We start from the raw sequence: 72089 nt of genomic DNA, 5'->3' as shown, positions 1-72089 counted from the left end.
ACTCAATCATGCATATAAGTGTTTTAAGTCTGTCGAAAAAAATCTTAGTGATTCAATCATGCATTTAAGTGTTCCAACTATCAATTTTTTTTTATAGTGACTCAATCATGCATATATGTTCTAAGGCTATAAAAAAAAATTTATAGTAACTCAATCAGGCATATCTATATTCTAAGGCGGCCAAAAAAGCTTCAGAGTGATTCAATCATGCATATATGTGTTCTAAGGCTGTAAAAAAAATTTCATAGTGATTCAATCCTGCATATATGTGTTCTTAGGCTGTCTACAAAAATTTCATTGTGATTCAATAACGCATATATGTGTTATAAGGGTGTCAAAAAATTCAATCATGCATATATTTGTTCTAAGTCTGTCAAAAAAATTTCATAGTGATTCAATCATGCTTATATGTGTTCTATGGCTGTCCAAAAATTTTCATAGTGATTCAAAAATGCATATATATGTTCTAAGGCAGTCAAAAAACTTTCATAGTGACTCAATCATGCATGTATGTGTTCTAAGGCTATAAAAAAAATTTCATAGTGATTCAATCATGCATATATGAGTTCCGAGGCTGTGAAAAAAAAATTGTAGTGATTCAATCGTGCATTTATGTGTTCTAACTCTGTCAAAAAAAATTCATAGTGATTTGATCTTGCATATATGTGTTCTAAGGCTGTCAAAAAAAATTCATATTGTTTCAATCATGCATATATGTATTCTAAAATTGTCAAAAAAATTTATAGTGATTCAATCATGCATATATGTGTTCTAACTCTGTCAAAAAAAATCCATAGTGTATCAATCATGCATATATGTGTTCCTTGCTGACAAACAAATTTCATAGTCATTCAATCATACATATATGTGTTTTAAGGTTGTCAAAAAAATTTCATAGCGATTCAATCTTTCATATATGTGTTCTAAAGCTGACAAAAAATTCATAGTGATTCAATCATGCATATATGTGTTCTAAGGCTGTCAAAACAATTTCATAGTGATTGAATCATCCATATATGTGTTCTAAGGTAGTCAATTTTTTTTTATAGTGATTCAATCATGCATATATTTGTTCCATTGATGACAAACATTTTGTAGTGACTCAATCATGCATATATGTGTTCTAAGGTTGTCAAAAAACTTTCATAGTCATTCAATCATAAATATATGTGTTTCAAGGCTGTCAAAAAAATTTCATAGTGATTCAATAATGCATCTATGTGTTCTAAGGCTATCAAAAATGATGCATATCTGTGTTCTAAGGCTGTAAAAAAAATTCATAGTGATTTAATCATGCATATATGTGCTATAAGGCAGTGAAAAAAATTCAATCATGCATATATGTGTTCTAAGGCTGTCAAAAAAAATTCAAGGTGGTTCGATCATGCGTATATGTGGTCTAAGGCTGTCAAAATTTTTTTATGGTGATTCCATCATGCATATATGTGTTCTAAGGCTGTCAAAAAAATTTCATAGTGATTCAATCATGCATATATGTGTTATAAAGCTGTTAAAAAAAATTCAATCATGCATATATACGTTCTAAGGCTATCAAAGAAATTTCATAGTGATTAAATCATGCGTATATGTGTTCCATCGCTAACAAAAAAATTTCATAGTGATTCAATCATGCATATATGTGTTCTAAGGCTGCTGTCAAAAAAATTTCAATCAGGCGTATGTGTTATATGGCTGCCCAAAAAATATCATCTTGACACAATCATGCATATATGTGTTCTAATGTAGTAAAAAAAAATTCCTTGTGATTCCATCATGCATATATGTGTTCTAAGGCTGTAAAAAAAAATTCATAGTGACTCAATCATGCATATATGTGTTCTATGACTATCAAAAATTTTTGATAGCTATTCAATCTTGCATATATGTGTTCTAAGGCTGTCAAAAAATTCATAGTGATTCAATCATGCATATATCTGTTCTAAGGTTATAAAAAAAATTCATAGTGATTCAATCTTTCATATATGTGTTCTAAGGCTGTCAAAAAATTTTCATAGTTATTCAATCTTGCATATATGTGTTCTAAGGAAGTCAAAAAAGTTTCATAGTGATTCAATCTTGCATATATGTGTTTTAAAGCTGTCAAAAAAATTTCGTAGTGATTCAATCATGCGTATATGTGTTCTAAGGCTATCAAAAAAAATTCATAGTGATTCAATCTTGCATTTATGTGTTCTAAGGCTGTCAAAAAAAATTCCATAGTGGTTCAACTTTGCATATATGTGTTCTAAGGCTGTCAAAAAATTTTCTTAGTGATTCCATCATAAATATATGTGTTCTAAGGCTGTCAAAAAATATAATAGTGAATCAATCATGCACATGTGTTCTATGGCTGTCAAAAAATTTTCATTATGATTCAATCATGCATAATTGTGGTCTATGGTTGTCAAAAAAAATTTATAGTGAGTGAATCAACCACATATTTGTTCTATTGCTGTAAAAAAAATTTCACAGTGATTTAATCATGCATGTATATATTCTAAGGCTGTCGAAAAATTTCATAGTGATTCAATCATGCATATATGTGTAGTAAGGCTATCAAGAAAATTTCACAGTGATTCAATCATGCATATATGTACTCTAAGGCTGTCAAATTTTTTTTTTCTGATTCAATCATGCATATTTGTCTTCTAAGGCTGTCAAAAAATTTTCATAGTGATTCAATCATGCATATATGTGTTCAAAGTCCATCAAAAAAATCTTCAATCAGGCATATCTGTGTTATAAGGCAGAAAAAAAAATTTCATAGCGATTCAATCATGCATGTTTTCTAAGGCCATCAAAAAAATTTCAATCATACATATATGTGTTCTAAGGCTATCCCAAAAATGTTATTGTGACTCAATCAGGCATATATGAGTTCTAATTTTGTCAAAAAAAAATCATACTGATTCATTCATGCATATATATGTTGTAAGGTTGTCAAAAAATTTCATAGTGATTCAATCTTTCATATATAAGACCTAAGGTTGTCAAAAAAAATTCCAAGTGATTCAATCATGCATATATCTATTCTAAGGCTATTAAATTTTTTTTTATAGTGTTTCAATCATGCAAATATGTGTTCTAAGGCTGTCAAAAAAATTTCTTAGTTATTCAATCATGAATATATGTGTTCTAAGGCTATCAAAAAAAATTCATAGTGATTCAATCACGCATATTTGTGTTATAAGGCTGTTAAAAAAAATTATAGTGATTTAATCATGAATATATCTGTTCTAAGGCTCTCAAAAATTTTTTATAGTGATTCAACTATGCATATATTTGTTCTAAGGCAGTGAAAGAAATTTCATAGTGATTGAATCACGCATATATGTGTTCAAAGGTTGTAAAAAAAAAATCATACTGATAGAATCATTCAGATATGTGTTCTAATACAATGAAAATAATTTTGTAGTTATTCAATCATGCATATATGTGTTCCAAGGCTATTAAAAAAAATTCATTGTGACTCAATCATGCATATAAGTGTTCTAAGGCTGTCAACAAAATTTCATAGTCATTTAATCATGCATATATGTGTTCTAAGGCTATAAAACAAATTTCATAGTGATCCAATCATGCATATATGGGTTAAAGTTTGTCAAAAAAAAATTGTAGTGACTCAATCAAGCATATATGTGTTCTAAGGCTGTCAAATTTTTTTTATGGTGATTCAATACTGCATATATATGTTCTAAGGCTGTCAAAAATTTTTGATAGTGATTCAATCATGCGTATATATGTTCTACGGCTGTCCAAGAAAATTTCATAGTGATTCAATCAAGCATATATATGTTCTAAGGTTGTCGAAACAATTTCATAGTTATTCAATCATGCATATATGTGTTTTGTTGCTGTCAAAAAAAATTTATAGTGATTCAATCATGCATATATTTGTTCTATTGCTGTCAAAAATATTTTGTAGTGATTCAATCATGCATATATTTGTTCTATTGCTGGAAAAAAAAAGTCATAGTGATTGTATCAAACATATATTTGTTTTATCTGTGTTCTAATGCTATAAAAAAATTTCATTGTGATTCATTCATGTATATATGTTCTAAGGTTGTAAAAAATATTTCATAGTGATTTAATCATGCATATATGTATTCTAAGGCTGTCAAAAAAATTTCATAGTGATTTAATCTTGCATATATGTGTTTTAAGGCTGTCAAAAAAATGCCATAGTGATTAAATCTCGCATATATGTTCTAAGGTTGTCAAAAATAATTTAATCACTCATATATGCGTTCTAAGGCTGTCAAAAAAATTTTGTAGTGATTCAGTCATGCGTATATGTGTTCTACAATAGTGAAAAAGAATTCATAGTGATTCAATCATGCATATATATGTTCTAAGGCTGTCAGAAAAATTTCATAGTGACTCAATCATGGATATAAGTGTTGTAAAGTTGTCAAAAAAATTTCATAGTGATTCAATCATTCGTGTATGTATTCTAAGGTTGTTAAAAAAATTTCATAGTGATTCAATCAAGTATATATGTGTTCTAAGACTGTAAAAAAAAAATCATAATGATTCGAACATAAGTATATGTGTTCTAAGGCTGTCAATAAATTTTTATAGTGACTCAATCATGCATATATGTTCCAAGGCTGTCAAAAAAATTTAAATCATGCATATTTGTTTAATAAGGCTGTCAAGAAAAAATTTATAGTGATTCAATCATGCGTATATGTTTTTTTAGGCTGTCAAAAAAAATCATAGTGATTCAATCATGCATATATATGTTCTAAGGGTGTAAAAAAAAATTCATAGTGATTCAATCATGCATATGTGTGTTCTAAGGCTGTCAAAATTTTTTTGTAGGGATTCAATCATGCATATATGTTTTCTAAAGCTATCAAAAAAAATTATAGTGATTCAATAATGCATATATGAGTTCTAAGGCAATAAAAAAAATTCATAATGATTCAATCAAGCGTATATGTGTTCTAAGGCTGTCAAAAAATATCTATAATGATTCAATCATGCATATATGTTCTAAGGCTGTCCAAAAAATTTCAATAATGTACATTTGTTTAATAAGGCTGTCAATTTTTTTTTTATAAAGATTCAATCTTGCGTATATGTTTTATATGGCTGTCAAAAAAATTTCAGAGTGATTCAATCATGCATATATATGCTCTAAGCGCGTCAAAAGAATTTCATAGGGATTCAATCATTTATATGTGTGCTCTAAGGCTGTCAAAAAAAATTCGTAATGATTCAATCTTGCATATATGTTTTCTGAAGCTGTCAAAAAACATTTATAGTGATTCAATCATGCATATATGTGTTCTAAGACTGTCAAAAAAATTTCATAGTGATTCAATCTTGCATACATGTTCTAAGGCTATAAAAAAAAATTATAGTGATTCAATCTTGGATATATGTGTTCTAAGGCTGTCAAAATTTTTTTATTTTGATTCAATCATGCATATATGTGTTATAAGGCTATTAGAAACATTTAATATAGATTCAATCATGCAAATATGTGTTCTAAGGTTGTCAATTTTTTTTTATACTGATTCAATCATGCATATTTCTGTTCTAAGGTTGTTAAAAAAAGTTCATAGTGATTAAATCAAGAATATATGGGTTCTAAGGCTGTCAAAAAACTTTCATAATGTTTCAATCATGTATATATGTGTTCTAAGGCCGTTAATTTTTTTTTATAATGATTCAATCATGCATATATGTTCTAAGCCTGTCAAAAAAACATTAATCATGCATATAAGTGTTCTAAGGTTGTCAAAAAAAAAATCATGGTGATTCAATCATCCATATATGTGTGCTAAGGCTATCAAAAAATTTTTATGGCAATTCAATCATGCATATATGTGTTCTAAGGGTGTAAAAAAAAATTCATAGTGATTCAACCATGCATATGTGTGTTCTAAGGCTGTCAACAAATTTTTGTTGTGATTCAATCATGCATATATGTTATCTAAAGCTGTCAAAAAAAATTTATTCTGATTTAATCATGCACATATGTGTTCTAAGGCTGTCAAAAAAATTTCATAGTGATTCAATTTTGCAAATATGTTATAAGGCTAACAAAAAAATTTCATAGTGATTCAATCTTGCATATACGTGTTCTAAGGCTCTCAAAAAATTTTTATTTTGATTCAATGATGCAGATATGTGTTCTTTGGTTGTCAAGAAAACGTTATAGTGATTCAATCATGCATATATTCATTATATTGCCATTAAAAAACCATTGTAGTGATTCAATCGTGCATGTACGTGTTCTAACGCTGACAAAAAAATTTCATAGTGATTCAATAATGCATATATGTGTTCTAAGTTCGTCAAAAAAATTCATTGTGATTCAGTCATGCATATATGTGATCTAAGGCACTTTGAAAAAATTCAAAATGATTCAACCATCTATACATGTGTTGTAAGGCTGTCAAAAAAAACATCATAGTGATTCAATCATGCATATATGTGTTCTAAAGCTGTAAAAAAAAAATCATAGTGATTCAATCATGCATATATGTGTTCTAAAGCTGTCAAAAAAAAATCATAGTGATTCAATCATGGATATATGTGTAATAAGGTTGTCAAATTTTTTTTGTAATGAATCAATCCTTCATATATTTGTTCAAACACTGTAAAAAAATTTTTATAGTGATTCAGTCATGCATATATGTGTTCTAAGGCTGTCAAAAAAAATTTCAGTGATTCAATTATGCATATATGTGTTCTAAGGCTGTCAAAAAAATTTCATAGCGATTCAATCTTGCATATATGTGTTCTAAGGTTGTCAAAAAATTTCGTAGTGATTCAATCATGTATATATGTGTTCTAAGGCTTTCAAAAAAATTCCATAGTGATTCAGTCATGCATATATTTGTTCTAAGGATGTGAAAAAAATTTCATAGTGATTCAGTCATGCATAGATGTGTTATAAAGCTGTCAAAAAAACTTTATAGTGATTCAATCATGCATATAATTGTTGTATTGCTGTCAAAAATTTTTTTTAGTGATTCCATCATGCATATATGTGTACAAAGGCTGTCAAAAAAAATTTAGTGTTTTAATCATGCATATATGATTTCTAGTGCAATCAAAAGAATTTTGTATTTATTCTATCATGCGTATAGGTGTTCTAAGGCTGTCAAAAAAAATTCATACTGTTTCAATCATGCATGTATTTGTTCTAAGGCTGTCAAAAAAATTTCAAGTGATTCAATCATGCATATATGTGTTATCAGTCTTTCAAAAAAAATTCATAGTGATCAATCATGCAAATATGTGTTCTAAGGCAGTAAAAAAAAAATTGTATTTATTCAATCATGAATATATTTGTTCTATTGTTGGTAAAAAAAATTCATAGTTATTCAATCATGTATATATGTGTTCCAAGGGTGTCAAAAAAATTTCATAGTGATTCAATCATGCATATAAGTATTCTAAGGCTGTCAAAAAAAATTCATAGTGATTCAATCATGCATATGTGTTCTACGGCTATCTAAAAAAATTATTATTGATTCAATCAGGCATATATGTGTTCTAAGACTATCTAAAAAATTTCTTAGTGATTCAATTATCTATATATGTTTTCTAAGGCTGTCAAAAAAAATTTGTAGTGATTCAACCATGCATATATTTGTTCTATTGCTTGTAAATAAAATTTATAGTGATTCAATCCTGCGTATATGTGTTCCAAGGCTGTAAAAAAAAATTCTAAGTGATTCAATCATGCATATATGTGTTCTAAGGCTTTCAAAAAAAAATCATAGTGATTCAGTCATGCATATATGTGTTCTAAGGTTGTCTAAAAAATATCATCGTGATTCAATTATCAATAAATGTGTTCCATGGCTGTCAATTTTTTTTTTTAAAGATTCAATCATGAATATATGTGTTCTATTGTTGTAAAAAAAAATTTGTAGTGATTCAATCTTGCACAGATGTGTTCCAAGGCTGTTAAAAAAATCTCATAGTCATTCAATCACGCAAATATGTGTTCTAAGGTTGGCAAAAAAATTTGATACTGATTCAATCATGCATTTATATGTTCTAATGCTATGAAAAAAAAATTGATAGCGATTCAATCATTCATATATATGTTATAAGGCTGTCAAAATTTTTTTATAGTGATTCAATCATGCACATATCAGTTCTAAGGCTATCAAAAAAAATTCATAGTGATTCCATCTTTCATATATGTGATCTAAGGCTGTAAAAAAATTTCATAGTGATTCAATATTGCATGTATGTGTTCTGAGGCTGTAAAAAAAAGTTTTGTAGTGATTCAATCATGCATATATGTGTTTCAAGGTTGACAAAAAAATTTTATAGTGATTCATTCATGCATATATGTGTTCTACGACTTTCAAAAAAATTTCATAGTGATTCAGTCATGCGTATATGTGTTCTAAGGATGTCAAAAATATTTTATAGTGATTCTGTCATGCATACATGTGTTCTAAGCCTGTCAAAAAAAAAATCATAGTGATTAAATCATGAATATATATGTTTTAAGGCTATCTACAAAATTTCATAGTGATTAAATTATCAATATTTGTGTTGTAAGGCTGTCAATATTTTTTTATAGTGATTCAATCATGCATATATGTGTTCTAAGGTTCTGAAAAAAAATTCATAGTGATTCAATCATGTATATCTGTGTTCTAAGGCTTTCAAAAAAATTTCTTAGTGATTCTGTCATGCATATATGTGTTCTAAGGATGTCAAAAAAATTTCATAGTGATTGAGTCATATATATATATGTGTTGTAAGGCTGTCAAAAAAATTTCAAAGTGATTCAATCATGCATATATGTGTTCTAAGGCTTTAAAAAAAAATTCATAGTGATTCAGTCATGCATATATTTTTTCTAAGGATGTCAAAAAAAAATCATAGTTATTCAGTCGTGCATATATGTGTTCTAAGGCTGTCAAATTTTTTTTTATAGTGATTCAATCATGAATATATGTGTTCTAAGGTTGTCTAAAAAATATCATCGTGATTCAATTATCAATATATGTGTTCTATGGCTGTCAATTTTTTTTTTTAAAGATTCAATCATGAATATATGTGTTCTATTGTTGTCAAAAAAATTTTGTAGTGATTCAATCTTGCACATATGTGTTCCAAGGCTGTTAAAAAAATTTCATAGTCATTCAATCACGCAAATATGTGTTCTAAGGTTGGCAAAAAAATTTGATACTGATTCAATCATGCATTTATATGTTCTAATGCTATGAAAAAAAAATTGATAGTGATTCAATCATTCATATATATGTTATAAGGCTGTCAAAATTTTTTTATAATGATTCAATCAGGCACATATCAGTTCTAAGGCTATCAAAAAAATTTCATAGTGATTCCATCTTTCATATATGTGATCTAAGGCTGTAAAAAAAATTCATAGTGACTCAATATTGCATGTATGTGTTCTGAGGCTGTAAAAAAAAGTTTTGTAGTGATTCAATCATGCATATATGTGTTTCAAGGTTGTCAAAAAAAATTCATAGTGATTCATTCATGATTATATGTGTTCTACGACTTTCAAAAAAATTCATAGTGATTCAGTCATGCGTATCTGTGTTCTAAGGATGTCAAAAATATTTTATAGTGATTCTGTCATGCATACATGTGTTCTAAGCCTGTCAAAAAAAAATTCATAGTGATTAAATCATGAATATATATGTTCTAAGGCTATCTACAAAATTTCATAGTGATTAAATTATCAATATTTGTGTTGTAAGGCTGTCAATATTTTTTTATAGTGATTCAATCATGCATATATGTGTTCTAAGGTTCTGAAAAAAATTTCATAGTGATTCAATCATGTATATCTGTGTTCTAAGGCTTTCAAAAAAATTTCTTAGTGATTTTGTCATGCATATATGTGTTCTAAGGATGTCAAAAAAATTTCATAGTGATTGAGTCATGTATATATGTGTTGTAAGGCTGTCAAAAAAATTTCAAAGTGATTCAATCATGCATATATTTGTTCTATTGTTGTCAAAAAAACTTTCTAGTGATTCAATCATGCATATATGTGTTTCACGGTAGTCAAAAAAATTTCATAGTCATTCTATCATGCATATATAAGTACGAAGGGTGTCAAAAAAATATTATAGTATGTCAATCATGTATATATGATTTCTAATGCTGTCAAAAGAATTTTGTAGTGATTCTATCATGCGTGTAGGTGTTCTAAGGCTGTCAAAAAAATTTCATAATGATTCAATCATGCATATATGTGTTCTAAGGCTGTCAAAAAAAATTCAAGTGAAGCAATCATGCATATATGTGTTATAAGGCTGTCAAAAAAATTTCATAGTAGTCAATCATGAAAATATGTGTTCTAACACAGTAAAAAAAAAATTGTATTTATTCAATCATGAATATATTTGTTCTATTGCTGGTAAAAAAAAATTGTAGTGATTCAATCATGCATATATGTGTTCCAAGGGTGTCAAAAAAAATCATAGTGATTCAATCATGCATATATGTGTTCTAAGGCTGTAAAAAAAAATCATAGTGATTAAATCATGCATATATGTGTTCTACGGCTGTCTAAAAAATTTCCTATTGATTCAATCATGCATATATGTGCTCTAAGGCTGTCTAAAAATTTTTATAGTGATTCAATTATCTATATATGTGTTCAAAGGCTGTCAAAAAAGATTTGGAGTGATTCAACAATGCATGTATTTGTTCTATTGCTGGTAAAAAAAATTTGTAGCGATTCAATAATGCATATATGTGTTCTAAGGATTTCAAAAAAAATTCATAGTGATTCAGTCATGCATATATCTATTCTAAGGATGTCAAAAAAAGTTCATAGTGATTCAGTCATGCATATATGTGTTCTAAGGTTGTCTAAAAATTTCATATTGATTCAATCATGAATATATGTGTTCTAAGGCTATCTAAAAAATTTCATATTGATTCTATTATCAATTTATGAGTTCTAAGGCTGTCAAATTTTTTTTAGTGATTTGAGCATGCATATATTTGTTCTATTGCTGTCAAAAAAAAAAAAATTAGTGATTCAATCATGCATATATGTGTATTCCAAGGCTGTCAAAAAACTTTTGTATTGATTCAGTAATGCAAATATGTGTTCTAAGGCTGCCAAAAAAAATTGATAGTGATTCAATCATTCATATATATGTAAGGCTATCAAAATTTTTTTATAGTGATTTAATCATGCATATATGTGTTCTAAGGCTATGAAAAAAAAAATTCATAGTGATACAATCATGCATATATGTGTTCTAAGTTTTTCAAAAAAAATTAATAGTGATTCAATCATGCGTATATGTATTTTAAGGCTGTCAAAAAAGTTTGATAGTGATTCAATCATTCATATATATGTTATAAGGCTATCAAGAAATTTTTATAGTGATTCAATCATGCATATATCTGTTCTAAGGCTATTAAAAAAAATTCATAGTGATTCCATCAATCATATATGTGATCTAAGGTTGTAAAAAAAAATTCAGTGATTCAATATTGCATATATGTGTTCTAAGGCTGTTAAAAAAAATTTATAGTGATTCAATTAAGCATATATGTTCCAAGGCTGTCAAAAAAATTTCCATCATACATATTTGTGTTCTAAGGCTATAAAAAAAAGTTCGAAGTAATTCAATCATGCGTATATGTGTTCTACGACAATCAAAAAAATTTGATAGTGATTCAATCATGCATATATGTGTTCTAAGGCTGTCAAAAAAATTTGATAGTGACTCAAACATTCATATATGTTTTCTAAGGCAGTCAAAAATTTTTTATAGTGATTCAATCATGCATATATGTGTTCGAATGCTATCAAAAAAAATTTGTATTGATTCAATCATGCATATATGTGTTCTATTGTTGTCAAAAAACATTTTCTAGTGATTCAATGAGGCATATATGTGTTCTAAGAAGATTAAAAAAAAAATCATAGTGATTCAATCATGCATATATGTGTTCGGTGGTTGTCAAAAAAATTTCAAAGTGATTCAATTATCTATATATGTGTTCTAAGGCTGAAAAAAAAATTTGTAGTGATTCAACTATGCATATATTTGTTCTATTTCTGGTAAAAAAAATTTGTAGTGATTCAATCATGCATATATGTGTTCCAAGGCTTTTAAAAAAAATTCATAGTGATTCAATCATGCATATATGTGTTCTATGGCTGTCGAAAAACATTTTGTAGTGATTCAATCAGGCATATATGTTTTCTAAGGCTTTCAAAAAAAAATTCATAGTGATTCAATCATGCATAAATGTGTTCAAAGGTTGTCAAAAAAATTTCATAGTGATTTAATCACACGTATATGTGTTCTAAGGCTGTCAAAAAAAAATTGTGGTGATTCAACCATGCATATATTTGTTATATTGCTGGTAAAAAAAATTTATAGTGACTCAATCATGTATATATGTGTTCCAAGGATGTCAAAAAAAATCGTAGTGATTCAATCATGCATATATGTGTTCTAAGGCTGTCAAAAAAATGATAGTGATTCAATCATTCATATATGTTTTCAAAGCAGTCAAATTTTTTTTATATTGATTCTATCATGCATATATGTGTTCTAATGCTATCAAAAAAAAATTTATTGATTCAATCATGCATATATGTATTCTATGGCTGTAAAAAAAAATTTTGTAGTGATTCAATCAGGCATATATGTGTTCTAAGGCGATAAAAAAAAATCATAGTGATTCAATCATGCATAAATGTGTTCTAAGTTTGTCATAAAAAATTCTTAGTGATTCAATTATCTATATATGTGTTCTAAGGCTGTCAAAAAAATTGTAGTGATTCAATCATGCATATATGTGTTCCAAGGCTGTCAAAAAAATTTCACAGTGACTCAATCATGGATATATATATTCTAAGTCTGTCAAAAAATTTTCATTCTGATTCAATCAAGCATATATGTGTTCTAAGGAGGTCTAAAAAAATTCATTGTGATTCAATCATGCATGTATGTATTCTAAGGCTGTCAAAAGAATTTCATAGTGATTCAATTATCTATATATGTGTTCTAAGGCTGTCAAATTTTTATTTTTATTCAATCATCCATATATTTATTCTATTGCTGTCAAAAAAAATTTGTAGTGATTCAATCATTTATATATGTGTCCAGGGCTGTCAAAAAAATTTTATAGTCATTCAATCCTGCAAATATGTGTTCTCAGGCAGCCAAATAAAATTCATAGTGATTCAATCATGCATATTTGTGTTCTAAGGCTGTCTAAAAATTTTCATTGTGATTCAATCATGCTTATATGCATTCCAAGGTTGTAAAAAAAAATTCCTTGTGATTGAATCTTGCAAATATGTTTTCAAAGGCTGTCAAAAAAATTTTAGAGTGATTCAATAATACAAATATGTGTTCGAAGGCTGTCTAAAAAAATTCTTAGTGTTTCAATCATGCATTTATGTGTTTTAAGGCTGTCTAAAAATTTTCATAGTGATTCAATCATGCATATAAGTGTTCTTGGACTGTCAAAAAAATTTCATAGTGATTCAATTATGCATATAGTTGTTGTAAGGTTGTCAAAAAAAATTTATTTTGATTCAATCATGCATATATTTGTTTTGTTGCTATAAAAAAAAAATTTGTTGTGATTTACTTTTGCATATATTTGTTCTATTGCTGTAAAAAAAAATTTGTAGTGATTCAATCATGCGTATACGTATTTTAAGGCTGTCAAAAAAATGTGATAGTGATTCAATCATTCATATATATGTTATAAGGTTGTCAAAATTTTTTTATAGTGATTCAATCATGCATATATCTGTTCCAAGGCGATCAAAAGAATTTCATAGTGATTCAAACATCCAGATATGTGTTCTATTGTTGTCAATTTTTTTTTATAGTTATTCAATCTTGCATATATGTTTTCTATTGCTTTCAAAAAAAAATTGTTGTGATTCAATCATGCATATATATGTTCTAAGGTTGTCAAAAAAATTTCATAGTGATTCAATCATTTCTATATGTGTTCTAAGGCTGTCAAAAAAATTTCATAGTGATTCAATCATGCCTATATGTGTTCTAAAGCTGTCAAAAAAATTTCATAGTGATTCAATCAAGCATATATGTGTACTACGGCTGTCAAAATTTTTTTGTAGTGTTTCAATCATGCATATATGAATTCTAATGTTGTAAAAAAAACTTTATAGTGATTCAATCATGCGTATATGTGTTCTAAGTTAATTAAAAAAATTCAAATTGATTCAATCATGCGTATATGTGTTCTAAGGCTGTCAAAAAAAAGTCAAGAGATTTAATCATGCATATATATATTCTAAGGCTGTCAACAAAATTTCGTAGTGTTTCAATCATGCATATTTGTGTTCTAAGGGTGTCTAAAAAATTTCATAGTGATTCAATCATGCATATTTGTGCTATAAAGGCTGTCAAAAAAAAATTGTAGTGATTCAATCATGCATATATGTGTTTTAAGCCAGTCAAAAAGATTTCATAGTGATTCAATCCTGCATATATGCGTTCTAAGGGTATCAAGAAAATTTCATAGTGATTCTATCATGTATATATGTGTTCTACGATAGTAAAAAATGAGGCAGTCAAAAACATTTCATAGTGATTCAATCACGTGTATATGTGTTCTGAGGCTGTCAAAAAAATTTGTTTGCGATTTAGTGATTCATATATATGTTATAAGGCTGTCAAAAAAAAATTATAGTGATTCAATCATGCATATATATGTTCTAAGGCTGTCAAAAAAAATTTATACAGATTCAATCCAGCATATGTGTGTTCTAAGGCTGTCAAATTTTTTTTATAGTGATTCAATCATGCATATATGTGTTCTAAGGTTGTCAAAAAAATTTCATAGTGATTCAATCATGCATATATGTGTTATAAGGCTGTAAAAAAGTTTGATACTGATTCAATCATGCATATGTGTTCTAAGGCTATCAAATTTTTTTTACAGAGATTCAATCACACCTATGTGTTCTAAGGCTATCAACAAAATTTCAATCATGCATATGTGTTCTAAGGCTATCAAAAAATTTAAAAGTGATTCAATCACACATTTATGTTCTAAGGCTATGAAAAAAATTTCAATCTTGCATATATGTGTTATAAGGCTATAAAAAAAAATCATAGTGTTTCAATCATGCGTATGTGTTCTACGACAGTTCAAAAAAAAATTGAGATTCAATCATGCGTATATGTGTTCTAAGGCAGTCAAAAAAATTTGATAGTGATTCAATCTTTCATATATCTGTAAGGCTGTCAAAAAAAATTTATAGTGTTCTAACCCTGTTAAAAAAATCCATAGTGATTCAATCATGCGTATATGAGTTGTACGGCTGTCAAAAAAATTTGATAGTGATTCAATCATTCATATATATGTAAGGATGTAAAAAAAAAAGTACAGTTATTCAATCATGCATATATGTGTTCTAAGGCTGTGAAAAAAATTTCTTAGTGATACAATCATGCATATATGTGTTCTAAGACTGTCAAAAAAATTTATAGTGATTCAATCATGTGTATATGTATTCTGAGGATGTCAAAAAAAATTCATAGTGATTCAGTCATTCATATATAAGGCTGTCAAAAAGTTTTTATAGTTATTCAATCTTGCATATATGTATTTTAACGCTATAAAAAAAATTTCATAGTGATTCCATCATGCATATATGTGATCTAAGGCTGTACCTAAATTTTCACAGTGATTCAATATTGCATATATGTGTTCTAAGGCTGTTAAAATTTTTTTATAGTGATTCAATAATGCATATATGTTCTAAGGCTGTCAAAAAAATTTCCATCATGCATATTTGTGTTTTACGGCTTTCAAAAAAAGTTCATAGTGATTCAATCATGCGTATATGTGTTCTACGACAGTAAAAAATTTTAATAGTGACTCAGTCATGCATATATGTGTTCTAAGGTTGTCAAAAAAAATTGATGGTGATTTAATCATTCATATATGTTTTCTAAGGCTTACCAAAAAATTTTATAGTGATTCAATCATGCATATATGTGTTCTAAGGCTGTCTAAAAAATTTCACAGTGATTCAATTATTTATATACGTGTTCTAAGGTTGTCAAAATTTTTTTGTTGTGATTTAATCATGCATATATTTGTTCTGTTACTGTCAAAAAAAATTTATAGTGATTCAATCATGTATATATGTGTTCCAAGGCTGTCCAAAAACTTTCATAGTGATTCAATCATGCAAATATGTGTTCTAAGGGTGCCAAAAAAATTTCATAGTGATTCAATCATGCATATTTGTGTCCTAAGGCTGTCTAAAAAATTTTATAATGATTTAGTCATGCATATATGTGTTCCAAGGGTGTCAAAAAAATTCCTTCTGATTGAATCTTGCAAATATGTGTTCTAAGGCTGTCAAAAAAATTTCAGAGTGATTAGATAATGCAAATATGTGTTTGAAGGCTATCTCAAATTTTTTTAGTATTTCAATCATGCATTTATCTGTTCTAATGCTGTCTACAAAATTTCATAGTGATTCAATCATGCATATATGTGTTCTCAGGCTGTCAAAAAAATTTCATAGTGATTCAATTATGTATATAGTTGTTGTAAGGTTGTCAAAATTTTTTTATTGTGATTCAATCATCCATATATGTGTTCTAAGGCTGTCAAAATTTTTTTGTAGTGATTCAATCTTGCATATATGTGTTCTAAGGCTGTCAAAAAAAAATTTCAGTGATTCAATCATGTATATATATGTTCTAAGACTGTAAAAAAAAATTCATAGTGATTCAATTATCCAAATATGTATTCTATGGTTGTCAATTTTTTTTATAGTGATTCAATCTTGCATATATGATTTCTAATGCTTTCAAAAAAATTTCGTAGTGATTCAATTATGCATATATATGTTCTAAGGCTGTAAAAAAAAATTCATTGTGATTCAATCATTCCTATATGTGTTCTAAGGCTGTAAAAAAAAATTCATAGTGATTCAATCATGCCTATATGTGTTCTAAAGCTGTCAAAAAAATTTCATAGTGATTAAATCAAGCATATATGTGTACTACGACTGTTAAAAATTTTTTATAGTGTTTCAATCATGCATATATGATTTCTAAGGCCATCAAAAAGATTTCATAGTGATTCAATCATGCATATATGTGTTCTAAGGCTGTCAAAAAAAATGTATAGTTATTCAATCATACACATATGTGTTTTATTGCAGTCAAAAAGTTTTTGTAGCAATTCAAACACGCAGTATGTGTTCTAAGGCTGTAAAAAAAATTTCATAAAATAATTTTGTAGTGATCCGATCATGCATATGTGTACTAAGGTTGTCAAAAAAATTTTATAGTGATTTAATCACGCATATATGTTCTAAGGCTATGAAAAAAATTCAATCTTGTATATATGTGTTCTAAGGCTATAACAAAAATTCATGATGATTCAATCATGCGTATATGTGTTCTACGACAGTTCAAAAAAATTGGGGATTCAATCATGCATATATGTGTTCTAAGGTTGTCAAAAAAATGTGATAGTGATTCAATCATTCAGATATATATAAGGCTGTCAAAAAAATTTGATAGTGATTCAATCATTCATATATATGTAAGGCTGTCAAAAAAAAATTATAGTGATTCAATCATACAAATATGTGTTCTAAGGCTGTCAAAAAAATTTCATCATGATTCAATCATGCAAATATGTGTTCTAAGGCTGTCAAAAAAATTTCATCATGATTCAATCATGCGTATATGTGTTCTAAGGCTGTAAAAAAAATTTGATAGTGATTCAATCATTCATATATATGTAAGGCTGTCAAAAAACATTTATAGTGATTCAATCATGCATATATGTGTTCTAAGGTTCTCATAAAAAATTCAATCATGCGTATATGTGTTCTAAGGCTATAAAAAAAATTGATAGTGATTCAATCATTCATATATATGTAAGGTTGTCAAAAAAATTATAGTGATTCAATCATGCATATATGTGTTCTAAGGTAGTGAAAAAGATTCATAGTGATACAATCATGCATATATGTGTTCTAAGACTGTCCAAAAAATTTCATAGTGATTCAATCATGCATATATATATTCTAAGGCTGTCAAAAAAATTTGATAGTGATTTAATCATTCATATATATTTTATACGGCTGTCAATTTTTTTTATAGTGATTCAATAATGCATATATCTGTTCTAAGGCTATCAAAAAAATTTCATAGTAATTCCATCATGCATATATGAGATCTAAGGCTGTAAAAAAATTTTCAAAGTGATTCAATATGGCATATATGTGTTCTAAGGCTGTTAAAAAAAATTTATAGTGATTCAATCACACATATATGTTCTAAGGTTGTAAAACAAAATTCCATCATGCATATTTGTGTTCTTAGGCAATAAAAAAAAGTTCATAATGATTCAATCATGCGTATATGTGTTCTACGACAGTCAAAAAAATTTGATAGTGATTAGATCATGTATATATGTGTTTGAAGGCTGTCAAAAAAATTTGATCGTGATTTAATCATTCATATATGTTTCCTAAGGCTGTCAAATTTTTTTTATAGTGATTCAGTCATGCATATATGTGTTCTAATGCTATAAAAAAAAATTGTATTGATTCAATCATGAATATATGTGTTCTATGGCTGTCAAAAAATATTTTGAAGTGATTCAATCAGGCATATATGTGTTCTAAGGGGATAAAAAAAATCATAGTGATTCAATCATGAATATATGTGTTCTAAGGTTGTCAAAAAAAATTCATAGTGATTCAATCATGCATATATGTGTTTTAAGACTGTCAAATTTTTTTTATAATGATTTAATTACGCGTATATGTGTAGTAAGGCTGTCAAAATTTTTTTTAGTGATTCAATCATGCATATATGTTCTAAGGCTATAAAAAAAAATCATAATGATTTAATCATGCGTATATGTGTTCTAAGATTCTAAAAAAAAATTTTTATTGTTTCAATCATGCATAAATGTGTTCTAAGGCTCTCAAAAAAATTTTATTCTGATTCAAACATTAGTATATGTGTTCTAAGGCTGTCAAAAAAAATTTATAGTGATTAAATCATGCATATGTGTGTTCTAAGGTTGTCAAAAAAAATTTGTAGTGATTCAATCATGCATATATGTTCTCTAAGGTTGTCAACAAAATTTTATAGTGATTCAATCATGCATATATCTGTTCTAAGGTTGTAAAAAAAAATTCAGAGTGAAAAAAAAATTCATAGTGATTCAATCATGCGTATATGTTATAAGGCTATGAAAAAGTTTCATAGTGATTCAATCTTACGTATATGAGTTCTAAGGCTGTGAAAAAAATTTCATAGTGATTTAATAATGTGTATATGTGATTTAAGGTTGTCAAAAATATTTTATTGTGATTCTGTCATGTATATATGTTTTCTAAGGATGTCAAAAAAATTTCATAGTAATTCAGTCAAGCATATATGTGTTCTAAGGCTGTGAAAATAATTTCAAGGTGATTCAATCATGCATATATGTGTTCTAAGGCTGTCAAAAAAACTTCATAGTGATTCAATCATGCATATATGTGTTCTATGGTTGTCAATTTTTTTTATAGTAAATCAAACATGCATATATTTGTTCTATTGTTGTAAAAAAAAATTTATAGTGATTAAATCTTACATATATGTGTTCTAACATTCTAAAAAAATTCTTAGTGTTTCAATCATGCATTTATGTGTTTTAAGGCTGTCTAAAAATTTTCATAGTGATTCAATCATGCATATAAGTGTTCTTGGACTGTCAAAAAAATTTCATAGTGATTCAATTATGCATATAGTTGTTGTAAGGTTGTCAAAAAAAATTTATTTTGATTCAATCATGCATATATTTGTTTTGTTGCTATAAAAAAAAAATTTGTTGTGATTTACTTTTGCATATATTTGTTCTATTGCTGTAAAAAAAAATTTGTAGTGATTCAATCATGCGTATACGTATTTTAAGGCTGTCAAAAAAATGTGATAGTGATTCAATCATTCATATATATGTTATAAGGTTGTCAAAATTTTTTTATAGTGATTCAATCATGCATATATCTGTTCCAAGGCGATCAAAAGAATTTCATAGTGATTCAAACATCCAGATATGTGTTCTATTGTTGTCAATTTTTTTTTATAGTTATTCAATCTTGCATATATGTTTTCTATTGCTTTCAAAAAAAAATTGTTGTGATTCAATCATGCATATATATGTTCTAAGGTTGTCAAAAAAATTTCATAGTGATTCAATCATTTCTATATGTGTTCTAAGGCTGTCAAAAAAATTTCATAGTGATTCAATCATGTCTATATGTGTTCTAAAGCTGTCAAAAAAATTTCATAGTGATTCAATCAAGCATATATGTGTACTACGGCTGTCAAAATTTTTTTGTAGTGTTTCAATCATGCATATATGAATTCTAATGTTGTAAAAAAAAACTTTATAGTGATTAAATCTTACATATATGTGTTCTAACATTCTAAAAAAATTCTTAGTGTTTCAATCATGCATTTATGTGTTTTAAGGCTGTCTAAAAATTTTCATAGTGATTCAATCATGCATATAAGTGTTCTTGGACTGTCAAAAAAATTTCATAGTGATTCAATTATGCATATAGTTGTTGTAAGGTTGTCAAAAAAAATTTATTTTGATTCAATCATGCATATATTTGTTTTGTTGCTATAAAAAAAAAATTGTTGTGATTTACTTTTGCATATATTTGTTCTATTGCTGTAAAAAAAAATTTGTAGTGATTCAATCATGCGTATACGTATTTTAAGGCTGTCAAAAAAATGTGATAGTGATTCAATCATTCATATATATGTTATAAGGTTGTCAAAAAAAAATTGTTGTGATTTACTTTTGCATATATTTGTTCTATTGCTGTAAAAAAAAATTTGTAGTGATTCAATCATGCGTATACGTATTTTAAGGCTGTCAAAAAAATGTGATAGTGATTCAATCATTCATATATATGTTATAAGGTTGTCAAAATTTTTTTATAGTGATTCAATCATGCATATATCTGTTCCAAGGCGATCAAAAGAATTTCATAGTGATTCAAACATCCAGATATGTGTTCTATTGTTGTCAATTTTTTTTTATAGTTATTCAATCTTGCATATATGTTTTCTATTGCTTTCAAAAAAAAATGGTTGTGATTCAATCATGCATATATATGTTCTAAGGTTGTCAAAAAAATTTCATAGTGATTCAATCATTTCTATATGTGTTCTAAGGCTGTCAAAAAAATTTCATAGTGATTCAATCATGCCTATATGTGTTCTAAAGCTGTCAAAAAAATTTCATAGTGATTCAATCAAGCATATATGTGTACTACGGCTGTCAAAATTTTTTTGTAGTGTTTCAATCATGCATATATGAATTCTAATGTTGTAAAAAAAACTTTATAGTGATTAAATCTTACATATATGTGTTCTAACATTCTAAAAAAATTCTTAGTATTTCAATCATGCATTCTTAGTGTTTCAATCATGCATTTATGTGTTCTATTGTTGTAAATCAAACATGCATATATTTGTTCTATTGTTGTAAAAAAAATTTTATAGTGATTAAATCTTACATATATGTGTTCTAACATTCTAAAAAAATTCTTAGTGTTTCAATCATGCATTTATGTGTTTTAAGGCTGTCTAAAAATTTTCATAGTGATTCAATCATGCATATAAGTGTTCTTGGACTGTCAAAAAAATTTCATAGTGATTCAATTATGCATATAGTTGTTGTAAGGTTGTCAAAAAAAAATTATTTTGATTCAATCATGCATATATTTGTTTTGTTGCTATAAAAAAAAAAATTGTTGTGATTTACTTTTGCATATATTTGTTCTATTGCTGTAAAAAAAAATTTGTAGTGATTCAATCATGCGTATACGTATTTTAAGGCTGTCAAAAAAATGTGATAGTGATTCAATCATTCAAATTTTTTTTTTTATAGTAAATCAAACATGCATATATTTGTTCTATTGTTGTAAAAAAAAATTTATAGTGATTAAATCTTACATATATGTGTTCTAACATTCTAAAAAAGAATTCATAGTGATTCAATCATGCATATATATGTTTTAAGGCTATCAAAAAAATTTTATAATGATTCAATCATGCATATATGTGTCCTAAGGTTGTCAAAAAAAAATCATAGTGATACAATCATGCATATATGTTCTCTAAGGCTGTCAAAAAAAAATTTAGGGATTCAATCATGCATATAAGTTTTCTAAGGATGTCAAAAACATTTCAAAGTGATTCAATCATGCATATATTTGTTCTAAGGCAATCAAAATTTTTTTATAGTGATTCAATCAAGCATATATGTGTTCTAAGGCTGTCAAATTTTTTTATAGTGATTCAATCTTGCATATATGTTCTACGGCTGTAAAAAAAAATTCTATCATGCATATATGTGTTCTAAGGCAGTCGAAAAAGTTTAATAATCAGTCAATCATGCGTACGTATATGTTTTTTACGACAGTCAAATTTTTTTTATAGTGATTCAATCAATCATATATGTTTTCTAAGGGTCTCAAATTTTTTTTATAGTGATTCAATCATGCAAATATGTTCTAAGGCTGTCAAAATTTGTTTATAGTGATTCAATCATGCATATATGTGTTTTAAAGCTGTCAAAAAAATCATGCAAATATATGTCCTAGGCTGTCAAAAAAACATTCATAGTGATTCAATCGTGCAAATATGTGTTCTAAGGTTGTCAAAAAAAGTTTATAGTTATTCAATCATGCTTATATGTGTTTTATTGGAGTCAAAAAAAATTTGTAGCTATTCAATCATGCATATATCTGTTCTAAGGCAGTAAAAAAAAAATCATAAAATAATTTTATAGTGATTCGATCATGCAGATATATGTTTGAAGGCTGTCAAAAAAATTTCATAGTGATTCAGTCATGCATATATATGTTCTAAGGCTGTCAAAAAGATTTTGTAGTGATTCAGTCATGCATATATGTCTTCTAGGGCTGTGGAAAAAATTTCAAAGTGATTCAATCATGCATATATTTGGTCTAAGGCTGTCAAAAAAATTTCATAGTGATTCAATCATGCATATATGTGTTCTAAGGTTGTCAATTTTTTTTTATAGTGAATCAATCATGTGTATATTTGCTCTATTGCTTGCAAAAAAATTATGTAGTGATTCAATCATGCATATATTTGTTATATTGCTGTCAAAAAATTTTTATCGTGATCCAATCATGCATATATGTGTTCTAAGGCTGTCAAAAAAATTTCATAGTGATTCAATCTTGCATATATGTGTTCTAAGGTTGTAAAAAAAATTCATAGTGATTCAATCATGCATATATATGTTGTAAGGCTATAAAAAAAATTCATAGTGATTCAATCTTGCATATATGTGTTCTAAGGCTGTCAAAAAAAAATCATAGTGATTCAATCATGCATATATGTTTTGTAAGGCTTTAAAAAAAAATTTTGTAGGGATTCAATCTTGCATATAAGTTTGTCAAAAAAAATTCATAGAGATTCAATCAAGCGTATATATGTTCTAGGGCTGTCAAAAAAAAATTATAGTGATTCAATCTTGCATATATGTTCTAAGGCTGTCAAAAAAATTTCAATCATGCATATATGTGTTCTATGGCTATCAAAAAAATTTCATAGTGATTCAATCATGCGTATATGTGTTCTACGACTGTCAATTTTTTGTTATAGTGATTCAATCAGGCGTACGTGTGTTCTATGGCTGTCAAAATTTTTTTATAGTGATTCAATCATGCACATATGTGTTCTAAGGCTGTCAAAATTTGTTTATAGTGATTCAATCATGCCTATATGTGTTTTAAGGAAATAAAAAAAATCATGCAAATATATGTTCTAAGTCTGTCAAAAAATTCTCATAGTGATTCAATCGTGCAGATAAGTGTTCTAAGGTTGTAAAAAAAAATTGTAGTTATTCAATCATGCATATACGTGTTTTATTGCAGTAAAAAAAAATTTGTAGCGATTCAATCATGCATATATGTGTTCCAAGGCAGTAAAAAAAAATTATAAAACAATTTGGTAGTGATTTGATCATAAATATATATGTTCTAAGGCTGTCAAAATTTTTTTATAGTGATTCAATTATGCATATATACGTTCTAAGGCCATCAAAAAGATTTTGTTGTGATTCAAACATGCATATATAAGTTCTAAGGCTGTCAAAAACATTTGATAATTGTTCAATCATGTTTATATGTGTTCTAAGGGTGTCAAAATTTTTTTATAGTGATTGAATCATGGATATATGTGTTCTAAGGCTCCCAAAAAATTTTCATGGTGATTCAATCATGCATTTATGTGTTCTAAGGCTGTCAAAAAAATTTGATAGTAATTTGATCATGGATATAAGTGTTCTAAGGCAGTCAAAAAATTTCATTGTGATTTAATCATGCATATATGTGTTCTAACACTGTCAAAAAAGTTTCATAGTGATTCAATCAAGCAGATATGTGGTCTAAGGTTGTCAAAAAAAATTTAAAATAATTCAATCTTGCATATATTTACTCTATTGCTGTCAAAAAACATTTGTAGTGATTCAATCATGCAAATATGTCTTCTAAGGCTGTAAAAAAAAAATCACAGTGATTCAATCATGCATTGATGTGTTGTAAGGCTGTAAAAAAAAATTAATAGTGATAGAATATTGCACAAATGTGTTCTAAGGCTATCAAAAACATTTCACAGTGATTCAATCATGGATATTTGTGTTCTAAGGCTATCAAAAAAATTTCATAGTGATTCAATCATGCATATATGTGTTCTAAGGCGGTAAAAAAATTTTGTAGTGATTCAATCATGCATGTATGTTCTAAGGCTGTCCAAAAAATTTAAATCATGCATATATAAGTTTTAAGTCTACCAAAGAAATTTTATAGTGATTTAATCTTTTATATATGTTTTCTAAGGTTGTCAAAATCTTTTTATAGTGATTCAATCATGCATGTATGTGTTTTATTGCTGTCAAAAAAAGTTGTAATGATTCAATCATGCATATATGTGTTCTAAGGCTGTCAAAAAATTTTCATAGTGATTCATTCATTCGTATACATGTTATAAGGTATCAAAATTTTTTAATAGTGATTCAGTTTCGCATATATGTGTTCTAAGGCTCACAAAAAAATTTTAGTTTTGCATATATGTGTTCTAAAGCATTAAAAAAAATTTCATAATGATTCAATCATGCGTATTTGTGTTGTACGGCAGTAAAAAAAAATTCATACTGATTCAATCATGCGTATATGTGTCCTAAGGCTGTCGAAAAAATTTGATAGTGATTCAATCATTCATATATATGTAATAAGGCTGTCAAAAAAAATTTATAGTGATTCAATCATGCATATATGTGTTCTAAGGCTACCAAAAAATTTTTTTAATGATATTTAATTATGCGTATATGAGTTGTAAGGCTGTCAAAAAAAATTGATAGTGATTCAATCATTCATATATATGTTATAAGGCTGGCAAAATTTTTTATAGTGATTCAATCATGCATAAATATGTTTTATAGCTGTGAAAAAAAATTCATAGTGATTCAATCATGCATATATGTGTTCTAAGGTTCTAAAAAAATTTCATAGTGATTTAATCATGCATATGTGTTCTAAGGCTATCAATTTTTTTTTATAGTGATTCAATCATGCATATATGTTCTAAGGCTGTCAAAAATATTAAATATTGCATATATGTGTTCTAAGGCTATGAAAAAAATTTCATAGTAATTCAAAAAATTTCATAGTAATTCAAAAAATTTCATAGTGATTCAATTCATATATTTGTTATAAGGCTGTTGAAATTTTTTTATAATGATTTAATCATACATATATTTGTTTTAAGGGTGTCAAACAAATTTCATAGTGACTCAATCATGCATATATATGTTCTAAGGCTGTCAAAAAAATCTCATAGTGACTCAATCATGTGTATATGTGTTCTAAGGGTGTCAAAATTTTTTTATAGTGATTCAATCTTGCAAATATGTTCTATGGTTGTTAAAAAAAAATTATAATGATGCAATCATCGTATATGTGTTCTAAAGCTTTCAAAAAGTTTTTATAGTGATTCAATCATGCATTTATGTTATAAGACTGTGAAAAAAATTTCAATATTACCTATATATGTGTTCTAAGGCTATCAAAAAAATTTCATAGTGATTCAATCATGCATATATGTGTTCTACGACAGTCAATTTTTTTTAAAGTGATTTAATCATGCGTAAATGTGTTCCAAGGCTGTCAAAAAAATTTGTTAGTGATTCAATCATTCATATATAAGTTATAAGGCTGTCCAAAAAAAATTATAGTGATTCAATCATGCATATATGTTTTCTAAGGCCGTCAAAAAAAATTTATAGTGATTCAATCATGTGTATATGTGTTCTAAGGCTGTTACAAAAAATTGATAGTGACTCAATCATTCATATATTTGTTATAAGGTTGTCCAAAAAAAATTATAGTGATTAAATCAAGCATATATCTTTTCTAAGGCTATCCAAAAAAATTCATAGTGATTCCATCATGCATATATGCGTTCTAAGTCTGTAAAAAGATTTTTATAGTGATTCAATATTGCATATATGTGTTCTAAGTTTGTCAAAAAAAAATTATAGGGATTCAATCACACATATATGTTCTAAGGCTGTCAAAAAAAATTCATGATGATTCAATCATGCGTATATGTGTTCTACGGCAGTTCAAAAAAAAATTGGGGATTCAATCATGCGTATATGTGTTCTAAGGTTGTCAAAAAAATGTGATAGTGATTCAATCATTCATATATATATAAGGTTGTCAAAAAAATTTGATAGTGATTCAATCATTCATATATATGTAAGGCTATCAAAAAAAATTATAGTGATTCAATCATACAAATATGTGTTCTAAGGCTGTCAAAAAAATTTCATCATGATTCAATCATGCAAATATGTGTTCTAAGGCAGTCAAAAAAATTTCATCGTGATTCAATCATGCGTATATGTATTCTAAGGCTGTCAAAAAAATTTGATAGTGATTCAATCATTCATATATATGTAAGGCTGTCAAAAAAAATTTATAGTGATTCAATCAAGCATATATGTTTTCTAAGGTTCTCATAAAAATTTCAATCATGTATATATGTGTTCTAAGGCTATAAAAAAAATTGATAGTGATTCAATCATTGATATATATGTAAGGTTGTCAAAAAAAAATTTATAGTGATACAATCATCCATATATGTGTTCTAAGACTGTCCAAAAAAATTCATAGTGATTCAATCATGCATATATATATTCTAAGGCTGTCAAAAAAAATTGATAGTGATTTAATAATTCATATATATTTTATACGACTGTCAAAATTTTTTTATAGTGATTCAATCATGCATATATCTGTTCTAAGGCTATCAAAAAAATTTCATAGTGATTCCATCATTTATATATGAGATCTAAGGCTGTAAAAAAATTTTCAAGGTGATTCAATATTGCATATATGTGTTCTAAGGCTGTTAAAAAAAAATTATAGTGATTCAAACACGCATATATGTTCTAAGGCTGTAAAACAAAATTTCATCATGCATATTTGTGTTCTTAGGCAATAAAAAAAACTTCATAATGATTCAATCATGCGTATATGTGTTCTACGATAGTAAAAAAAATTTGATAGTGATTCAATCATGTATATATGTGTTCGAAGGCTGTCAAAAAAATTTGATCGCGACTCAATCATCCATATATGTTTCCTAAGGCTGTCAAAATTTTTTTATAGTGATTCAGTCATGCATATATGTGTTCTAATGCTATAAAAAAAATTGTATTGATTCAATCATGAATATATGTGTTCTATGGCTGTCAAAAAATATTTTGAAGTGATTCAATCACGCATATATGTGTTCTAAGGGGATAAAAAAAAAATCATAGTGATTCAATCATGCATATATGTGTTCTAAGGTTGTCAAAAAAAATTCATAGTGATTCAATCATGCATATATGTGTTCTAAGGTTGTCAAAAAAAATTCATAGTGATTCAATCATGCATATATGTGTTTTAAGACTGTCAAAATTTTTTTATAATGATTTAATTACGCGTATATATGTTCTAAGGCTGTCAAAAATTTTTATAGTGATTCAATCATGCATATATGTTCTAAGGCTATAAAAAAAAATCATAGTGATTTAATCATGCGTATATGTGTTCTAAGACTCTAAAAAAAAATTTATATTGTTTCAATCATGCATAAATGTGTTTTAAGGCTCTCAAAAAAAAATTATTCTGATTCAATCATGAGTATATGTGTTCTAAGGCTGTCAAAAAAAATTATAGTGATTAAATCATGATTATGTGTGTTCTAAGGTTGTCAAAAAATTTTTGTAGTGATTCAATCATGCATATATGTTCTCTAAGGCTGTCAACAAAATTTTATAGTGATTCAATCATGCATATATCTGTTCTAAGGTTGTCAAAAAAAATTCAGAGTGAAAAAAAAATTCATAGTGATTCAATCATGCGTATATGTTATAAGGCTATGAAAAAGTTTCATAGTGATCCAATCTTACGTATATGAGTTCTAAGGCTGTGAAAAAAATTTCATAGTGATTCAATAATGTGTATATGTGATTTAAGGTTGTCAAAAATATTTTATTGTGATTCTGTCATGTATTTATGTGTTCTAAGGATGTCAAAAAAAATTCATAGTAATTCAGTCAAGCATATATGTGTTCTAAGGCTGTGAAAATAATTTCAAGGTGATTCAATCATGCATATATGTGTTCTAAGGCTGTCAAAAAAACTTCATACTGATTCAATCATGCATATATGTGTTCTAAGGTTGTCAATTTTTTTTTATAGTAAATGAAACATGCATATATTTGTTCTATTGTTGTAAAAAAAAAATTATAGTGATTAAATCTTACATATATGTGTTCTAACGTTCTAAAAAAGAATTCATAGTGATTCAATCATTCATATATCTGTTTTAAGGCTATCAAAAAAATTTCATAATGATTCAATCATGCATATATGTGTTCTAAGGTTGTCAACAAAAATCATAGTGATACAATCATGCATATATGTTCTCTAAGGCTGTCAAAAAAAATTTGGGATTCAATCATGCATATAAGTTTTCTGAGGTTGTCAAAAACATTTCATAGTGATTCAATCATGCATATGTGTTCTAAGGCAATCAAATTTTTTTTATAGTGATTCATTCAAGCATATATGTGTTCTAAGGCTGTCAAATTTTTTTATAGTGATTCAATCTTGCATATATGTTCTACGGCTGTCAAAAAAATTCTATCATGCATATATGTGTTCGAAGGCTGTCAAAAAAATTTAATAATGATTCAATCATGCGTGCGTATATGTTTTTTACGACAGTCAAAATTTTTTTATAGTGATTCAATCAAGCATATATGTGTTCTAAGGGTCTCAAATTTTTTTTATTGTGATTCAATCATGCAAATATGTTCTAAGGCTGTCAAAATTTGTTTATAGTGATTCAATCATGCATATATGTGTTTTAATGCTGTCAAGAAAATCATTCAAATATATGTCCTAGGCTGTCAAAAAAAATTCATAGTGATTCAATCGTGCAAATATGTGTTCTAAGGTTGTCAAAAAAAGTTTATAGTTATTCAATCAAGCTTATATGTGTTTTATTGGAGTAAAAAAAAAATTGTATCTATTCAATCATGCATATATGTGTTCTAAGGCAGTAAAAAAAAATCATAAAAAGTTTTTATAGTGATTCGATCATGCAGATATATGTTGGAAGGCTATCAAAAAAAATTTCATAGTGATTCACTCATGCATATATATGTTCTAAGGCTGTCAAAAAGATTTTATAGTGATTCAGTCATGCATATATGTGTTCTAGGGCTGTGGAAAAAATTTCAAAGTGATTCAATCATGCCTATATTTGTTCTAAGGCTGTCAAAAAAATTTCATAGTGATTCAATCATGCATATATGTGTTCTAAGGTTGTCAATTTTTTTTTATAGTGAATCAATCATGTGTATATTTGCTCTATTGCTTGCAAAAAAATTATGTAGTGACTCAATCATGCATATATTTGTTATATTGTTGTCAAAAATTTTTTAGCGTGATTCAATCATGCATATATGTGTTCTAAGGCTGTCAAAAAGATTTCATAGTGATTCAATCTTGCATATATGTGTTCTAAGGTTGTAAAAAAAAATCATAGTGATTCAATCATGCATATATATGTTGTAAGGCTATAAAAAAAATTCATAGTGATTCCATCATGCATATATGTGTTCTAAGGCTGTAAAAAAAAAAATCATTGTGATGCAATCATGCATATATGTTCTGTAAGGCTTTAAAAAAAAATTTGTAGGGATTCAATCTTGCATATAAGTTTTCTAAGTTTGTCAAAAAAAATTCATAGAGATTCAATCAAGCGTATATATGTTCTAGTGCTGTAAAAAAAAAATTATAGTGATTCAATCTTGCATATATGTGTTCTAAGGCTGTCAAAAAAATTTCAATCATGCATATATGTGTTCTAAGGCTATCAAAAAAATTTCATAGTGATTCAATCATGTGTATGTGTCCTACGACTGTCAAATTTTTTTTATAGTGATTCAATCAAGCGTACGTGTGTTCTATGGCTGTCAAATTTTTTTTATAGTGATTCAATCATGCACATATGTGTTCTAAGGCTGTCAAAATTTGTTTATAGTGATTCAATCATGCATATATGTGTTTTAAGGCAGTCAAAAAAATCATGCAAATATATGTTCTAAGTCTGTCAAAAAATTCTCATAGTGATTCAATCGTGCAGATAAGTGTTCTAAGGTTGTAAAAAAAAATTGTAGTTATTCAATCATGCATATACGTGTTTTATTGCAGTAAAAAAAAATTTGTAGTGATTCAATCATGCATATATGTGTTCTAAGGCAGTAAAAAAAATTTAAAAAACAATTTGGTAGTGATTTGATCATGCATATATATGTTCTAAGGCAGTCAAAACAATTTTATAGTGACTCAATTATGCATATATACGTTCTAAGGCCGTCAAAAAGATTTTGTAGTGATTCAAACATGCATATATAAGTTCTAAGGCTGTCAAAAACTTTTGATAATTGTTCAATCATGCTTATATGTGTTCTAAGGCTGTCAAATTTTTTTTATAGTGATTGAATCATGGATATATGTGTTCTAAGGCTCCCAAAAAAATTTCATGGTGATTCAATCTAGCATTTATGTGTTCTAAGGCTCCCAAAAAAATTTCATGGTGATTCAATCTAGCATTTATGTGTTCTAAGGCTGTCAAAAAAATTTGATAGTGATTTGATCATGGATATAAGTGTTCTAAGGCAGTCAAAATTTCATTGTGATTTAATCATGCATATATGTGTTCTAACGCTGTCAAAAAATTTCATAGTGATTCAATCAAGCAGATATGTGGTCTAAGGTTGTCAAAAAAAATTTATTGTAATTCAATCTTGCTTATATTTACTCTATTGTTGTCAAAAAACATTTGTAGTGATTCAATCATGCAAATATGTCTTCTAAGGCTGTAAAAAAAAATTCATAGTGATTCAATCATGCATAGATGTGTTCTAAGGCTGTAAAAAAAATTAATAGTGATAGAATATTGCACATATGTGTTCTAAGGCTGTCAAAAACATTTCACAGTGATTCAATCATGGATATTTGTGTTCTAAGACTATCAAAAAAATTTCATAGTGATTCAATCATGCATATATGTATTCTATGGTTGTCAAAATTTTTTTATAATGATTCTATCATGGATATATGATTTCTTATGCTGTCAAAAGAACTTTGTAGTGATTAAATCATGCGTATATGTGTTCTAAGGCTGTCAACAAATTTTTATACAGATTCAATCTAGCATATATATATTCTAAGGCTGTAAAAAAAAATTTAGAGTGATTCAATCATGCATATATGTGTTCTAAGGCTGTCAAAAAAAAATGTAGTGATTCAATCATGCATATATGTACTAAGGCTGTCAAAAAAATTTCATAGTGATTCAATCATGAATATATGTGTTCTAAGGCTGTCAAAAAAATTTCATAGCAATTCGATCATGCATATATTTGTTCTATGGCTGTCAAAAAAATTTCATAGGGATTCAATCATGCATGTATGTGTTTTAAGGCTGTCAAAATAGCTTTATCGTGATTAAATCATGCATATATGTGTTCTGACGTTGTCAAAAAAAATTTGTAGTGATTTAATCATGCATATATTCGTTCTATTGATCTTAAAAGAATTCATAGTGATTCAATCAGTCATATATGTGTTATAAGGCTGTAAAAAAAAACATAGTGATTCAATCATGTATATATATGTTCTATTGCTGAAAAAAACAATTCATAGTGATTCAATCATGCATATATGTCTTCTAAGGCTGTCAAAAATTTTTCATAGTTATTTGATCATTCATATATGTATTCTTGGGCTGTCAAAAATTTTTTATTGTGATTCAATCACCCATATATGTGTTCTTAGGCTGTCAAAACAATTTCATAGTGATTCAATCATGTATATATGTGTTCTAAGTTTGTCAAAAAAAAAAAAATAAAGTGATTCAATCATGCATATATTGGTTCTACTGCTGTCAAATAAATTTCATAGTTATTCTATCATGCATATATGTGTTTTGAGGCAGTAAAAAAAAATCATATTGATTAATTCATGCGTATATGTGTTCTGAGGCTGTCAAAACAATTTCATAGTGATTCAATCATGTATATATGTGTTCTAACGTTGTCAAAAAAAAATTGTATTGATTCAATCAATCATATATTTGTTCTATTGCCGTAAAAAAAAAATCATAGTGATTCAATGATGCATATATGTGTTCTAAGGCTATAAAAAAAAATTCTTAGTGATTCAATCATGCATATGAGTGCTCTAAGGCTGTCAAAAAATTTTCATTGTGATTCAATCATACATATATGTGTTATATGGTTGTCAAAAAAAAATCACAGTGATTCAATCATGCATATCTGTGTTCTATGGCTGTCATAAAAATCATGCATATATGTGTTCTAAGGCTGTCAAAAAAATTTCATAGTGATTTAATCATGCATATATGTGTTCTAAGGTTGTCAAAAAAAGTTTATAGTGATTCAATCATGCATATATTTGTTTGAATTCAAAAAAAGTTTATAGTGATTCAATCATGCATGTATGTGTTCTAAGGCTCTAAAAAAAAATTCATAGTTATTCAATCATTCATATATGTGTTCTGAGGCTGTCAAAAAAATTTTGTAGCGATTCAATCATGCATATATATATGTTCTATGGTTGACAAGATTTTTTTATAGTGATTCTATCATGGATATATGATTTCTATTGCAATCAAAAGAACTTTGTAGTGATAAAATCATGCATATAGGTGTTCTAAGGATGTCAAAAAAAATTCATAGTAATTCAATCATGCATATATGTGTTCTAAGGCGGTAAAATTTTTTTGTAGTGATTCAATCATGCATATATGTTCTAAGGCTGTCAAAAAAATTAAAATCATGCATATATATGTTTTAAAGCTATCAAAGAAATTTTATAGTGATTTAATCTTTTAGATATGTTTTCTAAGGTTGTCAAAATCTTTTTATAGTGATTCAATCATGCATGTACGTGTTTTATTGCTGTCAAAAAAAGTTGTAATGATTCAATCACGCATATATGTGTTCTAAGGCTGTCAAAAAATTTACATAGTGATTCATTCGTTCATATATATGTTATAAGGTATCAAAATTTTTTTATAGTGATTCAATTTTGCATATATGTGTTCTAAGGCTCACAAAAAAAAATTAGTTTTGCATATATGTGTTCTAAAGCATTCAAAAAATTTTCATAATGATTCAATCATGCGTATTTGTGTTGTACGGCAGTAAAAAAAATTCATACTGATTCAATCATGCGTATATGTGTCCTAAGGCTGTCGAAAAAAATTGATAGTGATTCAATCATTCATATATATATTATAAGGCTGTCAAAAAAATTTATAGTGATTCAATCAAGCATATATGTGTTCTAAGTCTACCAAAAAAAATTTATAATGATATTTAATTATGCGTATATGAGTTCTAAGGCTGTCAAAAAAAATTGATAGTGATTTAATCATTCATATATATGTTATAAGGCTGGCAAAACATTTTTATAGTGATTCAATCATGCATATATGTGTTTTATAGCTGTCAAAAAAATTTCATAGTGATTCAATCATGCATATATGTGTTCTAAGGTTGTAAAAAAATTTCATAGTGATTCAATCATGCAGATATGTGGTCTAAGGTTGTCAAAAAAAATTTATAGTAATTCAATCTTGCATATAATTACTCTATTGCTGTCAAAAAAATATTGTAGTGATTCAATCATGCAAATATGTCTTCTAAGGCTGTAAAAAAAAATTCATAGTGATTCAATCATGCATAGATGTGTTCTAAGGCTGTAAAAAAAAATTAATAGTGATAGAATATTGCACATATGTGTTCTAAGGCTATCAAAAACATTTCACACTGATTCAATCATGGATATTTGTGTTCTAAGACTATCAAAAAAACTTCATAGTGATTCAATCATGCATATATGTATTCTATGGTTGTCAAAAAAAATTTTATAATGATTCTATCATGGATATATGATTTCTTATGCTGTCAAAAGAACTTTGTAGTGATTAAATCATGCGTATATGTGTTCTAAGGCTGTCAAAAAAAATTTATACAGATTCAATCTAGCAAATATGTATTCTAAGGCTGTCAAAAAAATTTTAGAGTGATTCAATCATGCATATATGTGTTCTAAGGCTGTCAAAAAAATTCATAGTGATTCAATCATGCATATATGAGTTCTAAGGCTGTCAAAAAAATTTCATAGCAATTCGATCACGCATATATTTGTTCTAAGGCTGTCAAATTTTTTTTATAGGGATTCAATCATGCATGTATGTGTTTTAAGGCTGTCAAAATAGTTTTATCGTGATTAAATCATGCATATATTTGTTCTGACGTTGTCAAAAAAAATTTGTAGTGATTTAATCATGCATATGGTCGTTCTATTGATCTTAAAAAAATTCATAGTGATTCAATCAGGCATATATGTGTTATAAGGCTGTAAAAAAAAATCATAGTGATTCAATCATGCATATATATGTTCTATTGCTGAAAAAAACAATTCATAGTGATTCAATCATGCATATATGTCTTCTAAGGCTGTCAAAAAAATTTCATAGTTATTTGATCATTCATATATGTATTCTTGGGCTGTCAAAATTTTTTTATTATGATTCAATCACCCATATATGTGTTCTTAGGCTGTCAAAACAATTTCATAGTGATTCAATCATGTATATATGTGTTCTAAGTTTTTCAAAAAAAAAAAATAAAGTGATTCAATCATGCATATATTGGTTCTACTGCTGTCAAATAAATTTCATAGTTATTCTATCATGCATATATGTGTTCTGAGGCAGTAAAAAAAAAATTATATTGATTCAATCATGCATATATGTGTTCTGAGGCTGTCAAAACAATTTCATAGTGATTCAATCATGTATATATGTGTTCTAACGTTGTCAAAAAAAAATTGTATTGATTCAATCAAGCATATATTCGTTCTATTGCCGTAAAAAAAAAATCATAGTAATTCAATGATGTATATATGTGTTCTAAGGCTATAAAAAAAAATTCTTAGTGATTCAATCATGCATATGAGTGCTCTAAGGCTGTCAAAAAATTTTCATTGTGATTCAATCATACATATATGTGTTATAAGGTTGTCAAAAAAAAATCATAGTGATTCAATCATGCATATCTGTGTTCTATGGCTGTCATAAAAATCATGCATATATGTGTTCTAAGGCTGTCAAAAAAATTTCATAGTGATTTAATCATGCATATATGTGTTCTAAGGTTGTCAAAAAAACATTATAGTGATTCAATCATGCATATATTTGTTTGAATTCAAAAAAAGTTTATAGTGATTCAATCATGCATGTATGTGTTCTAAGGCTCTAAAAAAGAATTCATAGTGATTCAATCATTCATATATGTGTTCTGAGGGTGTCAAAAAAATTTTGTAGCGATTCAATCATGCATATATATATGTTCTATGGTTGACAAGATTTTTTTATAGTGATTCTTTCATGGATATATGATTTCTATTGCAATCAAAAGAACTTTGTAGTGATAAAATCATGCATATAGGTGTTCTAAGGCTGTCAAAAAAAAATCATAGTAATTCACTCATGCATATATGTGTTCTAAGGCGGTAAAATTTTTTTGTAGTGATTCAATCATGCATGTATGTTCTAAGGCTGTCAAAAAAATTAAAATCATGCATATATATGTTTTAAGGCTATCAAAGAAATTTTATAGTGATTTAATCTTTTAGATATGTTTTCTAAGGTTGTCAAAATCTTTTTATAGTGATTCAATCATGCATGTATGTGTTTTATTGCTGTCAAAAAAAGTTGTAATGATTCAATCACGCATATATGTGTTCTAAAGCTGCCAAAAAATTTTCATAGTGATTAATTCGTTCATATATATGTTATAAGGTATCAAAATTTTTTTATAGTGATTCAATTTTGCATATATGTGTTCTAAGGCTCACAAAAAAAATTTAGTTTTGCATATATGTGTTCTAAAGCATTCAAAAAAATTTCATAATGATTCAATCATGCGTATTTGTGTTGTACGGTAGTAAAAAAAAATTCATACTGATTTAATCATGCGTATATGTGTCCTAAGGCTGTCGAAAAAAATTGATAGTGATTCAATCATTCATATATATATTATAAGGCTGTCAAAAAAATTTATAGTGATTCAATCAAGCATATATGTGTTCTAAGTCTACCAAAAAAAATTTATAATGATATTTAATTATGCGTATATGAGTTCTAAGGCTGTCAAAAAAATTTGATAGTGATTCAATCATTCATATATATGTTATAAGGCTGGCAAAATTTTTTTATAGTGATTCAATCATGCATATATGTGTTTTATAGCTGTCAAAAAAATTTCATAGTGATTTAATCATGCATATATGTGTTCTAAGGTTGTAAAAAAATTTCATAGTGATTCAATCATGCAGATATGTGGTCTAAGGTTGTCAAAAAAAATTTATAGTAATTCACTCTTGCATATATTTACTCTATTGTTGTCAAAAAAATATTGTAGTGATTAAATCATGCAAATATGTCTTCTAAGGCTGTAAAAAAAAATTCATAGTGATTCAATCATGCATAGATGTGTTCTAAGGCTGTAAAAAAAAATTAATAGTGAAAGAATATTGCACATATGTGTTCTAAGGCTGTGAAAAACATTTCACAGTGATTCAATCATGGATATTTGTGTTCTAAGACTAGAAAAAAAAATCATAGTGATTCAATCATGCATATATGTATTCTATGGTTGTCAAAAAATTTTTTATAATGATTCTATCATGGATATATGATTTCTTATGCTGTCAAAAGAACTTTGTAGTGATTAAATCATGCATATATGTGTTCTAAGGCTGTCAAAAAAAATTTATACAGATTCAATCTAGCATATATGTATTCTAAGGCTGTCAAAAAAAATTTAGAGTGATTCAATCATGCATATATGTGTTCTAAGGCTGTCAAAAAAATTCATAGTGATTCAATCATGCATATATGTGTTCTAAGGCTGTCAAAAAAATTTCATAGCAATTCGATCACGCATATATTTGTTCTAAGGCTGTCAAAAAAATTTCATAGCAATTCGATATCGCATATATTTGTTCTAAGGCTGTCAAAAAAATTTCAAAAGGATTCAATCATGCATGTATGTGTTTTAAGGCTGTCAAAATAGTTTTATCGTGATTAAATCATGCATATATTTGTTCTGACGTTGTCAAAAAAAATTTGTAGTGATTTAATCATGCATATATTCGTTCTATTGATCTTAAAAAATTTCATAGTGATTCAATCAGGCATATATGTGTTATAAGGCTGTAAAAAAAAATCATAGTGATTCAATCATGCATATATATGTTCTATTGCTGAAAAAAACAATTCATAGTGATTCAATCATGCATATATGTCTTCTAAGGCTGTAAAAAAAAATTCATAGTTATTTGATCATTCATATATGTATTCTTGGGCTGTCAAAATTTTTTTATTGTGATTCAATCACCCATATATGTGTTCTTAGGCTGTCAAAACAATTTCATAATGATTCAATCAAAGTATATATGTGTTCTAAGTTTGTCAAAAAAAAAAATAAAGTGATTCAATCATGCATATATTGGTTCTACTGCTGTCAAATAAATTTCATAGTTATTCTATCATGCATATATGTGTTCTGAGGCAGTAAAAAAAAGATCATATTGATTCAATCATGCATATATGTGTTCTGAGGCTGTCAAAACAATTTTATAGTGATTCAATCATGTATATATGTGTTCTAACGTTGTCAAAAAAAAATTGTATTGATTCAATCAAGCGTATATTTGTTCTATTGCTGTAAAAAAAAATCATAGTGATTCAATGCTGCATATATGTGTTCTAAGGCTATAAAAAAAATTTCTTAGTGATTCAATCATGCATATGAGTGCTCTAAGGCTGTCAAAAAAATTTCATTGTGATTCAATCATACATATATGTGTTATATGGTTGTCAAAAAAAAATCATAGTGATTCAATCATGCATATCTGTGTTCTATGGCTGTCATAAAAATCATGCATATATGTGTTCTAAGGCTGTCAAAAAAATTTCATAGTGATTTAATCATGCATATATGTGTTCTAAGGTTGTCAAAAAAACATTATAGTGATTCAATCATGCATATATTTGTTTGAATTCAAAAAAAGTTTATAGTGATTCAATCATGCATGTATGTGTTCTAAGGCTCTAAAAAAAAAGTCATAGTGATTCAATCATTCATATATGTGTTCTGAGGCTGTCAAAAAAATTTTGTAGCGATTCAATCATGCATATATATATGTTCTATGGTTGACAAGATTTTTTTATAGTGATTCTATCATGGATATATGATTTCTATTGCAATCAAAAGAACTTTGAAGTGATAAAATCATGCATATAGGTGTTCTATGGCTGTAAAAAAAAATTCATAGTAATTCAATCATGCATATATGTGTTCTAAGGCGGTAAAATTTTTTTGTAGTGATTCAATCATGCATGTATGTTCTAAGGCTGTCAAAAAAATTAAAATCATGCATATATATGTTTTAAGGCTATCAAAGAAATTTTATAGTGATTTAATCTTTTAGATATGTTTTCTAAGGTTGTCAAAATCTTTTTATAGTGATTCAATCATGCATGTATGTGTTTTATTGCTGTAAAAAAAAGTTGTAATGATTCAATCACGCATATATGTGTTCTAAGGCTGTCAAAAAATTTTCATAGTGATTCATTCGTTCATATATATGTTATAAGGTATCAAAATTTTTTTATAGTGATTCAATTTTGCATATATGTGTTCTAAGGCTCACAAAAAATTTTTAGTTTTGCATATATGTGTTCTAAAGCATTCAACAAAATTTCATAATGATTCAATCATGCGTATTTGTGTTGTACGGCAATAAAAAAAATTCATACTGATTCAATCATGCGTATATGTGTCCTAAGGCTGTCGAAAAAAATTGATAGTGATTCAATCATTCATATATATATTATAAGGCTGTCAAAAAAATTTATAGTGATTCAATCAAGCATATATGTGTTCTAAGTCTACCAAAAAAAATTTATAATGATATTTAATTATGCGTATATGAGTTCTAAGGCTGTCAAAAAAATTTGATAGTGATTCAATCATTCATATATATGTTATAAGGCTGGCAAAAAATTTTTATAGTGATTCAATCATGCATATATGTGTTTTATAGCTGTCAAAAAAATTTCATAGTGATTCAATCATGCATATATGTGTTCTAAGGTTGTAAAAAATTTCATAGTGATTCAATCATGCATATGTGTTCTAAGGCTATCAATTTTTTTTTTTAGTGATTCAATCACGCATATATGTTCTAAGGCTGTCAAAAAATATTAAATCTTACATATATGTGTTCTAAGGCTATGAAAAAAAATTCATAGTAATTCAAAAAATTTCATAGTGATTCAATTCATATATTTGTTATAAGGCTGTTGAAATTTTTTTATAATGATTTAATCATACATATATCTGTTTTAAGGGTGTCAAAAAAAATTCATAGCGACTCAATCATGCATATATATGTTCTAAGGCTGTCAAAAAAATCTCATAGTGACTCAATCATGTGTATATGTGTTCTAAGACTGTCAAAATTTTTTTATAGTGATTCAATCTTGCAAATATGTTCTATGGTTGTTAAAAAAAATTTATAATGATGCAATCATGCGTATATGTGTTCTAAAGCTTTCAAAAAGTTTTTTTAGTGATTCAATCATGCATTTATGTTAAAAGACTGAAAAAAATTTCAATATTGCGCATATGTGTTCTAAGGCTATCAAAAAAATTTCATAGTGATTCAATAATGCATATATGTGTTCTACGACAGTCAAAATTTTTTTATAGTGATTCAATCATGCGTATATGTGTTCCAAGGCTGTCAAAAAAATTTGATAGTGATTCAATCATTCATATATAAGTTATAAGGCTGTCCAAAAAAATTTATAGTGATTCAATCATGCATATATGTGATCTAAGGCCGTCAAAAAAAAATTATAGTGATTCAATCATGCGTATATGTGTTCTAAGGCTGTTAAAAAAATTTGATAGTGATTCAATCATGCGTATATGTGTTCTAAGGCTGTTAAAAAAATTTGATAGTGACTCAATCATTCATATATTTGTTATAAGGTTGCCCAAAAAAAATTATAGCGATTAAATCAAGCATATATCTTTTCTAAGGCTAACAAAAAAATTTCATAGTGATTCCATCATGCATATATGCGGTCTAAGTCTGTAAAAAGATTTTTATAGTGATTCAATATTGCATATATGTGTTCTAAGTTTGTCAAAAAAAAATTATAGGGATTCAATCACACATATATGTTCTAAGGCTGTCAAAAAAATCTTCAATCATGTATATGTGTTCTAAGGTTGTCAAAAAAAAATTATATTGATTCAATCATGCATATATGTGTTCTAAAGCTGTCAAAAAAATTCATTGGGATTCAATCATGCGTATATGTGTTCTAACGCTATCAAATAAATTTTATAGTGATTCAATCATGCAAATGTGTGTTTTAGGCTATAAAAAAAAATCGTAGTGATTCAATCATGTATATATGTTCTCTAAGGCTGTCAACAAAATTTTATAGTGATTCAATCATGCATATATGTGTTCTATGGCTATCAAAAAAAATTCATAGTGATTAAATCTAGTATATGTGTTCTAAGGCTTTGAAAAAAATTTCATAGTGATTCAATCTTACGTATATGTGTTCTAAGGCTATCAAAAAAATTTCATAGTGATTCAATAATGCATATATGTGTTCTAAGGCTGTCAAAAAAGTTTTGTAGAGATTCAATCATGCGTATACGTGTTCTAAGGTTGTGAAAAAAAATTCAAAGTGATTCAATCATGCATATATATGTTCTAAGGCTGTCAAAAAAAATTCACAGTGATTCAATCAAGCATATGTGTTATAAGGTTGTCAATTTTTTTTTATAGTGAATCAATCATGCATATATTTGTTGTATTGCTGTCAAAAAAATTTATAGTGATTCAATCATGCATATAATTGTTCTATTGCTATAAAAAAAATTTTATAGTGATCCAATCCTTCATATATGTGTTCTATGGTTGTCAAAAAACTTTCATAGTGATCCAATCTTGCATATAAGTGTTGTAAGGTTGTCAAAAAAAAATTATAGTGACTCAATCATGCACATATATGTTCTAAGGCTACCAAATTTTTTTGATAGTGATTCAATCATTCATATATATGTTATAAGGCTGTAAAAAAAAATTCATTGTGATTCAATCATGTGTATTTGTGTTCTATGATAGTTAAAAAAAAAATTATATTGATTCAATCACGCGTATATGTGTCCTAAGGTTGTCGAAAAAATTTGATTGTGATTCAATCATTCATATATATGTTATAAGGCTGTCAAAAATTTTTTATAGTGACCCAATCATGCATATACATGTTCTAAGGCTGTCAAAAAAAAATTAATAGTGATTGAATTATGCATATACGTGTTCTAAGGCTGTCAACAAAAATTTATAATGATATTTAATTATGCGTATATGAGTTCTAAGGCTGTCAAAAAAATTTGATAGTGATTCAATCATTCATATATATGTTATAAGGCTGTCAAATTTTTTTTATAGTGATTCAATCATGCATATTTGTGTTCTACGGCTGTCAAATAAATTTCATAGTGATTCAATCATGCATATATCTGTTCTAAGGTTGTAAAAAAATTTCATAGTGATTCAATCATGCATATATGTGTTCTAAGGTTGTAAAAAAAAATCATAGTGATTCAATCACGCATATGTGTGTTCTAAAGCCTTCAAAAAAAAATTGTAGTGATTCAATCATGCACATATGTTCTCTAAGGCTGTCAAAAAAAATGTATAGTGATTCAATCATGCATATTTGTTCTAAAGCTGTGTAAAAAATTTCAATCATGCATATAGGTGTTCTAAGGCTATCAAAAAAAATTCATAGTGATTCAATCATATATATATATATATATATATGTGTTCTAACGCAGTAAAAAAAAATCATAGTGATTCAATCATGTATATATGTGTTCTAAAATTCTCAAAAAAAATTTATTGGGATTCAATCAGGCATATATGTGTTCTAAGGCTATCAAAACAATTTCACTGTTATTCAATCATGGATATGTGTGTTCTAAGGCTGTCAAACAAATTTTGTACTGATTCAATCATGCATATATGTTCTCTAAGGCTGTAAAAAAAAATTATAGTGATTCAATCATGCATATATGTGTTATAAGGCTGTCAATTGTTTTTTATATAGATTCAAGCTTGCATATATGTGCTAAGGATATCAAAAAAATTGCATAGTGATTCAATCTTGCATATATGTGTTCTAATGTTGTCAATTTTTTTTTATTGCGATTCAATCTTGCATATATGTTATAAGGTTGTCAAAAAAATTATAGTGATTCAATCATGCATATTTTTGTTCTATTGCTGTAAAAAAAAAATAGTGATTCAGTCATGCATATTCTAAGGCTGTCAAAAAAATTATAGTGATTCAGTCCTGCATATATATGTTCTAAGTCTGTCAAAAAAAATTCATAGTGATTAAATCATGCATATATGTGTTCTAAGGTTGTCAAAAAAAATTTATAGTGATTCAATCTTGCATATATTCATTCTATTGCTGTCAAAAAAAATTTATATTGATCCAATCATGCATATATGTGTTCTAAGGTTGTTAAAAAAATTTCAGAGTGATTTAATCATGCATATATATGTTCTAAGGTTGTCAATTTTTTTTTTATAGTGAATCAATCATGCATATATTTGTTATATTGATGTAAAAAAAAAAATTAGTGATTCAATCATGCATATATGTGTTCGAAGGCCGTTAAAAAAATTTCATAGTGATTTCAATCATGCATATATGTGTTGAAAGGCTATAAAACATTTTTCATAGAGATTCAATCATGGATATATGTGTTCTAAGGCTGTCAAAAAAAAATTATAGCGATTCAATCGAGCATATATGTGTTCTCAGGCTAACAAAAAAAAATCAGTGTGATTCAATCATGCGTATATGTGTTCTACGACAACAACAAAAATTCACAGTGATTCAATCATGCATATACGTGTTCTAAGGGTGTCAAAAAATTTTCATAGGGATTCAATCATGCATATATGTTTTCTAAGGCTGTAAAAAAAAATTCATAGTGATTCAATCATGCGTATATGTGTTCTAAGGCTGTCAAAAAAAATACATAATGATTTAATCATACGTATATCTGTTCTAAGGCTGTCAAAATTTTTTTTTAGTGATTCAATCATGCATATATGTGTTATAAGGCAGTAAAAAATAATTTATAGTCACTCAATCACGCATATATATGTTCTTAGTATATCAAAAATATTTCATTGGGATTCAATCACGCATATATGTGTTCTAAGGCTATAAAAAAAATTTATAGTGATTCAATCATGCATATGTGTGTTCTAAGGCAATAAAAAAAAATCGTAGTGATTCAATCATGCATATATGTTCTCTAAGGTTATCAATAAAATTTTATAGTGATTTAATCTTACATATATGTGTTCTAAGGCTATCAAAAAAAATTTATAGTGATTCAATCTTGTATATATGTTCTAAGGCTATCAAAAACAATTCATTGAGATTCAATCTTGCAAATATGTGTTCTAAGGCTGTCAAAAAAAATTTGTAGTGATTCAATCAAGCATATATGTGTTATAAGGCTGTTAAAAAATTTTTATAGTGTATCAATCAAGCATATATTTGTTATATTGCTTGAAATTTTTTTTTATAGTGATTTAATCATGGATATATGTGTTGTAAGGCTGTCAAAAAAATTTCATAGTAATTCAATCATGCATATATGTGTTGTAAGGCTGTAAAAAAAAATATCATAATGATTCAATCATGCATATGTGTTCTAAGGATGTCAAAAAAAATTAATAGTGATTCAGTCATGCATATATGTGTTCTAAGGCTATCAAAAAAATTTCATCATGATTCAATCATGGATTTATGTGTTCTAAGGCTATCAGAAAAATTTTATAGTGATTCTATCAGGCACATATGTTTTCTAAGGCTGTCAAAAAAAATTCATAGTGATTCAATCATGCATATATGTGTTCTAAGGCTGTAAAAAAAAATTCATAGTGAGTCAGTCATGCATATATGTGTTCTAAGTTTGTCAAAAACAATTTATAGTGATTCAATCATGCATATATGTGTTCTAAGGTAGTAAAAAAAAATTTATAGTGATTCAGTCACACATATATGTTCTAAGGCTGTCAAAAAAAAATCAATCAGGCATAAATATGTTCTAAGGCTGTCAAAAAAATTTCACAGTGATTCAATCATGCGTGTATGTGTTCTACGACAGTCAAAGAAATTTCACAGTGATTCAATCATGCATACATGTGTGCTAAGTCTATCAAAAAAAATTGATAATGAAGACCACATTCATATATGTGTTCCAAGGCTGTCAAAATTTTTTTATAGTGATTCAAACATGCATATAGGACTTCTAAGGTTTTCAAAAAAAAATTTTGATTCAATCATGCATATATGTGTTCTAATGCTGTAAAAAAAAATCTCAATGATTCAATCATGCATATATGTGTTCTGAGGCTGTCAAAAAAATTTCTTAGTGATTAAATTATGCATATATATGTTCTAAGGCTGTAAAAAAAAATTCATAGTGATTTAATCATGAGTATATGTGTTCTTAGGCTATCAAAATTTTTTATAGTGATTCAATCATGTATATATGTTCTAAGGATGTCAAAAAAATTTCAATCCTGCATATATGTGTTCTAAGGCTTCAAACAAATCTTCATAGTGATTCAATCATGCGTATATGTGTATTAAGGCTGACAAAAAAAATTAATTGTGATTCAATCATGCATATTCTGTTGTAACACTGTAAAAAAAAAATCATTGGGATTCCATCACGCGTATATATGTTCTAGACAAGGACAGGTCCCATCACGGTCGCCAAACCTGTTATCGTCGCGAAATTTTTCCCCCGTCTTCCCTTCTTTGCGGAAGAGGAAAAGAGAAAATGCTTTCGCGCTTCAAACTTGACCGGATTTTGGAAATTGCTTTTGAAATACTCGCCTCCGTTTTTGAAAATTGCGGGAAAATCCATGGGATGGGGCTCGACCTGTCGGTACGAGGTTCGACCGTTCCTGCCGCCTTTAACAGGGGTAATCGAACCAAGGACCAAAACTATGCTTGACTTAGTTAAATCATCGAAGTTATGTTCTATCCTAAATGCACAGAGAATTCAGGCATGTGCTATGAGGTTTTGGGAAAATGCAGCTTGGGAAAACATGATGTATGCTTGGAAAATATTTGGAGTTGAAAAGATTCTCTCAGGAAAAAGATGAAAGTTAATTTCTCAGGAAACTCAGATGAAAAAGATTTGAAATCTCAGGAAAGTTCATAGAGACTTGGGAAAATTATGAATGGTTGAAAATCCTGGGAAAATGGAAGTGATTCTTGAGAAAAGATGAACCTTTTGAAAAGAGGAAACACTTCTTAGGAAAACCTGGACTTTGAGAGTTTTCTTAGGAAAATGATAGAAGATTTATAGGAAAACTCATTGGAGAAGGAAATTCAAAACTTGGGGAATCGAAATCCTGGAAATTTTACCTTTTGAAATACTTGAAAATCGATTTTGGATCTTGGAGAAAGATTGGAAAACTCTTTTGAATCTCTTAAGAAAATATCATTTTCCTGGGAAAACTGTGGAAAAACTTGACTTTGGAAAACCGATTTTGGAAAATCTTCAGAGTTTCTTTAGAAATCGATTTCTTGAGAATGAAGTTTTCTTAAGAAAATCGTGGGAAAACTAATGATTTCATGATGCCAATGACATGAGTGAATGAATGCCCTTTGAAAAGACTTTCTGAGGAATTGGTTGGAAAATGTGCAGTAAGTCCAAATAAATCCTTCACATATCCTGACTGTGGCCATGAATATGTTCAGAACTTGATTGATTTAATGCACATGATTTTGAAAACTTTGGAAATATGATGTGCATTTTAAGATAGCCTAAGAGTGTAGGCTCTATGTGACTAGTAGAAAGATGATGGATCTGGGTCTCGTCCATATTCCGACTAGGGCCGTAAATATGGATTCCACCGAGTTCATCAACTCCCTAAGAGTTGGTGCACGTGCCATTCGTGAACATCCATAGTGTTTTTGAAATAAGATGTATGCATCACATAAGCAGGATATTTGCATAAATTCAAACTATATGATATGCATCCTAGTCTAAGCAGGAAATTAACTCTCTTATTCCAAAATTTACATTATTACATCACTAAATAAAGGAAGTAAAAGAAATTTGCAGACTTCAGCTCCTTCTTTGGATTGTTCCTGCCAAACTTGAAATAGGGTTAGCTCAACTATGTGGGTTTTTTCAAGATTTTCCAATAATATTATGAAATTATTGGATTTAATTGGATATAAACCCTATTCTCATGCTTCCTTGACATTTGAAATGATGTAAATGCAGAAACTTCAGTAGAAAATAGTTTGAAATCCGGAATGGTGGTCAAAATGACCAAAATACCCTTAATTATAATGTTATACCTTTAAAATCAGGGTTTTTTTTTTTGAAGGAAAACTTGGTAAAATTGAGATTTTGAAGTTCAAATTGAATCGAATGATGATGAAATACAGTATGACATGCTGCTAAACACATTAGGACTGTAAAATCAGAATTTGGCATTTTGCAATTTATCCAAAATAACGAATTTCGCTTGTTTTTCACTTGGATCCGGGTCCTGCGGGACCCTGTTTTGGTATTATGGCTAATCCGAACCTCAAATGGATTCCAAATTGCACCAAATTCTGTATGAAGCATCTACTTACTCTGATAAACAACCTAAAATGCTAAAAATCATGAAATGATATGATTTAAATGCTAAAATTCAAAGAAAGTCCTAAAATGGTGGATTTTGCCTATGGATCCGAACCAAATGCAATGCCTAATATGATACTGCAAGATTTACACCATGGAAACTTCTGATATTTTTTAGACTGCTAAAAGACCCTAAATGGAACATTTTTGGTTTTTACAGCCTCGGGATTTGAGCCATGGTGAGTTTGGCAACAGGGATTTAGTTCTGACAGAGGTAAAAATCACCCTAATCTGATGTAAAATGCCAAAAAAATATAAAACAGCCATGGAAATTTATGAAATTAATCAGAGCTATGCACGACACCTACATGAACAACTTCATGTTTATGACTTTGGCATTTGATCAACGGAAACACATATAAAAATATAACTATTCCTGCCTAAACTAACAGAGCAGACAAATGTAGCAAAACAGGGGACTAACAAAAACAAATCCGAAGCAGGTATCAACACTGTTCTAAAAATCACAGGCTTTTAGATGCAAATATAGGACATCTCGGACACAACTTTCACTTTTTACAGTTTTGGATTTGGAGCAACACACAAAGAGAAACCATAGCCCTAAGTCGATCCAAAATCTCAAAGGCCCAAATTAGGCTCTGACACGTGTCCCGAACTCTCGGATTTTTTCAGACATTAAAAAAAATCCGAAAATTTTTAAAAAATCATATTAAAAACTAGACATTCTCCCGAGTTCATAACATCTTTTGGATCGAAAATCGGAACTCCCGTGAGGGATAGCTCGATTTTACAAGTCGGCAAATGATTTTCAAAACGCATCCCAGGTAACAAAACCCGACTTGCCATTTTGAATGTTTACCACAGTAAACAAATTCAAATGCCTCCGAATTTTTGGAAAAACTTTAGGGACACCACAGGGCGCATTCCGTGATTTTTTTGGGATTTTTAATAAAAAATAAATGCATGAAATGATGTGTGGACTGACTGACAAAAACAGAGACCTACTGAAAATAAGCAAAATTGAAATAAATGCTAAATTAATCCTAATTAATTCATTAAATATGCTAAATGAATGAAATAAAATGCAAATTAAACCTAGCTAAATGCATGAAGGTTAAAAATCATCAAGGAAGCATAATTAAACATTTTTATATATGTCGTTTTATGAGAATAGCTCAATCCATCTCTCGGATGAGCTCTTTCTTCAAACGACTCCCGAATCGAATTATGGCATCAAATCAAGGGGAAAAGAAGTGCACCTTGCTTCGTTACGCAGTGTAGGAGCTCTTGAAAGGAGCGGCTATCACGAGCTTCCTTCGTCCTTCGCTCCGAGCTTCGGATGGTTCACCAAAATCGATCTATGCTTGAATCGAATTGGCCACTGCACGAACTTTACTCCACCTTCTTCAATGAGCCAAAGGGGGCACGATTTCCAAAGTTCAAAATCAGATTTTAGGGAGGCTAGGTCAGATTTTCAAGTTCACAAAAATGGTCTCCAAAGATGGTCTCTTTCTCCTGGGCGTGGAGCCTTGTTTTTATAACTTTTCTGAAGAAATTTGAAATTCAAACAGGATCAATTTGAGCCCTCCATGTGGCGCCATCTCAGGGGGTGCCATCTGGGGGTTTGAAATTCGAATTTGGCTTTTGCAGGGAGCCCTCAGGTCGCGTCACCTCATGAGGCTATTTTGATTTTTGAGAAAAATAAAAAAAAATGGAAATTTTGTGGGTGAGACACCTCAGCAGGGGAATTTAGAATTTTTTCAAAAGCTTGCTTGATTCTCTCTGCAGGGAACTCCCAGATGGCGCCACCTCAGAGGGTGCTCTCTTGGAATTTGAAATTCAAACTCACCTTTTGTAGGGAGTCCTCAGGTGGCGCCACCTCATGGTGGGCTACTTTTATTAAAAATAAAATAAAAATCAAAATGGAGCCAAGTGGAGTCCTGGAATGGCGCCACCTCAAAAGGTGTTCTGAGGTGTAAAGTTGGAACAGTAGGGGCATGCCATGTGGCGCCACCTCTGAGGAGTTCAAATGCTTGAAATTTTGCTTTTTCTGCAGGAAAGGAGGGGTTGACATGTGGCATTTCCTCAGAGTGGCTCCTACGATGCCATGTAGCAGGAGAACATGAAGGGAGGAAGCAAAATGCGCCACCTCATGGGGGGTTTTTCTACTTTTTCTAGTGCAGGGAGGTCTGGACATGTGGCGGACAAGTGTCAGATGTCTGGAGAGGCTTTCTCAAATGGCGCCACCTCAGGGGGAAGTTTGAAATTCAAATGGAGGTTGGCCCTGGAGGAATGGAGGGTGGACATGTGGCGCCACCTCAGGGTGGCTCCTACGATGCCATGTGGCAAGAGGGAGGAAAAGGAGGGAAAGGACATGTGGCGCCACCTCAGGCCATCTGGAAAAATCAGAGCTCAGGATTTGCGCCACCTAGGCCCTGTTTGAATTTTTGAATGGTTTGCTTTTTCTGAAGAAAGCCAGGAGTGACATGTGTCTCCTACTTTTCTGAAAAAAAGTAGGGAGAAGACATGTGTCCTCTACTTTTTCTGAAGGAGTGAGAAGGAGACATGTGTCACCTGCTTTTTCTGAAAGAACCAGAAGATGACACGTGGCAGAGGGGAGAGAAGGAGGGCCAAGCCATGGAAAAGGTAGAAGTTCAGGATTTGCGCCACCTATGAGGAGATTTGAACTTTTGAATTCTAGTTTTTCTGAAGAAAGCAGAAAACGACACATGGCGTCTACTTTTTCTGAGAAACTGAGAGATTGCCATGTGTCCTCTGCAGGAGACACACTCTAAATGGCGCCACCTCAGAGGAGACAAGCCTACCTTTTCTGGAGGAAGCTAGGAGTGACACGTGTCTCCTACTTTTCTGAGAAAAGTAGGGAGAGACATGTGTCAGGCTACTTTTCTAGAAGGAGGGAGGGGTTGACACGTGTCCCCTGCAGGAGACACACTTCAAGTGGCGCCACCTCAGAGGAGACAAGCCCCCACTTTTCTAGACAGGACAACCTATGACACTTGGCATCTCCTGGTAATCTTGGAATGACACATGGCGCTGGATGGATAGGGTGGATACTGGCAGATAAATGGGATGACATGTGGCGGCTTCTTAGGGTAGCCCTCACACTGACACTTGGCATGGAAATGGGAGGAGAGAGAAAAGACAAGTGGCACCAATCCAGGGGACAAGGCTCCTATATTTTTGGGTTTTTCAAAATTCAAAATTTTCAAAAGAAAAGCTTGTGTGACACCACCTCAGTGTGGGTCCCACATTGCTTCTTTATTGAAATAAGGATAAAACCACAACTTCTTTTTGGAATTTTCATAAAATCTGGACTAATGGGCAAAACAGGAATTTTGGATAGAGTTGGCCCTTGTAGGGCGATTTTGTAAAAGAAAGATATTTGAAATTGTCAAAAAGGGCAAAATCTGAGGTGAAGAGACTGAAATCCACATTAAAAACTATCCAGATCGTCTTCCTGAGAAAATATTTTGACATTCAGAGTCCTGGGGGTAAAATGGGAAGAATTGATAATTTTGAAGACCCAGGGTTTTGAAATCAATTTTGAAAAGAGTTGAAATTCTAATCTGGATTCAAAATTTTGAAATCAAGAGTTCTGGACCTCGAAATGACATGCTGTGCAGTGCAGTGATTTGAAATGCTCATGCAATGATATGCAATGTCATGTCTTATGCAATATAATTTTGAACCAAGACTCTGGAGATGTCTGTCTCCTGTCAGGAGTAAAATCTTGAACATCTGAGATAAAAATAGAGAAAAATTGAGAGTTTCAGATGAAATTTGGACTTTTGCAAGGTCCGGGCTCAGAAAATGACCATTTTGCCCTCCGGCGATTTCAGAGGCTGGATGTTGATGCTTGGTGGAAATGTTGGGGAGGTGAGTGAAAATTTGGGGTGTTTACAGGATCCATCTTTCAGTTGCCTGAGTTCACTGAGTGTATTATTACAGCAGAAACTTTCAAAATTTCTGTTTCATAATAGTCAGTCGTAATGCTGGACTGTTATAAAACAAATAAATGGTCACAATGTCGTTGTCTGAGTTTTGGAAATTTGGATTATACAGTAAGTTCACTGTATGCCAACATAGTTTTTTTTTTTCTCTCCCTATAGGCTTCTCTATATGTCAGAATTAGGGGAAGACATCTCATGATTTTTTTTTTAAACGGATAATTATAGATTTAGGTAGGCAGGTTGATGGTACTTCACCCAAAATGGCTCCATCAAGTTTTGAAGCTTATGTGTCTCAGAAATTCTCTGAACTTCCACTACCTTTTGGTTTGAAAGGGGACACGTTGTACCCCTACTGTACCAATGCTCACCTTTTACAGCATCACTATGCTGCACTTCACGTCACAGCCATATCCTGTGCACAGCTGATGCACATCATTTCTTATCATACTGCTACCATTGCAGTAACATCCCTGCAACATCTCTCCACCCATGACTCACTGATGTCTTCTTTTAAATCGTTGTAATTTTGAAAAGATTTTTATATGAAAAACATGTGAAAACCAGACATCAAATAATAAAAACCGGTTCTCACTAGTGGATGAGACCGGGTCGAACTCAGGGAACGGGAATATTTCGTATTCAAGTACACAAATCTAAACTAATCTTTATTGCCAAATTATTAAAATGTAAAATGTTAAAGAAGAGTAAAACAACTAACTATTACAACAAATGAATACCCTTCGCAGAGGGCGTAAAGTGCAATATTTACAAACCCAGAATTAAATGCCTAAATTCTAAAATAAAAGAAAAACATCTTTTATTCTTGTACTTCCCGTGTCACGTATCGCTTTAGCTCCACTCCTGTGCGATCCTGCACAAATCAAATGAACACAAGCAGTACAAAAGATAGAAGGATAAAACTATACTAAAAGAATTATAAAATCTAAATGACACCTCTAATTAAAAATGATTACTAACTACTAATTGACATGAAATAAAATGCTAACTATCACAAAGATGCTAATCAAATCTACTACTAACTAATTGATTAATCTAATTACTAACTATTAATGAACTAACAATTAACTATTGGTATATTAAACTAAACAACTACAAACTAATGAATTAATACTCTTTAAAATGAAGCATCAACAATCAATTCTCAACAATTCTTAGTGAAACTCAAATTTGCTCCAGCTAACACTTAGTGAAAAATTTACAATGAAACTTATTGGGAATCAACAGTGAAATTCATAAAAAAAATACACTGTGAAACTTAGCATTGCATGCATTTGATATTTATTGGATTTAAGCAATATTATCATTCACTGATATTTCAAACATCCACCAAGGTTTTCAATTCACTCACAACACTCTTCAATCAATATATTTGAAATTCAGCAACTTTGTAGCAATTCATTCAGCAAATTTAATCATTCAATCTGATCCATAGAACTGGATTGTATCAACCAATTAATACAATGATTTGTATTCAAATATCAACAGAAAATGACAGCAAAGATCAGATACAGCCTTCAAATGATGATCAGAGAACAGCCCCCTTGAAGAAATTCAATGAAACTATAATGCTCAGGGCTCATTACTTTTACCATAAAACAGTAGCAGTGATCCAAAACTCAGTGGCTCTCCACATTCACATCGGATTCAGCCATCCGATTGAATTTTTTTTTTAAAAGTAATCACTGAGAATTCAATTATCAGAAATGTTCACCGGATGATACGGTGACTAGTAATTCCAGAACTTAGCTTTCACCAGAAAATGTAGCGATTGATCCATATGATCGATCAACGTTCAGTAAACATTTTAAAATCTGGTGAATACACAAATGAATAATCGCTGGAATTTCAAATAACAGAAGATAACCACTGGAATTTCAAACAGTCACCGGATTATTCTGGCTAAACCAGGAGGTTCCGATCAGCATCTTCGGCAGACTCAAAGATTTCCAACTTCACGGCATATCAGGACAGAGGATTCATGAAGTCACAGCTCATGCAAGGGATTCTTAGCCAGAAACAGAATTCCACAAGATTTCAATCGGCTAGAATTAACCGATTATCAAATTCAAGTGGTTTGGAATACAAGCACCACCGGATTCTCATTCATGGACGATAATTCGAATTTTTATGGAAGAAAATAAATCTAGAACACTGAATAACACCAGAACTCAGTAGATCAGGTGACTGTACTGATTCTTCACACATACAAACACTAATCCGATACTCAAATTATCGGATTCTCAGTCACGATGATTCAGATTATCACCGTTGGCTCAGTCACGATGATTCAGATCCAATTATTCATCCGAACCATAAATCGACCTCTGTTATTTCAAATGATGCAATTGATTGCTAAAAGAATGGATAATCGATCAGATGAGCTTTAGTTTTTTCGATCGATGTTGAAAATCAATTTCAAATATCTTTGAAAACAGTGATTGCCGGAAAACACAATGCTCAATCCAGATGTTCGATCTTCTATTTATTATTTTTTTTCATTTTTTCACTAAACAGAAACATTTCCTAACTTCATTAATCGAATCAGCCACAACAGATAAATGTGAAGAAAAAAATAAGAAAAAGAAGAAGAAGAAGAAGAAGAGTTGCAGAGCACTCACCGTGAACCTGAGGGGTTAGAGAAGAATGGCCGGCCTCCTCCCGTACGCCGCCGCCGCTGTTGCTGGGAATCTCTCTACCGGAAAACAGGGAAGAAGATAGAAAGAGGGAGAAGGGGAAGAAAGGATCAGGAGAAGTGGAGAGGAAGGAAAAGAAGAGAGGGCTGTAGCTCAGGAAGGGGGAGACGATCAAAATGTTTGCCCCTTTTCGGTTTTTAAAAGCCATTCAAACCGGTTCACCGGTTTGAAACAGTTTTATTTTGAAAAGCAAACCGGTTAAACCGGTTTGTGTTTATTTTTGCAATTTTCAAAAAAAAAAAAAAAAACTATATACCAGTTTATTATAAAATTTTCAAAGATTTAAAAACAAAACTTATTTATGAAGAACTAAAAAAACTATTCTAAAAATTTTTTCTTTTCTAAAAAAAAAAAACTTAAAATGAAAAAATATTTTTCTCTTTTATTTTTTTTATTTCATTTTTAATTGCAAACTAAAACTAAACTACTATGAATATAACAAAAACTAAAATATGCATAAAAATGTAAAATAAAACTATTTTTCATGCATTTTCTATTTTTAAATCATTTTAGCACATTTACTCGAAAACTAACATAAAATTGGGTTTTTGAAACATTATTTTATAAAATCATGCATATTTAAATGTTAATAAACCATGAATTATATGCATGATCAAATACCCCCATGCTTATGTTTTGCTAGTCCTCGAGCAAACTAGAAAAATGCAAGAAATCAAACTATCACCTAACTCACTTTCGTAGGAATCACGGTTGCATTTAGCTCATGCAACAAGCCCTTTCAACCCCTGGGTTACCCCAGTGGACGAGTAAGGTCTCGTGAGGGTTTGCAGTGATGCTACCCACAAACATCTCTGTCATGTATGCATAATATTACACATCCTCACAATCAGTAGGTAATCAAAGACTTTATTTTCACAAATATTTCCTGTTATTTCAAAATCGAAATATAATTAGAGTCTTTTATATACCACCATAGAAAAAGAATTTCTTTCACTTTTCTAAATATCACAATTATTTATGTTTTATTCTTAGAAAATCCAATAAAAACATATTATTATTTACTTATCCTCACTCATATGTTTTCTGCACAGGTTTTCTCAATCACACTTCTAAGCACTGAATTTTTCTTTCTTTTTAAGCTCTTTTCTCTCTTTTTTTTTTTTTTTCTTTTCACGCTTTTTCTTTTTGCGCACTTATTTTTCTCTTATAGCTTGCGTGTAGTCTGCTTTTATGCCTTGTGCAATGTTAATATCTTCTATACTTTTTCAATACATACCAAAAGATATCAACTAAGACATAAAAGTGACTTCCTTCATTCACCTTTATAACGTGAGAATCAAACATTTCAACTTGTATCTGTTCTCAGTTACTTAGGATCACGAAGTTTTCCACTCTCCTTTTCGAAAATGGAATTAAAAGTTTCAACTTACATCTAAGTTCCATCTACTAAGGATTGTGGAATTATCCAAACAACCTAACGCATGCTTTTTCTCACTTTTTGAGTTCATTTTTACGCTTTTGTTCATTTACTTAGTTTTTCAAAAATAAAACTGTGCATATTCATATTTATGATTCAAAATAAACTCTAACATGTATTTATCATCATTTCTTTGAAATCCGCATAAATAACCATAATTTTTAGATCTATGTCAGAAAAAATTTTCGTGGGGCTTAAAAATCCTCTAAAAACATTAGATTTGAAATAACATTCATATAAGTTCAAACTCTTTCTTTAAAAATCTACTTTTTATGAGAGATGTGTAAACATGTGCGAGAACGTAAACAGAAATATCAAGGTGTGCATTCTACACCCTCCCCCATGCTTGAATGACACTGTCCCAGTGGCACTCCCCCATGCTTGAATGAAACTAAGTGAATGCACATGAGAGAAATAAATGAGGGAAAGAATAGAATAACCTAACATGAATTAAAAATGCACGTTCTATGAATGTAATGAGTGTAATGTATACATGACAAAACATGAAACTCATAGAAAAGATAGAAAACGAAAAATAAAACCAAATGAAATCTACAAATCCTAACAAATGTAAAACTGTACAGAATATGGGTTGCCTCCCATAAAGCGCTAAGTTTCACGTCCCCAGCCAGACGGATCCCTGGAAAAATCCTTCATCGTCCATGAGATCAATGGACATGAAGTCAGACTCAATCGAGCTCTCTATGAAAAATAATGTCATCAGTGACATTGCGCACTATGTTCCCGTCCTGTCTACCTCTAAATGGCTCAAAGTGCCTGATCCAACTCAACTCACCTATCTGATTTTCACTTAATTCTAGGTGATTCTCATCTAATGATTCCTTATCCTCCTCATTAGGTGAATTACTCAATAACCAAGCATATTCTGCTTCTACGAGGTCTTGAATGACATCAACCTCGAAAGAAGCTTCCTCAACAGCAGGCCCCATAGCAGCACGAAAAATGTTTAGCCGTATCTTCCTATTTCCGAATGACACATCCATCGCACCAGTGCGGCAATTGATGCACGCATTGGCGGTAGCCAGGAAGGGGCGACCAAGAATAATAGGAGTCTGTTGCGGGCTATCAACTCCCTCCATATCTAATATCACGAAGTCAACAGGGAAATAACAATCCTCCACCTTGACTAAAACATCTTCAAGTATCCCTCTTGGGACCTTGATAGATCTATCTGCGAGCTGAAGAGTCATAGGTGTAGGTTTCATCTCTTTCAATCCAAATTGGTCATAAAAGAAACCCGGCAAGATGTTAACACTTGCCCCAAGGTCGAGCAATGCACGCCCAACAGTGATGTTTCCTATGACACATGAGATGATAGGAGTCCCTGGTTCCTTGAGCTTAGGTGGGGTTTGATGTTGCAATACTGCGCTCACCTGCCCGGTTAAATAAATCTTTTTCTACACATGGGACATCGACTTCCTTTTCTGCGTACAAAGTTCTTTGAGGAACTTTGCATATGCAGGGACCTGTTGAATAACATCTAGTAAGGGGAGGTTTATCTGAACGTGCTTGAATATCTCAAGCATCTCTTGCATGTTCACTCCGGACTTACCTAATGCTCTTGGCCTTTCTAACGCCTCAGGAAAGGGGGCTTTGGGAATGTAGGATGGTGAAGGCTCAGATGGAAGAACCTTCTCACTTTCCTGAGGTAAAATATTAGGGACAGACTGCTTCTCGCTTATTTTCTCTCTTTCTTCTGCAGCCTCCCTCGCTTGGTACTGCTTCCCACTCCTAAGGGTTACTACTTGAGCTTGCTCTTTATGTGCATCAGTCATATGCAAGCTACGCATGGGTTCCTTTCCCTTAGGGTTGACAATAGGCTGGCTAGGCAACGTCCCCTCACTTCGCCTGCTAAGTGCTTCGGCAAGCTGCCCCATTTGAGTCTCTAATTTTGCAATAGACTGGGTATGTGAGCTCAAAGCTTGCAAAATCTTATCCTCAAAAGATTGACTATGTAAAGGCTCACGAGACTGGGGTTGAGTGTAAACAGGTTGGACTGGGGGATAACTGGATCTTTGAAATCCAGGTGCATAACCGCCTTGACTTGGTTGACTCTGGGAAGGGTTGGGTGGGTGGATCTGTGAGTTGCGCCATGAGAAATTGGGATGATTTCGCCAGCCCGGGTTATAAGTGTTGGAAAATGGATTAGGTATGGGCCTAGCAAAGTTTTGAGTCATCTGAGCTTGCTCTTGGACAAACTCAGGATATTGTGGCGCAACTGGGCACTCGAAGACATGGTGTGCAGGACTCGCACACAACGCGCACACCTGCATGGCAGGGGAAGGACCCAACAAGAACTGATCTAATTTCTGGGACAGTTGGTCTACCTTGTTGCTCAACTCAAGGTTCATCCCTAACTCGAAAATACCTGCCTTCTTAATGCTATCCTGTACAGGTGCAGCCCTATCGAACCGTGAGGTTGTCGCATGGTGCATCGAATTCTCACTCAATGTCTCAAAAAGCGACCATGCTTCATCCTCACTTTTGAGCATAAATGTGCCCCCACACGCGGCATCCACCATTTGACGGTTCTTTTCAGTAAGACCGTCATAGAAATATTGCACCAGTTGCCATCGAGGCACCTGGTGGTGGGGACACTTGCGGAGAAGATCTTTCAATCTCTCCCATGACTCATGAAACTGTTCTCCTTCAATTTGGGAAAAACTGGTTATCGCTTTACGAAACTGGTTCGTTTTACCAATTGGGAAATATTTCTTTAAAATTTCTCTTTGCATAAGTTCCCAAGTGGTAATTTGAACAGTATCTAATGATTTTAACCAACTCTTCGCTTTGTCCTTCAGAGAGAAGGGGAACAGGGTCAACCTCATCGCATCATCTCCAAAGTTGTTGATTCGCACTGTCGAGCAAATCTCCAAAAATTCATCGAGATGACGATATGGGTCTTCATTACTAAGGCCATAAAACGAGGGTAACATTTGGATCACACTGGCCTTTATCTCAAAATGGTTTGCTCCTACATCAGGTCTTGTGATGCAGGAGGCGGGAGTGTAAGTGTCGGGCATGAAATACTCCCTCAGAGGACGAGTAATCTGCTGATTCTCAGCCATGGTTGCAGATCTCTGGGCTCTCCTAATAACGGACTCGGGGTCCTCAATCGGCTCTACCAACTCAGGGTCAAGTTAGCGTCGCCCTTGCATACACCTCGTAATAGACCGGTGTAGCTCACGTCCTAACTTTGGGTTTTCTACCTAACTAACACACTAAGCGGCCAAACCACGCAAACCAAAAAGCGAGTAACTAAAAACGACAAAAACTAAACAATCACCACGCAAGTAAACATAACATAGATGATGCAAAGAAATATAAAATCTATGTGTACGGTACCAATCGTACACAGTCACCTCTAAGGGGGTCCTAGTAGGTGGGCTGTGCAGAAAAGTCAGCTCTTCTCTAAGATATGCACATACGTGGTTCTAAACCTTAATGCAACACAAACACTAAGCAATAAAGTGAATACTAATATTACGCCGTTCCCCGGCAACGGCGCCAAAAATTTGATGTCTTCTTTTAAATCGTTGTAATTTTGAAAAGATTTTTATATGAAAAACATGTGAAAACCAGACATCAAATAATAAAAACCGGTTCTCACTAGTGGATGAGACTGGGTCGAACTCAGGGAACGGGAATATTTCGTATTCAAGTACACAAATCTAAACTAATCTTTATTGCTGAATTATTAAAATGTAAAATGTTAAAGAAGAGTAAAACAACTAACTATTACAACAAATGAATACCCTTCACAGAGGGCGTAAAGTGCAATATTTACAAACCCAGAATTAAATGCCTAAATTCTATAATAAAAGAAAAACATCTTCTATTCTTGTACTTCCTGTGTCACGTATCGCTTTAGCTCCACTCCTGTGCGATCCTGCACAAATCAAATGAACACAAGTAGTACAAAAGATAGAAGGATAAAACTATACTAAAAGAATTATAAAATCTAAATGACACCTCTAATTAAAAATGATTACTAACTACTAATTGACATGAAATAAAATGCTAACTATCACAAAGATGCTAATCAAATCTACTACTAACTAATTGATTAATCTAATTACTAACTATTAATGAACTAACAATTAACTATTGGTATATTAAACTAAACAACTACAAACTAATGAATTAATACTCTTTAAAATGAAGCATCAACAATCAATTCTCAACAATTCTTAATGAAACTCAAATTTGCTCCAGCTAACACTTAGTGAAAAATTTACAATGAAACTTATTGGGAATCAACAGTGAAATTCATAAAAAAAATACACTGTGAAACTTAGCATTGCATGCATTTGATATTTACTGGATTTAAGCAATATTATCATTCACTGATATTTCAAACATCCACCAAGGTTTTCAATTCACTCAACACTCTTCAATCAATATATTTGAAATTCAGCAACTTTGTAGCAATTCATTCAGCAAATTTAATCATTCAATCTGATCCATAGAACTGGATTGTATCAACCAATTAATACAACGATTTGTATTCAAATATCAACAGAAAATGACAGCAAAGATTAGATACAACCTTCAAATGATGATCAGAGAACATCCCCCTTGAAGAAATTCAATGAAACTATAATGCTCAGGGCTCATTACTTTTACCATAAAACAGTAGCAGTGATCCAAAACTCAGTAGCTCTCCACATTCACATCGGATTCAGCCATCCGATTGAATTTTTTTTTTAAAAGTAATCACTGAGAATTCAATTATCAGAAATGTTCACCGGATGATACGGTGACTAGTAATTCCAGAACTTAGCTTTCACCAGAAAATGTAGCGATCGATCCATATGATCGATCAACGTTTAGTAAACATTTTAAAATCTGGTGAATACACAAATGAATAATCGCTGGAATTTCAAATAACAGAAGATAACCACCGGAATTTCAAACAGTCACCGGATTATTCTGGCTAAACCAGGAGGTTCCGATCAGCATCTTCGGCAGACTCAAAGATTTCCAACTTCACGGCATATCAGGACAGAGGATTCATGAAGTCACAGCTCATGCAAGGGATTCTTAGCCAGAAACAGAATTCCACAAGATTTCAATCGGCTAGAATTAACCGATTATCAAATTCAAGTGGTTTGGAATACAAGCACCACCGGATTCTCATTCATGGATGATAATTCGAATTTTTATGGAAGAAAATAAATCCAGAACACTGAATAACACCAGAACTCAGTAGATCAGGTGACTGTACTGATTCTTCACACATACAAACACTAATCCGATACTCAAATTATCAGATTCTCAGTCACGATGATTCAGATTATCACCGGAGGCTCAGTCACGATGATTCAGATCCAATTATTCATCCGAACCATAAATCGACCTCTGTTATTTCAAATGATGCAATTGATTGCTAAAAGAATAGATAATCGATCAGATGAGCTTTAGTTTTTTCGATCGATGTTGAAAATCAATTTCAAATATCTTTGAAAACAGTGATTGCCAGAAAACACAATGCTCAATCCAGATGTTCGATCTTCTATTTATTATTTTTTTTCATTTTTTCACTAAGCAGAAACATTTTCTAACTTCATTAATCGAATCAGCCACAGCAGATAAATGTGAAGAAAAAAATAAGAAAAAGAAGAAGAAGAAGAAGAAGAAGAAGAAGAAGAAGAAGAGTTGCAGAGCACTCACCGTGAACCTGAGGGGTTAGAGAAGAATGGCCGGCCTCCTCCCGTACGCCGCCGCCGTTGCTGGAAATCTCTCCACCGGAAAACAGGGAAGAAGATAGAAAGAGGGAGAAGGGGAAGAAAGGATCAGGAGAAGTGGAGAGGAAGGAGAAGAAGAGAGGGTTGTAGCTCAGGAAGGGGGAGACAATCAAAATGTTTGCCCCTTTTCGGTTTTTAAAAGCCATTCAAACCTGTTCACCGGTTTAAAACAGTTTTATTTTGAAAAGCAAACCGGTTAAACCGGTTTGTGTTTATTTTTGCAATTTTCAAAAATCAAAAAAAAAAAAAACTATATACCAGTTTATTATAAATTTTTCAAAGATTTAAAAACAAAACTTTTTTATGAAGAACTAAAAAAACTATTCTAAAAAATTTTTCTTTTCTAAAAAAAAACAAACACTTAAAATGAAAAAAAAAATTTCTCTATTATTTTTTTTTATTTCATTTTTAATTGCAAACTAAAACTAAACTACTATGAATATAACAAAAACTAAAATATGCATAAAAATGTAAAATAAAACTATTTTTTCATGCATTTTCTATTTTTAAATCATTTTAGCACATTTACTCGAAAACTAACATAAAATTGGGTTTTTGAAACATTATTTTATAAAATCATGCATATTTAAATGTTAATAAACCTTGAATTATATGCATGATCACTCACCTGCCATTTCCTTGTTGGCTGCCCATTGGAATCTCAACTCACCATTTAATCACTGTTATAGGTGTTAATTTGCAGAAAGCTGACCCGCTCACCTACTCTACATCTATGTTATACATATATATATATCTATATATATGTATGTATATATATATATATATGTGAGTGTGTGTATATATGTATAAATATACATATATGTATATGTACCTATAAACATAATATACAAACATGTTAATGGCTACCTTTCCAACACTTTAGATCATCAATATTGTTTCATTAAGTATTAAGCACAAAGTAAATATATGAGTATCTCATTACTTACATTTCTGAAATCCATGTGATATGTGTAATCTTCTCTTCTATTCTTCATACTAATCAAGTTGTTTTGCAGGGAACATATGGAAAATATCGTCATTGGGATTTGTATTTGCAATTTTAAGTATTGTAATATCTAGATTTAAATGAGAATTTTTACATTCCCTGTTTTAGATAGAATGAATGAGCATTGTAAATCTCATGAACTGCTTGTTTTCATGCATCGTTTATTTCTCAAAATTCTCACAAATGGCAACACGAATGGCACGTGCACCATTTCGTAAGAGGTAAATTAATCCTAAGTTGATGATCCACATCAATGGCCATAGTCAGGGTGTGGACAAAATTTAGTATTTTTATCTTTTACGAAATAACACTGGATCCACATGGGATCCATTTTCAAAAATCATCATATTTACTCAAATATTTCCTTCTTTTATCAGAATTTGACTTAAAATTAATTTAAAATATATACCAATGGCCATAGTCAGGGTATATTGAGAATTAATTTCATTTTAAATTCTATAAAAGCACCAAATGTGTTTCATTCTTCACCTGAGCTTAAATATAGATTATTATATAATACATTCAATGACCATAGTCAAGGATGTATTATATCTTCAATCTTATTTTAACTCATTTAAAGAATGGAACAGCTTTTCAAAACCAATTTCAAAATTCTTCAAATCCATTCATCATTTAGGATAGAATTGCATCATATTTCCGAAATTTCCTTTTTCAAAAACTCCAAGTGATGTAAATATCTTCCTCAATCTATCTTCAATTCTTATAAAATCCAATTCATCCTTTCATTTTCAATCTCAAAGTTCAAATTCAAATTCAAATCAGATTTCAAAGTTCAATTCGACTTTGAAATTCCAAATTCATTTTATATTCAAAACTCTAAATCAAACTCAAAGTTCAATTTTAATTTTGAGACTCTTAATTCATCTTTTAAATTCCAAATTCAAAAATTCAAGGTCTAATTTGACTTTGAAATTCGTTTGTATATTCAAATTCTAAGTTTTAAGTTCAATTTAAAAGTTCTTGATTCACCTTCTGAACTTAACTCCAAATCCATTTTTAGGATCCAGGATTCAACACTCAAATTGGATCTTAGACTTCAGATCCAATTCCTCTTTAGGAACCAGACTCCCATTTCACCTTGGATCTTAGACTTCAGATCCAATTTCCTTATAGGATCTAGAATCCAACTTCACTTTGGATCTTAGACTTCAGATCCAAATCCATTTTTAGGATCCAGACTCCAACTCGACATGGGATCTCAGACTTTAGATCCAAACCTATTTTTAGGATCCAGAACTCAATTTCACTTTTGGATCTCAGCTTTCAGATCCAAAATCCATTTTAGGATCCAGAATCCAAACTTCTACTTTGGATCTCCGATTTCAGGTCCAAAATTCCATCTTGGATTCCAAATCTTGGATCCAATTCCATTCAAAATTTCAGATCCAAATCCATTCTAGGATCCAGAACCCAATTCTACATTTGGATCTCAGACTTCAGATCCACTCCATTTTAGGATCCAGAAACCAAGTCCATCTTGGATTCCAAATCTCTGATCCCATTCTGTTTAGGATCCAGAATCCAATTCCAATTCTAGATTTCAATAACATTTTCGGATCTAATCTGAATCTCTTAAATCCATTCTTAAATACCATCCGAATTTCTCAGATCCATTTAAAATTTCCAACTTCAGAAATCTAAATTCAATTCCATCTCAAGTATTCCTTTCTTTTCCCAAATTCAGGTTGAAATTCAAAGTTCATTTCTGACTTTGAGACTTCACTTTCCTTCATTTCAAAAAGCTTCAAATCATTCTTTCTCATTTATTCTTCCAATTCTGATTTATTTCAAAGACTTAGAACTACTCTGATCCATCTCAAAGTTCTAAGTTAGATTCAAATCATTTCTTCACTCCCTTATCAAGTCCATCTCAGAACACTTGGAAAATTTCAAAACATCTTTCAAAAGGAGCATACATTCTTGCATTGCACAAGCATGATTCTTTATGCATTTAGAGTTAGAATAAATTCTTAGATAATATTTAGGCAAAGCAAAAGGCATAGATTCGATCCTTGGTTCGATTACCCCTGGTAAAGGCGCCAGGAACGGTCGAACCTCGTACCGACGAGCGAATCCCGTCTCTCCATTTTCCCGCAATATTTTCAAAAACAGAGGCGAGTTAAATTTCTAAATGTTTTCAAATTAAGGTCAAGTGAGACTGCGCAAAATAGTTCCTCTTCTCTCTTTCTTTCTTTCTTTTCTCTTCTCTTTCTCTTTTCTTTCTTTTATTCTTCTCCCTTCAAAAAGGAGGAAAATAGAGGTTAGAAAAGGAAAAGAGAAGGAAGAGAGAGAAACCACAAGAGAGAGGAAAATTTTTGCGATGATCATAGGTGGTTCAGGGCAAACCGCGACGAATCGAACCTCCATACTAGTGGATTATATTTATATTGTATTCATAAGGGTTCACTCTCAATTTGGAGCCTAAACGAGAAAAATATCTCGTTATTTCAAGTATTTGGCGAATAAGGGGTATATCGGTAATTATGAATCATACCGAGGCCCAATTTCGCCGTAATTGGGAAATTAAATATAATTTATGATAGTTTAAGTCTTAATTCACAAAATGTAATTTAAAATTTTAGTTTTTGAATTAGTTTAAACAAGTCTATTTAAATACTCATTGTATTGAGTTTTATGAAAAAAAAAGAAGTAAATTGCAAATTTGTAAAAACCTAGAAGGGGGTTTTTGAAAAAGCTTTTACATGGGGTGAGTTTTGGCATTTATAAAAAAATTTGGCATGGGCCCCACCTCATCCCATGTCATATTAAAGGTTTATAAAAAACAAAAATTTCAAAAAAACTCACCTTTCATAGGCATTTTTGAAAAGTTTCAAAAATAGCTAACTTGGGGTTTTAAAAAGGGATTTTGGGGAAGTGGGTGGGTACAGCCCACGATTTGGGGGAGTAGGCTGGGCGCCCCTTAGGGGGGGGGGGGGGTAGCCCCTACTTTTTATAAAAAAATAAAATATGTTAAAAAAAAAATGGCGATTTTGACTTGGGGACTTGACCTTGAAAGGTCAAGGCCAACCACTCCCCTTAAATTAAGGGGAGTGGTTAGGGGTGGTTAGGGCCACCTTAGACCCCCCCCCCCCCATTGGTCTTTAGAGGAGGGTGGGGCGGGGAGAGGGACACCTCCCATCTCCCTTCTGTCCCTCCCCACCGTCCATCTCTTCTTCCCCTTTTTAAACAAGTGAAGGGAAGAGAGAGAGGGTCGACACCCTCTCTCTTCTTCCTCTCTTCTCCAACTCTCTACTCCCTCCACCCCTCACGTGGTTGCTTCAACTGGGCCAACCCAGCTCCAAGGTGATCCCACCCCTCCCATGCTTTGTCATTTAACTTTTAACTTTTTTTTGTTTGTTTTGTTTTTCAATAGTGGATTGAGCGCCCCTTTGGGGCTGATGCTTTGGTAGGGTGCTGGGCTGGGCATTTCCATGGCCAGCCCAGCTCCTTTGGTGGCCTGGCTGAGCCCACAACATGTGGGCTGGGCCATTGCAGGCCTTGCCATGAGCCCCAAACTGACCCAAAGCTGGTCAGTCCGGCCTCCTTCTTCATTTCGGTTGGGCCAGCTGCAGCCCAGGCTGCAGTTCGGACATGCAGCAGTCCTAGTAGGACTGCTGCACCATGGCTTGGCAGGGTGGTCTGGGCCACCCTGGGACCAGACCCACTCAGGGTGGACCCACCTATAAGGTGAGCCCACCGTTGGTGAGACACTCCCCTTGTTAGTCCAACCGAACCACCCGGGTGCCTTAGCACCCGGTGGTTTTGTGTGGGTGTTGACCTGCGTGGTCAAAGGGGCCACAACCCTAGTCCGAGCCACCCTTTGGATCGAACCAGGGGCCTGTGTCCCCCCCCCTATTTTGCCCCTTGCTCGCTGTCTAGGGGCAACTGAGGGCCGGGTGCACGTGGCACCCGAGCCACCCCCTTGGCGCACCCAGGCTGGTGCTGCCCGGCTCAGCCCATGGCTGGGTTAAGCAAGTGCTACAGACCTAAGGTCTGTAGCAGTTGGCTGAAACCCCCTCCCTCCTTACCTGCGTGGCTGCTGTGCAGCTTGAGGCCGGGTGCTTAGAGCACCCGGGCTTTTGCTGGGCGCGCCCCTTGGTGGCGCACTGGCACACTTGTGGGCCTAATCTGGACCCATGGATGGGTCAGAATAGGCGTGGCTTACCCCCAGCAACCTCAGTTGCTGGGGTAGTCAGGCTGGGTCTAGACCCCCAGTGGTTCAGACCACCTCCTTGGTGTGGCACCACCAAACCTGGGTGGGCGCTCCACCCCTTTTTCTCCTTGGCGCCCCTTGTGGGCTGTTGCGCACCCAACTTGTGCCCTGGGTCTGGACCCAGTTGTGGGCCAGACCAGGGGTGCCTATGGGGCACACTCTCATGTGCCCCAGCCTCTGTTTTTTTCGGCTGGGCCTGGACCAATAGGGTCCAGGCCAGATCGGTGGGTCTAACCCACTTGGTGGTGTGTTTGGGTTAGCTGCACCCTCAAGGGTGTGGGCTAAGGCCCAACACCCTGGTCCAAACCCCGGTTGGGTTTAGACTAGGGGTTTTTGTGACCCAGCTGGGTCTGGTCACATGCGGACCAGACCTCGCTAGAGGTCTTGGTTGGCCCGTTGGGCCCTGGGCTAAGCCTAGCACCCTTGTGGGCGCTCTAGGCTTAGCCGGGTGTTGACACACCCGGGTTTGCCAGTGTGAGTTGAAGCCATTGTGGCTGTCAGCCCCACTTGGACTGCCGCTGGACGTGGACAAGGGTGGCAGGGCCCCCATGGCCAGGCCACTTGTTCAGCCCTTCCGGGTTTTTGGTTCCCCCGTTGGCGCCAAATCGGCACCGGGTGCTAAGGCACCCGACCACCTTGCCGCCAGTGGAGTAGCCCCTTGTTGGACTCCGGCATGGGGTCCGGACTACTCGCGGGTTTCGGCAAGTTTGGCACGATCCCGTGGAGTTCCGTAGGAACTCATCCGTGGCGACGTTTGCCCTTCCATGCCAATAGGCGATGTTTTAGTCTAGAAGCAAATTCGTCGCTTGCAAGCAACGTGCGTTGCTGCTTTAGGCTTCGGTTGCTCGTATCCTGCAACCCCGTAGGGGTGGCAGTGCGGATGAGATTGCAAGCGGTGGCGCGACACACGCTTGCGTGGGATTGTCCGGTTCTGCGGACTTTCAGGCTTCAGTCTTGTTCGTTCCCCAGTTGTGCGGATAGAGTGCGGTTGCACATCTGGATATGCCAATGTTGTTCCCATAAGCAGAGGATTAGGTTGGATTCTATCCCTTGACACTCGTGAGTGTCGGGTTTGCGAGGATCCCTGGCGGATGGCTTCGCTATGCGAGTTTTGCCGCGTTATGATAATTGCACGCGTATTTGTAAGAAATACGTAGTCCACGCTCAGGACGCTCCTTGCATACCTCGTAACTACAATATATGTATTTTGTACCTTGTGCCGCTCAGAACTTATAGTTAGTGGTACCTTACCTGCCTGTCAATGTATCGTTGCTTACAGCACGATACTTAGGCGGGGTTCTGCCTTTATGGGTTTTTCTTGCTTCGCACATGCAAGTTGGCACGTCCTGGCACGTATGTCACTAGCTCAGGAGTCGAGTGTCTTCTGTTCGGCTCCCATTCGTATATCAATGGATATACGTTGCATCAGTGGTGTGCTTTACACTTGACATGACATACATTTAAAAAAGACTGAAACACTGTAGGGTTTGACACTTTTGACCTATTGAGGTCCTGAGACTCGGTTGGAGTCTATGGCCAATGGCCCGGGTTCGTGAGAATGTGCTCACATATTCGTGTCACCCTAGGCATAAAACAAAATGGTATATTATCGTCTTCGTAGGCGATGTGCTCGTGGCGGCCGTGTGAGGCTGAGCATGTGAATAAGCAGGCCAAGTCCTCGGTTGCGTACCCCGCGGGGACCACGAGGCACGACTACCTCGAGAGGAGGTACGACTGGAAGTTTGAGCATAAATAAGACAAACCTGTCGCGCCCCATTCACAACTTGGTCACCCAGAGAGAGGGTGAATGGTACAGCCCTGAGTGACGTGTCGTTACTACGACTTGTTCTTTGAGGAGCGGATGTGCCCTCTGACCTCTAGTCACTCGGAGTTAGGGAGGTCAAGGTTGCCCTCTATAGGGACCTTTGCTACTGCAGTAGCACGGATTGCAATCCTTTACCCCTGCAAAAGGTTTCTCCTGGCTGCGTGTCGCCCGTAGGTGATTTTCTCATTTTGTAGCATCCTCGGTTACCACATTAGAAGTTGAATAACAGACGTTGGGTGCATGTCTCACAAAACTCGAGGGTTTTCCTTCGCGTACCCGAAGGAGGTAAAAAGATGAACATAAAGACTAACCAATCAGACTGACTTACTGTAGTTGTTACTCTAGAGCAGTATACACTTTTGTTCAGTTGCTATAATCTGTTGGCTGGTTCCTACTCTACTACTTTAGCTGCTACTCTCTATTGTTCAGTTCCTACCTTGTTACTTTGTTGCTGCACTGTTACTTACTTGTAGTTTTACAGTCTCCTGGCACGTGTACCTACCTGACACATACTTGTACTTTTATTTAAAATGCTTCTAATTGTTATAGTCTGGTACTTAGCACACTTATAGCATGTTGCTTACTTTCTGCTTTTCCTTAAGAATGATAATATATGGATGATTTGTCTCACCAACTCGCAAGAGTACTGACCCCATTTTATGGGAATACAGGTGATGAGTAGGCACAGTGACGGTGCGACGACGTACGGTTGGAGACTTGAGACCCACACTTAGCTGCAGATCTTGGTCCTTGTCTTGTTTTGGGGTTTGAGAGGAGTTTTCTTCTCATTTTGGGAGAGACATTGTATGGGTGTTTTCAGTCTCGTATTGTAAAACTTTGATGTTATATGTATTTGGAATGGACATGTGGTTTATATCTCTTGTTGTGGCTCACTCAGACTTGTGGCCTTTGCTCTACCTTGTTTTTCCCTCCTTTACTTCCGCTAGTTCTTTTTCACTCTGTGTAGACACGTTATATGGCTAGTGCACGTCACCTTGTGCTGGGACGTTGCAGGTTCAAAACCCAATGGTATACAGTTATATAACTGGCAGGAGTCTGCCTAACCCTATCTTATACCTAAAAAAAAAAATTTTGCTCAAAAACTAAGGGTTTTTACAAGGTCAAGGTTTGGGGCGTCACAGAGATTGGTATTAGAGCAACTTTAAGTGTGGTCCGAGACTTCTGCGTGCATCGTCCATCACACTGTAAGTATGTTTAGTTCAGTTAATTCTGTTAATTATTGTTGTTTCCTGTGCTACTTAGTTTACATATGCATGCTTTAAAATGTGGTTTGATAGATGTCGTCAGACACGAGGTATGAAATGATCCTAGAAGCACTGTGTGACCTAGGTCAAGGCGTAAGATCCTTAGATCATGCGGTGAAGCATTTGGCTCGAGGTGTTCAAATGATGGCACCACCGGCACCTCTGTGTGCGAGATGTAAAGTCTGTCATGAGGGACATATTTGTCCACGTGAATGGTGTCATTGCCCTTGCTGTGGCCTTAAAGGGCATATTAAGGCTGAGTGCCAGCGTGGTCTGGAAGACCTGCAGCTGACCCAGAGGGAGATTCACATACTCCGTCAGATTTACCCGAGTACACACCTTCTTCTCCTCCTCGTCTGAAGCGAAGACGGTGCGGGAATCGGGACAGCTACCATGACCTCTACACTAGTAGGAAGTGAGAGCGGTCGCACTAATATAAATGTTTTGTTAGGACACTGAGTCAGTGTCTGTGGTTGTTATAAAGGAGTGTATTTTGTAACCTTTTTATAGAGGGTAATTTTGGCTTGTACTAAAAATATGTATGCATCTTTGATCGTATAATGAAATCTTGTTCTGGCATCTGCTCTTTGCTTATATGAGCCTTCTTTTTTTGTTTAAGATGGCTTGGCGCGAACGTTGCGATCGTATCATGGACACCGTGAGCAACCTGGCCGAGGTTGTGGGCAGGCAGGCTGAGGCCATGCGTGCTATGGGAGAGAACATGTGGACCTCTCAGGAGCGGGAGACTCTGGTTCCTACTCCCTCTCTAGTTCCCGCGACAGCCGTGCCCTATAAGCAGTTCATGGCTATGAACCCTCCCTCCTTCGACAGAAAGTCTTCACCCGAAGCAGCGAAGGACTGGATACGAGAGATCAAGCGGATCTTTCGGGTGTTATAGGTCAGCGACGACAGAAAGGTAGACTTCGACACGTATCGGCTCCAGAAGGATGCCGAGAGGTGGTGGGCAACCACCTTGGATGTTAAGTTCGCAGGCGGTGCAGTCACGTGGGAGCAATTCGTAGAGGTTTTCTACGCGGCCTACTTTCCTACCCACGAGCGCAGCCGGAAGATGCAGGAGTTCCTTGACCTTCAGCAAGGGAACTCTACTTTGGCGGACTACATCACGAAGTTCAGAATCCTGGAGCGCTTCTGCCCACATGTGTACGTGACCGAGAAGGAACAAGCGATGAAGTTCGCTCGTGGATTGAAGTTAGCCTTGCACCTAAGAGTGTTTACGCGTGCTCCCTCGACTCTTGAGGAAGCCCTGGAGACGGCCACACTTCTGGAGCAGGAGTGGACAGAATCCCAGAAGACTCTGCAGTCCAAGGGTAACCAGCAGCAGCAAGGCCAAAAGAGTTGCCTAAGAAGCGTTCGTTTCAGTAGAATTCGGGTGGAAAAAAGTCCGCCCCGCCAGCAAAGAGAAACTGCAACAACAATAACCGACAGCGACAGAATCGCCAGCCCCAACAACAGCAGAGACAAGTGGTGGCAACATCGGGTTGCCCAAAATGTCGGATGGATCATCCTGACCGACCGTGTCCACGGGACCTCAGAGGATGCATCTATTGTGGCAAGATGGGCTACTACATTAAAGATTGTCGGAAGAAGCACTCCGATGATCTAAGGAGAAACATGCTAGGAATGTCGCAGCCAGCACCTCAGTGACTCCCTCAGCAGCAGCAGCAGCAGTCGTACCCGCCGCAACAATCTTCCCAGCAGAAGATGGGTAACCAGAGGACGGTGGCAGGGCGTGCCTACGTAGCCACTATCGAGCAAGTGACCAAGGGAGAGTTGGTCCAAGGTACTATTCCAGTCGCTGGTCATGCAACTTTTACCTTGTTTGTATGTGATGCTTCACATTCTTTCATAGCTTCGAGAGTTGTTAGTTCTTTGCCTATGTCTATTGTGTTATTGAATTATCCGTTGGAAGTTTGTACGCCGACTGGTGATCAGTCCTTGTGTACTTTGTACATTCCGAGCATAGAGGTGTCAGTGGCAAGTTAGAACTTGCCAGCTGATTTGATCCTGCTAGAAATGACAAAGTTTGATGTCATTCTAGGCATGGATTGGTTGTTTGAGTATCATGCTCAAGTTCTGTGTAGAAAAGGCAAGGTGGTTTTGAACCCTCCTGATCGTTCAGTTTTGGAGATCAGCCTTGCACGACCCATTCGAGACAGTCGTATGATTTCATAGTTTAAATTTCAGAAGTATATGCGGAATGGGGGTACTGCTTTCTTGGTCAATATCGCCCCAGTTGACTCGGTGTTGACCCCTATTAAGGATCTTGAAGTAGTTCGGGAGTTCCCCGATGTGTTCCCTGAGGA

This window comes from Nuphar pumila, chromosome 9 (assembly GCF_984573655.1).
Source record: "Nuphar pumila chromosome 9, dmNupPumi1.hap1.1, whole genome shotgun sequence".
Lineage (NCBI taxonomy): Eukaryota > Viridiplantae > Streptophyta > Magnoliopsida > Nymphaeales > Nymphaeaceae > Nuphar > Nuphar pumila.
The sequence above is the reverse complement of the archived record's forward strand: the minus strand, read 5'-3'. Positions refer to the sequence as shown.